The 60,948-nt window shown below is 37.5% G+C and overlaps 2 protein-coding genes and 1 pseudogene across 3 annotated transcripts; all 3 read right to left on the bottom strand.

The window, feature by feature from the left end:
- Window positions 1-2,574: 2,574 nt before the first annotated feature.
- LOC149043818 (limbic system-associated membrane protein-like) lies at window positions 2,575-11,405 on the bottom strand. Its single transcript, XM_089210791.1, has 5 exons — window positions 11,298-11,405; window positions 8,118-8,465; window positions 5,013-5,338; window positions 3,214-3,468; window positions 2,575-2,745 (listed from the first exon to the last, which is right to left on the bottom strand). The coding sequence occupies exons 1-5, from the start codon at window positions 11,362-11,364 to the stop codon at window positions 2,575-2,577; spliced, it is 1,167 nt and encodes a 388-aa protein (XP_089066917.1). The 5' UTR covers window positions 11,365-11,405.
- Window positions 11,406-15,086: 3,681 nt separating this feature from the next.
- Window positions 15,087-29,289, bottom strand: LOC149043817 (uncharacterized). Its single transcript, XM_089210680.1, has 6 exons — window positions 29,206-29,289; window positions 22,563-22,623; window positions 20,850-21,503; window positions 20,349-20,459; window positions 19,184-19,306; window positions 15,087-17,644 (listed from the first exon to the last, which is right to left on the bottom strand). The coding sequence occupies exons 3-6, from the start codon at window positions 21,484-21,486 to the stop codon at window positions 15,177-15,179; spliced, it is 3,339 nt and encodes a 1,112-aa protein (XP_089066806.1). The 5' UTR covers window positions 21,487-21,503; window positions 22,563-22,623; window positions 29,206-29,289; the 3' UTR covers window positions 15,087-15,176.
- A 930-nt stretch (window positions 29,290-30,219) lies between these two features.
- On the bottom strand, window positions 30,220-35,900 carry LOC113669877 (uncharacterized; annotated as a pseudogene). Its single transcript, XR_016187950.1, has 6 exons — window positions 35,450-35,900; window positions 34,262-34,351; window positions 34,007-34,107; window positions 32,270-32,422; window positions 31,456-31,596; window positions 30,220-30,770 (listed from the first exon to the last, which is right to left on the bottom strand). The product of XR_016187950.1 is annotated as an uncharacterized LOC113669877 (transcript).
- Window positions 35,901-60,948: the final 25,048 nt, after the last annotated feature.

Raw genomic sequence — 60,948 nt, 5'->3', positions numbered from 1 at the left:
TTGGCCACCGTAAAGGGTAAAAAAGCTGACGTTTCGAGCGTTAGCTCTTCGTCAGAGCGATTGGTCCTTTGCACCATTTTGCTTTTGGCATATCAAAGAGTTACTGAGTATTCTTCAAAGAGCTGCCAGTCTCTTGAAGATCAAGTGCTTTTGTCTCAAACTGTTCAGGACATATTCTTGGCCTAGATGACTAACAGACTCATGAACATCCATAATGAGCAGCTTGGTAACCTGGTGCTTTGAAGGTAACAGCAATTGATGTTTCGATTGGTAATCCGATGAAGAATTTTGAAGCCGACCACCAACTGCAATATTCCCGCTCCATCCAGAAACGGTCTCAATCTGCACACTGAACCAAATAGGCTGATAATCTTCAATTTACCCTTCTCTGATTCTCCTAGGCTCAAGTTTGGGAGGGCTTGCACGTATGTGACGATTTGAGCCTCTGCATGTTGTTATTCGTCTATCGACAGCCTACCACAAGGAATTCGACCAACAGGGTCCTCTTGTAAGCACCTCTTGCTCTCATGGAATTGTTAAATCTGAGACGCGAAGCAACTCCCTTCTTAAACTTGAACCATAACGAATATTGCAGAACCATTAGGTCTAGTGGTCGTTTATCTTCCATGAGATTAACATGGTTTGTTCGAGCTTGGCATCTGACCGCTGGGTTTTACTCAGAAATGCTGAATGAAGAGACTGGTTGGGTGGGCTACGATGTCTCACTTTCCCAAAAAAAACTTAGGGCCTCTGAACCACACTTCTCTCTTTAACGACACCTTTACTCTCAGTCCTCGGCTGGCATCGTCAGCTGGGTTCATGCTTGTTGACACAAATTTCTACTGGGAAGGGAGCCATCAATTCAGGGTTCTCAGTTGAACCCGTAACCCGTAACACCTGTCACGGGTGTCACAGGTAAGTGTTACGGCTGTCAAAGTGCTTCAACCAGTAGATCAATTCGTCTATCAAATGCAAATAAAAGAACGACTTTTTGAGTAAATTGCTGGGTAAACTATTGACTGTTAGTTGCTTTCGCAATGTACCTTTCTTCGGTTTTAGTTGTCAAGGTGAATAGCCTTTTTGCAGACCATAGAATAACCGAACAATCGCTTCACGTCTCCGCAACGTTGAATATGGCCGCCATATTGAATTTGTAAATTTGAACCCAGGCCTCTCGCAGATGTCGTCTTTCCACGTGCAAAAACATGGCCGATTCATTCATTAACAAATATTTGCGCTATCTTATACTCTTTCTCATTTAGATATATAGCAGTTACTGGGTCAGTGTGGCCTTGAGAATTAGTTTTTGTAAGTGGGTGCCCCCATTTGGAGAGGACTGGTTACCTAATAATTATTTTTGTATAAAATGAATGCCATTAACTCAGAAAGCAAAGCATTGTTATTGCAGGTTAATATTTCATTGAATATTGCAGTGTAGTTTTCAGTTTGATAAGAGATAATTTCAACTTTCCGTAGTTCAAAGCCACTGAACAGATTACAAAATGTACTTAAACTTGTTTGGAGAAAGTGAGAAAATATGCCCCCAAAATGAAGGAAAAAGCATTTCTGAGCATCTTAAATAAAAAATTTCCTGGGGGAGCATGCCCCCGGACCCCCCTAGCAGCTTGGGCCCTATGGGCCCAAGTTACACGCCCAAAGGGCGTGTATATTAGGGTTACGCCTGTAACTACCAAAGCAACGGCTGTACAAAATTCTACTGAGAACCCTGCATCATGTATCACTACCAGGCAAATAGCCACAAACATGTTGAATCGTTTGTCTCTTTGCTCTTGATATATTGGAGGACAGCCATGGAGTTTGACCAAAACACTGTCTTGTCAAATTTTAACTGAAATTCTTCTTGTAACGTCTGATTCATTCTGACAGATAAAACAGCAGTGACAATTCTAATCTGTGTATAGTCATCTGTTTAACGTGAGCTAAGCGAGATTTCCCAGCAAGGAAACTGCAGAGGGTAAAGCCATTTTCATTGACGAGTCTTGCATATGAAACAGTCCCATAAGCAATCTGAGAGGCATCTGCAAAGTGGTGAAGCTCTGCATTTTGTATCCAGCCAAAGTTGGTTCCTTTCAAACATATTGGTAAGGCAACACTTAAAAGTATCGGTACATCACATAGCCATCGTACACTGAACACCAAGGGTTATTTCAATATGAGGTACACCGGAATGTAAATCCAAATCCAAAATTGATGAAGCTTTGTCTGAGGTTGAAATGGTTTTGAGGACTTCCCTCCTTTTACACAGCCACTTAGTCAATCGAAATCCACCTCTTGGCAATAGAACACATTAATCTTCTCTCAATTTACTGGCGAATTCATTTAATTGCACTGATTTCAAACAGTCATCCACATAAAAGTTCTTCAATACTGTGTTCATCACTTTATTGTCAAAGTATCCTGCATTGTCTTGAGCCGTCCTCCTTTTGGACCGAAATTGTCCTAACTTGGTGAAGACGTGCTACCAAAAGGTGTGCTCAACAGGCTCCTTAGATAAATCATCATCAGGCCACCAAAGGAACCTTAAGGTATCAACATCGTTTGAATCAGCCATTACTAGATGGAAATTGCTTCAATGTCTGAGGAGAGAGATACTGGTTCCTGACGAAATCTTAAGAGGACACCAAGCAGGCTGTTAGTCAAGTCTGGACCGCTTAGTGGTTGGTCATTCAGCGATGTCTCTTTGTATCGGGCTGTGCAGTCAAACACCACTTGCAGTTTCCCTGGCTTATTAGGATTAAAGGCAGCATATAATTGACTGGTGATATCTTAACTGGAGGTTGTTCATTGTGGTTTTTAAGTGTGACTCATTTTCGCAAACCAATATTTTAATTCATTTCGATAGCATATCAGTTCAACTGATACTGACATCATACACTACATATGAAGAAAACACTCCCTATCCTCGAAAATCTGTTGAAAACATCAGGAACATCAACAAAAGTCTTCATCGGCTTGAGAATACTGCTAACTAGCACATGTGTCGTTCGCCAGGCACAAAAGGTCAACCTCATCACCAGGGTCTCTATTTCTCTCTATTTCTCCTTGTTCGGGATTGTAATGATTCACTGTGTGGGAAGTTTTATTGACGCAATGTAAACTGGTATAAAACATTTTTCCTGTTTTGGATTATAATTCCAAAGTACTTAAAAATGCTCAAAGATGTTTCTACCCACCCTTTATGTTAAGTCTCACAGTGGCTTTTTCTCCATCTCCTACGTCATTATATGGGATACATACGTACTCGCCATAGTGCTGAGATCGATTGACGTTATTGAGAGTATACTCACTGTTGCTGTTCTCGCTTAGGAGGCTGCCATTGAAATAGAACTTGTAAAATAATACTTGTGGCACAGCAGCCATAACTATGCACTTGAATGTAACAGCGTCTCCTTCAGTGACGGTATTTTGTGCAGCATTGGTTGTGAGCCTCAACACCTTCAGGTTTGTCTAAAAATTTAAATCAAATCAAAATCTCAATTTCAGTTTCAATTTCAATTTCATCTCAATTTCATCAATTTCATCTCAATTTCATCGCTTATACATTTCGCCTGGTTATAAATCATAACCTCTTTTAAAAGTCTAGATGGTTCATGATAAGGCAACAAGGGTTTGTCTTGTATCAGTCCATGGAGTGCTTTGGGCAGAAAATATAACGCTTTTGTGATGGAAAATTGTAGCAACTCATCTACCCATGGTTAGAATGCTGACTATAAGCAAAATACTTTAACTTACACATTGCAAACTGAAAAACAACGGCATTACTGCAGCAAGAAAAATAACATCAACTATTTTGTTATCAGGATAACTATTTAAAACCTTTGTTACTAAAAATGAGCAATTTGTGAAGCCCAGCTTTTTGTCTTAACGGACATAAAACGTTGTCGCTCTTGAAAAATTTTTGATGAAAATCCTTCATTTTGAGTCAAAAGGCGAATGCAACAGTGCCCTAGAAGCTGCACGTGAGAGGATCTCATCTCGCAAAAAAGCGGAAACCCAGTTTGAAACAGTTTGAAGACATTCCTTATTTTCCTCGCGGAAACCCAGTTTGAATCAGTTTGAAGACATTCCTTATTTTCCTCAATTGGTACCAGGATGATATATTTATCTAAGAGGTTCCTGAGGAACAGAGCCTCAATTTTAGAGAGACCTTAAGTCGAGGGCCTCATAGGCTAGATGCTTCATTAGGGATTTTTGGCTCGACGCCACTACCAAATATGCAAAAAAACAATTCAATTTTCATTAACAATCCAAGCTTCCTCAGGTTTGCTCTTGCAAAGAGCTTAAGCAGCAGCAGAGCGAAAAAGCTAAAGCGAAAAACCAGGAAGATTTGGTCAGGTTGTGTTCACACTATCGTGGTTCTTTATACTTCCTGGGAGTCTGAAACAGGCTAAATAAAATTCCCATTGTGATGATAAGTATTTTAAATTTGCACGGACAATAGTATGTAAACTGCTTGTTTCAACGAAAAACCTGGGGGAAACTAGACGAAGGTAGGAAATACATATCTTTCATAGGGGGCGGCATAATGCTTGCAGGTTACACAACCTCCAAAACCGGGAAAGTCATAGAAATCAATTACCCAAGTGCAGGATTTGTCATTCCTTCCCTGTCTTTAAATGAGAAAAAAAGTGAGGCTTGTAATCACTCCATGGTACAGTCTGTCACTTTTGTGTCATTTGACAGTCGAGTATTTAGTATAAGGTGGCAAAGCCTTGTGCGCTAGTCAAACGAAGTGAATTTTGGATTATCACAATGGTTCGGAGATAGTTTTAAGCCTATTTGGGAATTAAACACAGTCCAACTGAAGCAATGAAATAGCAAAAAAAATGTCGCATCCTTCTAAGTAACATACCATGAGCAATGATTCCACGTAAATTCAATTGTCCCAACCGATAATTGGGACCAATGCATGCAAAGCCAAAAATGATTTGATGTGGAATTCTGTTTCCTTTCATTTTTGAACAGATTTATAAGTTCTAGGTAACTGTCACCCCAATAACATAAATCGCACTGTAAATAAAGTAAATCCAGAAATAGAAAATTAAGGTTAAAATATACTTACACTGAACTACAATTGATGTATCAATAGAAGTGACTTCCACTGAGTTATTGGCTTGACATGTATATTTTCCTGCATCTGTTCTGTTTATATTTTCGAGCTTTAAAAACGTAACTTTCTTCCCTGAACTTTCCAGTACTCCATTTCTAATCCATGCTACATCCGGCAGTGGTTTCCCAGAAGCTTCACAGGCCATGGTGACAAGGGATCCTTCAATGTAATATTTTCCTCTTAAAGAGATGTTTATAAGTAGTGCCTCTGAAAGGTAAAAGAGATTATGTCATTCCTCACATAGCGTAACAAATCCTACTTGGACCTAATCTCAAAATTTACCTAACTTCGATAAAATAGACAAAAACATCAAGCAATTGGTCCCCAACAGCCAACTAGTAGAAGGAGGCTCAAACCTCATTCAGTACAAGTTAACCTGTGGGCTCTAACTACTGGATAACTTACTCGCTAGCTAAATTATAAAGCAGAGCCCCAGCCTAGAAAATTAAGGGCTGATTCAGGAATTTACTCTTTGGGCTAAGGACCCTGGCTTCTAAGCTACTTCCATTCAAGTGAAAAAAATTTATGCTGCTGCACAAACAAATAGGAACAGAGCCAACCAAGCCACACCCCACTCAGAACTTGGTCTGACAAAGGATCAACAGGAGACATCCTAAACCCAGAGAACTGAAATTTTGATGAAAGAGAAACTATTGATTCTTCCCAATAAAAAGAACACACCAGTGGCGTGCTGAATGCTGCTTTCCTATAACTTAAAGTTAAAAGAAGGTCCACTCTTAGTAAAAGAAAACAAGATGTTTGGCCCTCAATTATTTCTACAAGTCAAACCTTCAAAGAATTGTAACCTTACAGAAACGTGCGTTAAGAATAGTAAGCAATTCTACATACATTGCCCATACTGGCCCTATTTTTAAGGAACTTAAACTCTTAAAAATTTCATGATATCCATTCGTTTCAATTAGGTACTTTTATGTTTTCATTCGTGAACTCTACACTCCCTTCCAAATTCAATAACTTTTTTTTACTGAATAGTCAAATCCACAATTATAATACAAGGAATGCTCAGTCCTTCCGCTTGCCACCGTGCAGAACGAACACCAGGAAGTTTTCAATTTACTTTCAAGGTCCAAACTTTTATAATTCGCTAAATTCTGACATAACTAGTTCTCCCTCTTCCGCTTCTTTTAAAAGAAAGCTTAAGGAATTTCTTCTCTCTAGGTATTAACTTCTGTAAGGCAGTAATTCTTAACTAACTTACTTAATATGTGTGTGCGTGTGTGTGTGTGTACGTGTGCGCGGTCAAAGTTAATTACCATAAGTCCATATTGTAATTCTAATATAAGATTAGTTATTTTAAGTGAGAAAGCCTGACTTGTTATAAGCCTCGTGGTTTCTTTCAGGTTTTCTCGCCATTTATTCTCTGTCATCAATTTTCTTCATTTCTTTTTCCATCTGTAAATGTCGTATATGGCAAAATAAATATTGTATATTGTATTGTATTGTACAAGTGAAATATGAGACATAATTGGCTTTAGGCTACAAAAACCAAATGCAAATGATGATTCGTTTGCCCTTTTAAGCCATAATAACCTGGTATCTTTCTATTGTAATACAATTCGAAAAGGTAAGCTGTGTGATAGGTATTGTATTACAGTTAAAATAAGCCAACAGAACTTAATTAGCAAATGTACCATTAAAATAAAGAAAAGAAAGAAGGTGTTGTAATGGCTGGTGAGCTCAAAAAAGTTTTAGTCATGAGTAATAAAGGATCAAAAACAAGCAAGTGAACAAAGTAAACAGTGAGTTTGGATTCTTCACAACAAGTGAATAAAATCGTTCAAGCAAACAACGAGGTAAATTGTACATGAGTATTGAGATGTCACAAACGTTTTCAACTTTGAATCACAGTCAAATGACAAAGAAGTTATATATTCAATATCACACTCGTTTAAATGTACTAAATGTACTCTTAGATACTGTATTCCAAAATGACAGGTAAAACACTCAGAGAGAAGATTATAAAGTCTGTGCAAAGAACATTAGGCTTCTGTTTGATACATGAAAATTTTCTGAAAAGTTTAGGTTACATAAGCTCACGAAACGTTTCATACTGTAAATTGAAATTGAATAATTTTAGTCTCATGTTGCTTTTTGTGGAATTCAGCCAGTTTCTCAGTGAGGCAACCAAAGTCAGCAATAAAATCAAAGCTGTTGAACTGACCTCCATGAAAACATCATCTACTCAGGACAACATTCTTACCTGGCCACATTGGTCATCATTGAATTATTTTCTGTTTGCACGTTCAGTGTCTTTCAAAGAGCATAAAGAGCTTAGATTAGAGACTTTGTTGGTTTATTGTTTTGATAACTTTTAAATTTTTTTTGTCTTGACTTGCTCCTAAGTGTCAGAGATTACTTGAAGAAGTCACCAATCTGTTAATGAAATTTACATCTGCAAACCTTGATGATCATCATATTAATCCCCAGAAAGCAGCAAATGATGCAATGCTGACTTTCATCCCCTTTGGCAAGTCTCTTTAAAAGGCTTGAAAAGCAATATGGTTTTTTTCACACCAAATTAATTTCACATGCTGCTTGTGATTGGTCATGCAATATTTTCCTTCTGTCACTGATTTAGCAAAATCATACAACCAGTTGTATTGTTTCTAGTTTTGACTGATCATTTTTAATTGACAGCTTTGCTAAGAGAAAATATCAGTACTTATATTAATATTACAGTTATCTACACATAACAGAGTAACCCAGTAGTTGTTGCCAGAAGAATAAAGCAATAACTCTTTGATAACTCTTTGATTTCTTACTCCTGAGAAACAGCAAAGCAAAAAGGGTAGAATTTCTTTTCTCCTTTTAGGGGTGCAGTATCTCATGCCAAGTAAAAGTGGCACTGTCTACTGTTCCCAAATTTATGCTATTGTTTACTTTCTCCAGATCAAAGAAATATGAAAGACATGAGTTGAATTCATTTGAGTTATGTTTGATTGATAACTATTTCTGTAATACTTACCTGCCACAATAAGCTGAACTGTACTTTTAACTGTTTTGAGAAAGCTTCCAATGAGCTCACAGTTAAATTTGGCATTGTCTCTAGGGTTGATGTTCTTGATAACCAAGGTAGCTCTTCCTTCAATGTTAACTCTTCCTTTGTAAGATGGAGGAATACTAGGATGTTCTTGGACACCAAGACTGTTCTTAACCATCATTTTGACAAATGCACCATTTACCTGAACTTCATAGAGAATGTCCTGAATGTCATTATGTGGATCAGTGTAGTCCCACACTAGCTTGGCATCACTACCATTGTTAAAGTAGCTTGGACTAGAAGGTTCCTGGGTGAAACGCACATCCACACCCCCTAAAATTGACAACCATAAACATAATATTTTCAGCCCTTTAGTTACATGTGTAAAGATAATATTTAGGAAGAAGGGCTTAAATAGAGTCCACCACAGAGGCACTTTTAGTGTAAGCAGTAACAACAATAAGTATAAATATGCACTACATTGGTATTCACTGATTGTATCAATCAGCCCAAAGTATACTTTCATTTGCTAAGAAATAAGGTTCAATAACAGTAATAATTTATGTAACTCTTTGCGCCTTTTGAAAATCATTTTTGACAAGTTCCACTTTCCGAAATTAATGTATAGGGGTGAATTTCCAAAATTAAGAAACAGTACACTTGAAGAAATTAGTTGAAGAAAAACTTGTGGAGGTGGAAAAGGGAAAGTGGAAATGTCCTCACATATTACAGTATATGTTAAACTATCGATTGAGGGATTTATTATTCCCCCATTTTCTAGTCTTCTGGCTTTGAGTGTTTGAAAATTTGTTTGGTCTTATCTGAGCATCCTCAACCCATCACATAAGATATGTATGAAAGAAGAAAAAAACAGAAAAGAAACCATTCAAGTGTTCTTGATGACCAGAACAAAATTCTTGTGGGCTTTAAAGTTTAGTGCTGAAAAAATTGTGCCTAAAAATTGGAAAAGAAATAAAAGATCAAACACATCACTTCTTTCCCTAATCTTGCCCTGTTCTGTAGTGAATAACCAAGGTAAAAAGACACAGTAATGAATAAAAATTAACAAATATTTGTGGAAGATGAAGTGAAGTGAATATTATTCAATGATCTCCCCTTTGCCTTCAGCAAAAAATTGTTTTAATACAATCCCCCAGGTGCTTTCAAATTCTGTTATAAATTCTGTAAATAAAGAAAACATTGCACACATTTTGTTACAATTATGTTGATTACCTGTATCAAGATGAGCAGGCAGTTTTAAGAGGTTTAAATTTTTTAATATCAAAAACTTTATCCCTTTGTTTTGAAAAGTGTTCTGCTAATCTTTTAGCATCTTTTGTGCTCTTTGCAATTTAGTTTTCTCCCACTGAATTCAACACTCCCTTGCAACACTTGACAGAATGCATGCAAAGCAGCCATTTTGAAATTTAGCACTCTTGTTATAATCACCCTGTACACTGTGATTATAACAAGATATGATGCAATACCTGACCAATCAGAGCATGGGCATCTCTATAATAACCTGAGTGAGAAATTATACTAATAGTATAGTTATCATTGAAGCCATCACATAACACAGGGAAAAAAAAACAATGACAGCACAAACAAAAATGCAATGATCAATCATTTCATGTGCATAATTTCTGAAAACTTTGGCATATTAAGCTGGCATAAAAATTCCAATGTTATAGAAATAGAAATAAGAAATAAGACATCAAGCACAATTTTCTATCATCTATAGCCTTGGTCATAGAAAGGATGTCAACAATGGTCAAAACTTGTACTGCACCTCCTTTAGCTTTGAATATCTTTGACCTCATTTCTACCATCAATAAGGTATTGTATAACAAGCTGAATTATACTTGCAGGACAGGAGTAAATTAGTTGACTGAAAAGTGTGTCAATACCATGGAAATAATAGTACCAGTTTGAAACAAATTTTTGCTCATTCACACAAGCACAAATCAAATCAAAAAGGTGGATTGTAATGCTTTCTTATCTGAGTCAGAATCTATAAAATTTAAGTCTTTTGTACCCTTTGGGAAGAGATTCCTCTTTAGTTCCCCAGATTGCAAATGTTAGCAATTGATCAAAGCATAGATTTAGACAAAGATTGTGATCAGTTTGCATGAGGCAAAATCAGAATGATTTTCACCAATTTTCGTGAAGCCCAGCTGACTTCTTGTTTTCAACCTTGAAGTCACGATTTTACAGTTGTCAGCAACCAGCAAACCTTGCTGACATTCAATTTCATTCCCTTTAGCAAGCCCCCACAACACAAAGGCTAAAAAACCCAAATGATTGTTTTCACTGGTCTACCTCTAATTGGTCGGATGCTCATTTCTCAATTGTGAGAAAAACCATCCTACCTATCAGAATTTTTGCAGTTTATTACAAATAACTTTTTGTTTTGTTAATTTAGCTTGGAGTAAATCTCAGTATGTATATGATAAGCCAACATATCTACACACACGTGGTCATTTCAAAAAGTTTGGCCCTTCTTAAAACATTAACTGTTTTTAAATACACAACAAAAATAAGTCTTCCACAACGACCGGTGTGGGATACCACAATCATATGTGCATAAAGCTAAAAAAAATTGGTCAAGTAGACAAATCATACATGTACATGTCCTTGTTGATGTCATTATTTGCACCAACAATGCGAGCAAAAATTGGTAACAGCTCTTCCCAATAATGGTGATGGATGGCAAGGAAGAGAGTTTAAGTACAGATGGCAACTCTTTTCTGACCATCATGCTTGTAATGGAAAGCCACCTGACAAAGTAGTAACTTGACTTTTCTCGTGGCTAAGAAGAGGGCTCATACTAATCATGAAAATAGTGCAGTTCTCAGTTTCAGTGTTGATGTTAAATTCTGAACGTATGGTATTGTTACACTTGAAGCATAAAATCATTTGCTTGTGATTTCTATCGCATCATAGTTACTCAGACTTCATCTATCACGTGATTGAAATTCCAAATCATATCTTAATTTTGAAATACAAAAGATTGTTGAAAACCATCTTGGAGTTCTGAAATCATTTTGACGAAAATAACGTTCAGAAAGAAAGGGTTGGCGTTTTCGATGTCTAGGCTTAAAATGGCACCCGGTAAAAGAAGACACCGTAAAATCCTTTGTGCGGGAGAATAAATTTCACACTTACCTGACCCGTGAAACTTTACCAGCAGAAGAAAGAGTAAGTAAATTTCATAATCACGGAAAGACACCATCCTATCAGACCTTTGCTGATGCTTCAATGAGGAAGGTTGTGCCAAAATCCTACGGAAGTCACTTGAAGAAATAAACGACTAAGCCTTTCTTCGTTTTGAGACTGGGACCGAGTGTCACGATCATCTTCGTGAAATTGACGAACTTAGTCGGCAAAATTGTCTAAACAGCGTGGCGGATGGTGCGATTTATGGAAGAAAACTCGACTTATGCTAAACACCAAGGAAATTTCTATGAATTGTAAAAAATTTTCTTCCGGAGAAACGTTCCATTCAGATTGAACTATGCGTGAAACTTGCGAATGTGACGAATGAGAACATTGGCATCGATATCGATCACGCGAACGTATCACGCTAAATGAAAGTCACGCAAATATAAAATAACATGTAACAGACAGTTTTCATCTCCTCTTTCTTGTTTATTAACCGTGGATTCTTTTTTCAGGGCTACTAAATATAATCAAGGTCGGGTAGCGCTGATCTATTCCCTGTGGGGATGCACGGGTGTACCCATATTCCTGGGGCCGGAAACGAAAGTCAAGCGGATTACAAGTGAAATAACGCAATCCAGACGCTCAAACTTAGTCAGTACATACCAAGAAGTGCCGGAAAGTCGATTTGAATACATTTTTTAGAGAGTAATTTTCCTCAATCTTGATATCAGCTTCTTCGTATATCTTCGAACCATGTCATCTAAAAACATCTCTAAGGCTTTGAGTTTTCTGCCGGATGTAAAATCAGCCGAGAAGCAACTGCACGAACACGAAGTGGAAACAACAACTAGCTCTGTTATGTATTACTGCTACGGTGTTGGCAAAAGTAAATCTAAGGTCAGAGGGACGCCTCAGATGAACTCTGGTTACGAGATGTTAAGTGGAGGGATGCAGGGGTGTGCGGGTTATGGGAAGACCAAGGTGGGAGGGGGGGATGCAAAAACTTTCTACTGTATAATTCCATAAAAATTGCAAATTAAATCTACTCTTTATTTAGATTTTGAGAGACAAGTGTGTAGTTCACTTTCCAAAAATTGGAGAAAATGGAATAGAATAAAAAAATAAAAGGGCTACAGAACTTCAATAGCTTAAATGTGGTGGTTATCCTGAAAAAAGGGGCGGGGTTATATGTGGTTTTTTAAGAAAAACCCTGAATGTTTCTTGGGTCCTATTTTTACCACTGCTTAAGCAGTGTTCATTACTGCGAAGATCACTCATATTTCATCATCATTATTATTATCATTGTTATTATTATTACTATTATTGTAGAAGTCTCTAGGAGAAAATAAGGAAAAACGTTGTACTTACATTTCACTGAAATCTCGACCTCGTCTTTAACGGGAGTTAATTTCACGTCGTCGAGACACACTCAATTCATACGTTCTGCTGTCTGATCTTTGCGAGCGAAGGATTGGCATTGTTAATTGACTGTCTGTTAAAAATCACAACGAATCCATCTTGAAAGTCATCAGCCACTTGAGTTGTGCCTCTACTCCTTTACCTCGTAACTCTTTGTGCAGAAAACGAGGGGGAATCAGGAGTGAAATTACTTCTACTTCATCCAGAGGAGTACCATCAAGAGTGTATGTCCGCTAAAGGGTGATGTTGTCATTTTCCACTAGATACAACGATTTGAAGGAGTCGACACGACGGATGGTGTTTGCTCTTTGGAAAGAAATAAAACATCGTTTGTAAGTAAGGAAGATCGATTACTAAGTGGTGCAACCTCTAAATTCTTTTAGAAACGAATGATACTTTACCCATAAACAGTAAACTGATCAGAATAGCACGAGATTCTAAGAATACTTTGCTTACTCATTTCCTCGACATAGATACCCACTTCGGACGGAGGAAAAATTAAGATAAACCTGAGAGGCGCCATATTTTGTAACTGACAGTAACATCAAGTTGAAGTCTAACGCTGGAAGCAAAATGCTTTCAGCAATCTCCCACACAAGCGCTTTTGGTCGATTTTCAAATGGCGGCTTCTTGAGCTTACACATAATGCTTGGTGACAGAATATTGGTCGGAAATTGAAAAGAAAAAACTAATTAAACAAATCAATGGAAAAGGGAACTCTTCTGCTCCAGAAAGCACATTTGATCTCACTCTTTTTCTAATTTTCTTTAGAACATTTACCTTTGACATAAATCCGGCGTGCAAACTTTGCTTCAAAGAGATGAAAAGACTTTGGAAAACTTGCGAAAAAATGTATACCATCGTTAATTTGCTCATTGTAACTAATACAGTGCCAGCTGTGTTAAAGAAGATTTAAAGTATTTTATTGTGATAAGGAACTACTATGTTTCTCCCAGTACTATTTCACGGTGTAAACTGTATCTCAAAAAAGTTGTCATGAACTGCAGAAAATATCCGAAACGGCTTCATGGAATTTAAAGGTATTCATTCTATCATCATTGAAGCGTAAAATAAAAATGAACCCAAGCTTTTTTTTCAAATATTCTTCTTGTTAACTCATAACAAAAATTTAACGCTCATTTTAACATCTCCGTAACTCCTGTTCGTTGCGCGGCGATTGACTCAGTCGCATGTGCACAAACGACAACATCTTCTGCGTTTAATTTCTCATAAAGGGAAGCCAAGAGTTATTATAAAGTCAGATTTGACGTTTAATGCGGTTCTAAAACAGGAAAAATTCCCCTTTAGATGTCAAAGTTGCAGCTGGACAGGGAAGAGAAGGTAATTCAAACAAAATACAGCTTCCGGGCTTCTATGTCGAGATATTGAGGCAAAACTCGCTTGCCAACTCATGCGATAAATGATGGTAGTTTGACCGAGTAAAATCCAATTCGGTCTGTATTCATACGAGTGATTAACAAAATTGGACGACCACCAAGCGGGAGTCTAATTTGTCAATCACGAGTATGATTACAGACAGAATTGGACGACAGGAAGTCCTGTTGCCAATTAATCCTAACCGTTACAATTTCCGAAAACAACAAATACATTTGGGCCAAATATCATCGGTAGAGACAATTTCTAAAATTTAAAAAATTCTCCATTTTTAAATTTCTCATATTTTCTTAGGATAAGTGGTTGTTGCTATGGTTATTGTGATGATTCTGTGATTGGTGGATTTGGCTGAGAGGATTAAGTATGATTGGCTGCTTCAACTGTCCGACTAATGTTGTCTGATAACAGATGTACAGATTGATTGGTGAAAAATAAAGCAGCTAATGCACCAATCAAATTTGAAGAATGGTAATGATTATGATTTATGGGTTATTACCTAACTCTACAATTAGAGTACAAATAACGCGTGAATAGGGTACAAATATCTTGCAAAATTGTGCAGTTGGTTATTTTGTACAATAAAAAGACTTTAACCTTTAGCGTGCTCTGCGCTTCTTCATCCGCTTTGCTTTTCCCGCCTTATGGGAAATGAGCAGAAACACTTGTCAAAAAACAAAACGGCACAATTCGTAAATATTTTCAGCGATACTACACACCAAAAAAAATTTTCCCAAACTGAAATTATAAGTCACGCCTAATAAAATATAATTTCAACTGATGCTGACATCATACACTTCATCTGAAGAAGGAAACATTCCCTATCTTCGAAAATTTGCTTAAAACATCAGGAACAACGACGAAGGTCCTAAGCTTTTTGAAGATACCGCTGACTAGCATGCGTGTTGATCGCTTTGGAGTTGTGAGGTTCCAGACCTCGTCTGGTCGCTTATCCCCTTGAAGAAACACTTCTACAGCCAGTGCTAAAGAATTTTATTACAGTTTTTATTCAGTATAATGAAGGGCTGGAAATTAAACTAACAAGAACTCCGCTTTTAGTTTTGGCTAAACTTATGTATTATAATTGAGAGACAAATTCAAATTGGTTAGCGTCTTGTTGACTTTGATTGCTTCAGCAATAGATGTAGCACCGGCATCACTAATAGCATTGCGAGACAAATTCAAATTGGTTAGTGTCTTGTTAACTTTGATTGCTTCAGCAATAGATGTAGCACCGGCAACACGAATACCGTTCCCAGACAAATCCAAATTGGTTAGCGTCTTGTTAACTTTGATTGCCCCGGCAATAAACGAAGCACCTGTATCACTGATACCATTGCGAGACAAATTCAAATTGGCAAGAGTCTTGTTGACTTTGATTGCCTCAGCAATAAATGTAGCACCGGCATCACTAATAACATTGCGAAACAAATTCAAATTGGTTAGTGTCTTGTTAACTTTGATTGCTTCAGCAATAGATGTAGCACCGGCAACACGAATACCATTCCCAGACAAATCCAAATTGGTTAGCGTCTTGTTGACTTTGATTGCCTCAGCGATAGATGTAGCACCAGCAACACAAATACCATTCTCAGACAAATCCAAATTCGTTAGCGTCTTGTTGACTTTAATTGCCTCATCAATAGATGTAGCACCGGCTTCACTAATACCATATAGAGACAAATCCAAATTTGTTTGCGTCTTGTTGACTTTGATTCCCTCAGCAATAGATGTAGTAACGGCTTCACTGATACAATTGCGAGACAAATTCAAATTGGTTAGCGTCTTGTTGACTTTAATTGCCTCAGCAATAGATGTAGCACCAGTATTACAAATACCATTGCGAGATAAATTCAAATTGGTAAGAGTCTTGTTGGCTTTGATTGCCTCAGCAATAGATGTAGCACCAGTATTACTAATACCATTGTAAGACAAATCCAAATTGGTTAGAGTCTCGCTGACTTTGAGTGCATCAGCAATAGATGTAGCACCAGCAACACAAATAGCATTCCCACACAAATCCAAATTGGTTAGCGTCTTGTTGACTTTGATTGCCTCAGCAAGACATGTAGCACCAGTATCATCAATACTATGGTAAGCCAAGTACAAAAAGGTGAGATTCAAACCAGTTCCAAAATACTTTGCTAAATGTGAGTGAAAATCGCTTTTTTCTCTTTTACATTCGTTTATGGCCTCCAATACAACTTTTGTACCACGGACTTTAATTTCGTTGACTTCATTTGTTAAACTCTGTACAAGTGCCACAGCTTGTTCATCGCATTTCATGCCTAAAATTCCGCATGAAAACAAAAGTACTTTTTTAAGGTCAAAGAAATACCTTGGATCGGAGACTAGTTCTTCAGGTATAATTTCCCTGCTTTGAATCTGAGAACAAATGAAGAATGCTGCAAAGCATTCTTGAAAACTTTTATGTAAGAAAGCATAATGCAGTTTTTGTCTCAATTTGCTGCCACCAGGCTGCACTGACAGAAATCCAAGCTCAGTCAAGTCTTTTGCATGCTTTCCCAATTCAGTTTCATCAAAATCCAACTTGCCGTTAATTAAACCATTCAACGCTACCCACCCAAGGTGATTCAGTAGCGGTTTGTAAAGGTTTGTCAGGTCTACTCCCGTTTCTAATATTCCTTTCTTTTTCCTATATCTTCTCAAGACACATTCAACCATATCCAAGTACAGCTGAGCTCTGTTTTCGGGGAGTGTGCCCTCAAACTCTTCGCATAAAAGACAAAGAAGTGCTGTGTTTAGAGGATTGGCTGCCATTTCTCTCAGGTTTTTATCTCGCAATATCCGTTCCGAGAGCTTGGTGGCTAAATCCGGCCTTTCTTTAAAGTACTTGGTGACAAACTCTTTCACATGGTTTTCAGTATATCCTTCGATCTGAAGTAGCGTGTCACAGCACTTTCTCACCTCCTTTCCAGCTTCGTGTCTTGCTGTTGCAACTATGTGGCATCTGGGGAGTACTCTTCCTTCAATTAATTCGGAAAACATCGGCAATTTGCCGGAAGGTAACTCATCCAATCCATCCAATATCAATAAAATACTGGACTGATTTTCACGAATAAACTGAAATAATTGATCTTTAACTTCTTCATCGATGTCTCGAGGCAGAAGCTGATCATCAATGGCTTCCCAAATATCAGAATGAATGTCTCGACATTTCAGCAACAATACCGCTTTGAATACTGTTGAGCCGCTACCCTGAAGTTCTTGCTTTTTGGTGGCCCAGTCGTAGGCGTACTTTTTACAGTAGGTGGTTTTTCCCATACCAGGTTCTCCTTCAATCAACACTGTTCTCGGCGCTGAGCACTCTTCATACGGATCGAGTATTGACGACATGTCAACAAATACGTCAGTGATTTCTCCTCTCGTTTTCTTTCTTCTGGCCACTTTGAGCCTTGTAAAAATATTGCCAAGAAAAAACTGAAACTCTTCACACCATGGAAATGGTGAGAGCCATCCCTCACGAGTCTTGTACAACTGGCGAATTTCATTTATAAGCTCACTTGGATCAAAAATACCTAATGATAGAAAAATGATTCAGAAATCATATGAATGCGTTGGTGAAAATTGCCTCTGGCATTCAGCACTGAATTTAAGTAGGTGAATGATTACGACACCATTGCCAAAGAAATTTCTTGGACGATGCAAAATGTTTCAGTGTATGATTCATGTTTGCTGATCAAAAGCCATTTAGATTATGAATTTAGTCGAACCTACTCTGTAGTTTCTAACATCGAGCTGAAGTTAAGTGCCGCTCTCGTTAAGAGCGGTTCTTTCGACTTCCCGTCGGAAAAACATTTTTCTTTCATTTTTCGCCCATGAAAAGGGTTTAGGACACATGTTTCAAAAATAGTCTAGTTGTTCTTCAAATCTCTTTTTTTGCGTCGCCACAAGCCAGAAATAATTTTTGTCCAGACCATCCCTGTGGACAACGATCGAAAATGTAAATTTCACAGATTTTGTCCAGCGGGCAGCGACTGCGATAATATAGCTCACAGAATTCTATCTCGCTACAAGTTACAAGATGTATTCAGTTAGTTCACAGACTAAATATGGAAACTTCAGTTTAAATACTTTTCATACCAGCGTAATCAGAGGAGACCCTTCTCTTCGACCTTAATTTGCATATAAAAAAATTTACTAATTTGTACGAAAGAATTCTCAAAATGCAGGCGTTAATCGGCCTGAGAAAGCATATCAGTGCATAGTTTAGACACAAATTAGGTCATGGATTGCCTTAAACCCGCAGGTATATCCCTGGCTTCCATCAACCAACATCTTAAAAACAACGCAAATCCATGTGCTTGCTCAATTGCGCTAGTGTCAAAGATCATTTGTATAATTCTGAAAATTGACTTAGATCTCCTTTCCACCTTTCAAACTTCGTTCGTTTATCTTCCACGTCGAAGATTTTAGGTTTTCATAGCAACTGAATGGAGAATAGATTCCGAGTTGTCCTAAAACGTTGCTTAAACGTAATCGGTCATGATGCTTGCGCGACTTACAAAGTAAAAAAAGCTGATCGAAAGGCACCTTCTCGATGATTTACGTTGAAATATCAGATTATGAACTATGCACAGTGTGGAGAGGATGCAAATTAAAGAATAAAATTTGGCACTCTAGTCATAACAGACATATCGCGTTGCTTAAAAGGACACCCAGACAAGTTAAAATACGTCACAGTATTCATTTTAACGAAACAACACGCATACACTCTGAAAGAATTATTGCAGTTCCTCCGAGATTTAGCACACGGAACCCAATAAACTAGCCTTCCTTTCTGCAAATTTGGTTCCATCATTAATGATGTCACACTGTCATGGACCCACGGTTTTGAGCGACAAACTCGACATTTTCCTAGTTGTGACCCACGCTCCACACTTGAAGCATTGAAGGCAATAAAAGGAGATTGTAGAGATTATTCCAGAAACTGTTTAAATTGAAAAACTGAATCTCTTAAGATACGATGACCTCTCTCTCTCTCACATACAAGACATGTTGACTACGGCTAAATATCCGGTTAAGCAGGATAACTTTTATCTTAAAGTTCAAATAACCTTCATTCCTGCTTTCTCTCACAGGGGCTGTCGAAGTACACATCTTTTTCTTCACTTCTTTAAGTTCACTGTCCATCTTTGCCATTTCGCCTATTATTTTCTCGAGAGACTCTTTCGTAGTATCTGACGATGGAATAATATTAGAACTTTTAGTCAGAGTGAGACAAAAAGTCACTTTACTAAATGAAAGAAAAGTTAACTTAATAGATCCTTTCCCTTGCCTCTATTGTTTGTTGTAAGCCTAATTTCTCCTAACAATGTCACCCCTGAATCACACATTAAGGTTATGAGAATCAAGGAAGTGATCACCAACAAAAAACTCTCGATTCTTCTTGTCAGCATCATAGGAAATGTAAAGAGGACAGTATAGAGATAATGCATATTAATGTTAGGGTGTTAGGGGTTAAAATTATTCAACATTCTAAAGAAGATATGGCTCGGCTTCAGTTGTGTCTGTTGAAACTCTGTCGTAAAGTTTATTACGCGAAAGATAAATATTGATATCATTGGAGCCGATAGTCTGATTAAGAGATTTGTCGGTAAAAAGCGACATTGCAAGAACTAATTAACGAATGCCAAAGAACGCTTTTCCGTCCTCTTTTTCACGTATTTAATTATGAGAAAAAGAAAAACGCTAGAGAAAACCGGAGGTCCGCCTCCGTTGAGGTGTGAGGTTTCGCCCACAGTCTTTAACTCGGGAAATGTAAAATAACCACATACACCTTATCCTGTCCCTTTTAACTGAGACGACCCTCAATCAGCGATTCTTCCATATGTAGAATGGAATACTTTACAAGAAATTATGAGTAATCGTCTATAGTTTGTTCAACAATATGCAGTTCCTTTATAACGGTCTAGGAAATTAGGTTCATTCTTTCTCGGCCAAATGTGTATGCATGCTGTCAGAAAACTATTCAACCCAAGAGGTAGCCTCAGATTCTGTGTCATCCCATTCATCCTATGGATTACATAGTATCTTCATTTGTAGCCAGAGTAGGTTGGTAGCAATGGAGGACTCTTACAATAATACATTACCACAAAAATGCTAATTCGGCCAACATTGAGGGAATAAAGTGTTCATGCTTAGATGTGTTATGTACTCAAGTTAACGGAATCACTGTTGTTAGTTCAGTTTATCGGTGAGTAGCTCTTTTTGGCAACCAACCTTCATCTGTGCTTTTTTCCATTGTAAGCGTCAGGCTACTAATCGTCTCTTTAACTTCCTTCATTTCAATTTCTATCTTCTCAGTTTTGTTTCCGAGGTCACCTAGCAAATCTGGAAATGTAAGAAAGATAAGTGCAATCTCATAAGCACATTTACATCACAGATTCACGTTTTGGTGCCGATAAAAAATGATACGTATATCAAAATCTAGTCGACTCCGAATAGATCAAACTTAATAAGACGCTAACAAATCACAAAAATGCACTCCAGCAGTAGTACCCACGAACAGACAAAAGTACTGCAAATGAAAACACAGTGTCAACATTTGGGTTAATTCTTCATTTTTCACTTATAACACTAGAAAAAATTTTCCAAATATGTGACTAGCTCCGTCCAAAATGAAAAAGTCATGAGCTAACCTTCACTGCCGTGTTTACTGAAAATATACACTTTTCTAGCCTTCTGATTCATCCGTATTGGCAGTGGACAATGTTTTCTAACCTTCAATTTCTTCCAACTTGTCTTTGATGCTGTCGTCGTCTTTCTTCCATTGTTTCATCAGTTCACGATAATGCTCTTCGATATCTGGATCCATGCAATCGTGCTCAAGATTGTCGATTTCAGCTCTTAAATGAGATCCTCCCAGTCTCACCAAAGCTTCTCGTATTTCCTGCCAGTAAACGCTGAAAATACTTTCATCCACAGAGGCTTGAGAAGCATGGCCGTATACAGTGTTCCTGTAATACTTCACTCTGGCTATGTCATCTGTGATGCTTATGTTTGCAGCTGGGGGAAGACGATCCCAACCAGTGGCAGGAGGGCTCAAACCACATATATTTCTAAGAAGCACTGTTAGCAGCGTTATGTCGAAGGCTGCAGAAGCCACGGGTGAATGAGCAGGATACAACTTCCCCCATTGCGTGGGATTCAGCACCTTCTTCTTCCCTTTGTACAGTGATTGCAATGTGGCGAAATGCACTGAGGTACTTCCCAAAACTGTATGTAGAGTCGCTGGTGGATGTATTTTGTCAAAAGTGGACTGAAGCACCTGAGATCCAACATCTACCAAGAGGCGGCATAGCCTTGCATAGTTGGTAGTTTCTTTCGTAGACGCGAATGGCGACAAAGCTGCAGCCATGATGCCTAAGGAACAGCCTATCAAGCAAATCATTCGTGTCACCATTTTTACCACTGAGTCGAGAGCACATCAAATCTATGATTACCAGCACTACCAAAACCACATCGCCAGTATCACCTACCGAACATCACAGTCACCTGCTTTGATAATTTGGGAATCATTACGAGGTCAATCAGACACATCAGGTTCCTGACACGATCCAACATCCCGACACAGTCAGTTAGAATACATCACCACACTTCGCCACACGCACAACTATTTCTCCAATAGCAGCCTTATTGGAACTTCAAAAGATTTAGTAGAGGTGAGTTGACCCACCCTCCTTTAAGAAATTATGCTCATCTCAATTCCTAGCGGATAATTCAGCCTGGATCATTGCTCCTCTCACCAGTCAGAATACAATCAGAAGTAGTTCATCACAGGTTCCTCATAAACATTTAATATCGTTTCCATGAATGATCATGAGATGGCAGCGAGGTACTGCGTGGGGGAAAAGTTTTTTTTTAAAATTAATTCACCAATCAAACGTTTACCTCTCTGTGCCGTATCTCTGTTTAGTGACTCATTGCTCGAGGCATTAAAACCTATTACATAGCTTATCAGGAACTTTTACCATCTACTACCTCCACCTTCAAGCCACACGTATCTTGGCACCAGAAGTGCAACCACTGCTAATTAACCCTTTACACCCTAATATCAGTATTCATATTCTCCATACTGTTCATCACACATTTCATAGCGCGCTGACAAGGAGAATTTGTCTAACAGTCAAGAGCTTCTTGAGTTAGTGATCATTTCTTTTATTCTCATGACCTCCATGTGTGATTTAAGGGAGATATTGAAAGGGTTAAGTAATTACCAACAGCAGTTATACCTGGCTTTTAGGCAAAGCAGCAATACCATCACTGTTCAGCCAACACCACGAACAATTAGAAAATAGTTTTCCTTTGTAAACAATTTCAAGTCCGCATACAGAGTAGAACTTTGATTACATGGAAATGGAACTATGAATCCAATTATACAGATTGAACAAAGGAACGTAATAGGTCACGCGTGCAAAGTGGATGTCTACATACCTTTAGTTGAATTTTCTTCCTTAAAGATGTGGCATGTGGGAGAGGGATGATGTCATAATTTCTGAAGAAGAGTAACGGCACAATCAATATAAACCGGTGCGAGTGTTTCACTATAAGGAATCTGTATATTCTAACTTTCCTTAATCTTAAAAATGGATTATTAAGATTGATTGCCTGACTGATAAGTTACGTGTGCAGCAGAGGTGCACGTGGTTAAAATATACAACATTAATCAAGATCTATAGTTATTGTTTCCCTGTGAGTCACAATTTTCAACAACAAAGTTAAAAGTAAACATCACGGTTTTTGCATGTTGAGAAGCTTCAAGATTAATCCATCAAGCATTTCATGTTCAACCCACGTCAATACTTTAGTTGACTATTTTCTCTCTTGTATTTTACCAGCTTTCTGATCAGATATTTTGTGAGTCCTTCTTGTTTTTAAAACTTTGCTATGCTCCTTCTTGAAATATGATTCGGCTGATTGCCGACAAAAAGCGTTATTTGTTGAGTATTCAAAAGCATCAGAGTGAAGGTAAATACAAATCTTACAATAAACCAGGATTAAGAAAAAACTTGCCCTTGAAAAGCAAGTCTTCGTTGCGATATGTAGAGATTGTATCAAGATTTGGAAATAGAAAATCCTACTTTCAGTTTCTTTTCGTCGCATGTTTCAAATGAACGAGTTCTCTTGCTGGAGACAAAGTAAAACGTTTACTGAACTAATCCTCTCAAAACGAACGACTCAGCAGGAAATTTGAATACGGAAGCTTAAAGCCAGTTGTATTCATGTTCAAAGCTCGAATTCCCTACAAATTATTTGTTTTAAATGAACGCCGGGCTTCGAAAGTTCTTTATGAACTACTCAGTGAATAAGAGTGATATCAAAAATAGAGCGACCCTTTATCCAGTTTGCTCATCAGTCGAAAACAGATCGTTAGTCACAAGGAAATTTCTTCAGTATATTTTTGCACATTTTCAAAACAAGCATAAGTTCATCCGTTCGGCCTTAAATGAGAGGAAGAAACAGAAAAAGTGCTCTATAGTGTTCGTATGAAGCTAATTCAGTATCAAAATATCACTGGTTGCAAGTGATAATCACATTATAAAAAAGTTTTGAATGCGCAGTATGGTCATAAGCGTATAAAACTCCAGCTTTAGTTGATGCATGCAATCATAAGTAATTTTCATAATAACAGACTCACAACATCTCGAAAAAAATTTTCGAGAAATCTCGTGGCTGGTGTTTTTCCGCCAATTTGTCCAAGGTATAATATCTCTTGCAAATCTTCGCAAGAGGGAAAGGTACCTTGGACGAGGAGTGAAAAAAGCAACACAGACAACAGTAATGATATCTAATGATGAAAACACCCGAGTCAGATCCCCAAGCCTCCTTTATAATTCTTCCTTTCCTCTTTCTTTTTGGGTCTTGATATTGGCAGGCAAGTCAAGAATTTAAACAAAGCGACAAAATTTTTGAGTCTGTAAAACATGTTTCGACAAAAACTTCTGTCATCTTCAGTTAATTACTGTACAAAGCGTACTATATATAGTAGGTAGAACAATGCTAATTATGATAAATAGTGACAACAAGAAAGGAGGTAAAGCAGGAAAATGTGAGAATTAAAAGGATAGTTACACCAAGTGATTCTTGCACTTTCATGCTTTACCTCTTTTCTTGTTGTCACTATTTACTACAATTAACATTGTTATATCATTCAACTTCCAACGCTTTGTACAGTAATTAACTGAAGATGACAGAAGTTGCTGTCGAAACATGTTTTACAGACTCAAAAGTTTTGTCGCTTTCTTTAAATTCTTTCTTTTTGTTTGGGTTCTTCCTAAAAGCTTTTTTTGACTCTTCGATGTAACTGTATTTAAAATAGTTGTATTAGGAGTTCGAGATTGCTATCGCATGATGGCTGAACGGTCGGTGCATAGCAGCGAGAATAAATAAAACAATAATTTGCATCTAACCGAGTTAACTCTGCGGTATGAACAATTAAAGTCCTATTGCCAAACGCATGACTCAAACCAGAAATTGATTTCACAGGGAAAGTAGCTGTTTCTCACGAAAGGATCCTTGTTTTAAACCAGATATTTGTGGGCAGAACCACAACAAAATAGCTTAACAGGAGTTTGCATATTATAAACTTAAAAAGATGAATCCTTGACGTAGTTCATCTGCAATCCATGTCTATATTTTAGTGGTGTTTTTTTTCCCTCTTACATTTTTCTATCTTTCTGATAATATATTTTGTTCTATCCTTCACTTTTAGGATGAGTTGGCGTGACAAAACTATGTGACAATTCTTATAAAATATAATTCGACTGATTGCCGACAAAATGCATTGTTTGTTATGTTCCCAACAGCAAAACACTTCAAATAACCGACGAAGATTACGAAGTCTATTGATAAATCAAGACTTAGAGAAGAAAACTTTTTCTTGAAAAGAAACTCTCTTTTACAATATAAAAAGATTGAGAAATGTAAACTTCCTGCATTAGCATGGTGCTGTCGCTAATGTAGATGACAGGTCAGCCGTTAAGAAAATTTCCTCGCCAATGTCAGAGCAAAACAGAGCCTTTTCGAAGCATAGTATCAGAATATAAGTAAAAGATTCCTGATTTTATGAAATAGAGAAAGTCAGCTAAATAACCGCAAAGCCATTCATGGCTGACGGACTTAAGATTTTTCAAAACCTTTCTTGCTGCGAGATGATTCAAAGACATCCAATAAACATCAAAATGATTCAACTGATAGGAGCCTTTATAAGAAAATAATTGTTTTTCACTGTACATGTTTCGAATAATCGAGTTCCCTTGCTGGAGCCAAGGTTAAACGTTTACAATACAATAAATTCAAAACAATCAACTTCGCGGTAAGTTGGATGCGAAACTTTTTAATCTAGTTGTCTCGAAGATCAAAACTTGAATGCCTCTAAACTGCCTTGTCCACATTTTTCCTGAATGAACTTTGAAAGTTCTTCATGAACAAATCAATGAATTTGAAAGTGGTGACAAACTGAGAGCCAACCCGTTTCCTGTTTGCTTTTCTGTCGACAACAAATCGAGATAGGTACGGCCGAAGTCAGCACTATCCGCAAGGATATTTTTTTCTGCATATGTACGCATTTTCAAAGCAAGCATCTGTTATTCGTCCGCACGAATTGAGGACACCAAATGTTACTTTTTCCATATCTAAACGCTCTATAATGGTCGCACAAGGCTGTTTCAATCTTAGATTATCACTGGTTGATGATGACATAATAAATAAGTTTTAAATGTACACTATAATCATAAGTGTATTAAAATCCACCTTAAGTTTAACAATGACAGAACCGAGTAAAATAGCGATGAAATGTTTCATTTAAGGCTCGAATATTTAAGAAAGTTTCCTCACCTTTTATCTACCAGAGCCACTGTGTACCAAAGTAGGATTGCAACATGGAAATGCTTTCAGACAACAACATACCGTGAATCAGCACCCAAGAGTCATGCATGCATGCCATCATAAGGAATTTCCATGATAAAAGATTTAATAATTTTTGGGAACGGTAATATCAAAAAGTGACCGCGTACGAAAACGCCAACTCTCTTTACTACCTTCTACATTATGGAAATTATCTCATTTGATGAGATTGTTTGATGAAATTTTTTAGATGGAATCATTTTATGAAATCTGATTTGGTAGCAAGGTGCTCCTATACTATAGGAGACTAGCGATATGATCTCACATCATCTTTCCATTGCGTGACATTCTCAGAAAACAAGGAAATCAATGATGTAATAAGTCAGGGACTTTTCCGAGGAAATGAGTCAGCATTGCTATTCTTTTTTAATATAAAAAAATATCACATGATGTTATTGATACTAGAATGTAAGAAATTAATTCATGAAGAATTCAAAATACTTGATGATGTTGATTGTTTAATATGTTATGAACAACTTCAAGAACGACAATAAAAAACACAGAATGTTGAGAAAATATTGAAATTGAAAACAATTATGGAGAAAATGTGTGTATTAATTGCGGTCAGGTTGATAGATATGAAATAGTAAACGAGTTTATAGATTTTCATGAGAATCGACATAAGATATTCCGAAAATCAGTTTACCATCGAAAGTATCACATTTGTAATACAATTAGCAGTACCTGCAGTAAGGATAACATACAGATAACGACGATTGATAAAAATATGATATTAGAGATTTTTGTTAAAACGAATATTCAAGTTGATAAGATTACAATACAAAAATATACCAACATCAAAATAAAAAACAACAGTAGTATTTTATGAGCAATATTGTAGTGGAATTAAAAAACTAATTAGTAATGATATTGAAACAATTATTTGGAGATGATTTTTGCGAATATTGTCTATTGTCTAAAAATTCAGGCCTGTATGGGATTTGAACCCATGACCTCTGCGATACCGGTGCAGCGCTCTACCAATTGAGCTAACAAGCCAACTGGGAGCTGGTCATGATTGTTAGCTCAGTTGGTAGAGCGCTGCATCGGTATCGCAGAGGTCATGGGTTCAAATCCCATAAAGACCTGAATTTTTTTCAGGCGTTATTTCCACTACTGCCTAAGTAGTGCACATTACTGCGAGGATCATTTTCATTCACGTCTTTATCCGCAGTTCAAATATATGACTTTCATATATTCTTCACCGTTTACTTTTCATCACTTCACGGGTTTATTTAGAACCAACATCATGACCAGCTCCCAGTTGGCTTGTTAGCTCAGTTGGTAGAGCGCTGCACCGGTATCTATAATAAAAGATTATCAATATCTCGAAAAACATTTCAAGAACACTCACGGCTGGTGTTTTCCCGCTAATTTGTTCAAGGTATAATGTCTCAGAGACGAGAAACAACAAAGACAACAATAATGCTATATAGTGATGAAAATACCCGAGTTAGATCTCCATGCCTCCTTTCTTTCTTTCTTTCTTATTATTTGTTGAGGTTCTTCCCAAAAAGCCTTTTTTGACGCTTATATGAAACTATGATTTAGTTAGATTAGGAGCTCAAGATTTCTATCGTGTGATAGTTGAACGGTCGGTGCATAAAAATGAGAATAAATAAAACAATAACAATTTGCATCTTACCCGAGCTGACTCTGCTGTATGAACAATTTAAGTCCTGCTAACAAACGCATGACTTAAAGCAGAGACTGATTTCACAGGGAAAGTAGCCGTTTCTCACGAGAGGATTCTCTTTTTCAAACCACATGTCTTATCCGCAAATTTTTTTTGGTACTCTAAAAGATTAATATCTGCGGAAAGTCACTTTAGATGATCATCTGGGTAGAACCACAGCGAAATAACTTCACTTCTTCATGAAGTACTTCATCTGCAATTCATGTCTCTAGTTTAGTTGGTTATTTTCTCTGTTAAATTTTTCATCTTTCTGATAATTGACTTTATTGTATTCTTCACGTTCAAGATCAGATAGAGCGGCATTATTTTACAACTATGTGACGATGCTTTTTAAATATAATTCGGCTGATTGCCCACAAAATGTGTCATTTGTTATGTACCCAAAAGCAAAACATTTAAGGTAGCGGACGAAGACTACGAAGTCTAACGAGAAATCAACAGTTAGAGAAGAAAACCTCTTCTTGAAAAGCAACTCTCTTTTGCAATATACAAAGATTGCGCTGGAGATTGAGAAATACAATGTTTTACTTTCAGTTTCGTTTGTATAGTCTTCCCAAAACTAATTACGGTTTCCTGCATATGCATGGAGCTGTCGTTAATCTAGATCATAGGAGAGCCGTTAAGAAAATTTGGTCGCCACTGTCAGAGTAACAAAGCTATTTCGAAGCATACCATTTGCACGTAGGCAAAACCTTCCTGATTTTATCAAGGATTAGTAGAGAAAGTCAGCTAAATAACAACAACGCCATTCACGGCTGACTGACTTAAAAAGTTTTCAAAACTTTTCTTGTTGCAAAATGATTCAAAGACATCCCATTAACATCAAAATGATTCAACTGATAGGACTCCTTTTGAAGAAAGTAATAGTGTTTTCACTGTACATGTTTCAAACAATCGAGTTCTTTGCTGGAGCCAAGGTTAAACGTCTACTGATGCAATATCAAAACACTTTGCGGAGGGTTGAATAAGAAAACTTTCAATCTAGTTTTGTCGAAGATCAAAACTTGCACGTCTCTCAAATTCCTTGTCCACCTTTTTCGTGAACGAACTTCGAAAAGTATTTCCGAACCAATCAGTAAATTTGAAAGTGGTGACAAAGTGAGAGCAAACCCTTTTCCTGTTCGCTCATCAGTCGACAAAAGATCGAGAAACGAACGGCCGAATTTAACCTTAGCTACGAGTATATTTTTCTGCATATGCCTGTACATATTTTCAAAGGAAGCATCTGCTATTTGTCCGGTCAAATCAGAGATCAAATGTTACTTTTTCTCCTTCTAAGTGCCCTACAATGGTCGTACAAAGCTGTTTCGATTTCATATTATCACTGGTTGATGATTGCATAATAAATAAGCTTTAAATGTACATTATGATCATAGGTGTATTTAACTCCACCTCAAGTTTAACAACGACAGAACCAAGTAAAATAGCGATAAAATGTTTCATTTAGGGCTTGAATAGTAGAATATATTTTCTCACCTTTCATCTACCAGAGCCACTGTGTACCAAAGTATAGCCGCAACGTGGAAATACCTTTAGACGACAACGCACCTTGAACAGTTCATGTCGCACTCACAAGTCATGCATGCATGCCAATATAAGTAATTTCCATAAAAATATTCACAGCAATTTGAAAGAATTTTCGGGAACAGTCACGGCTGATGTTTTTCCGCGAACTTGAACAAGCTACTATTTGTTTTGCAAATCTTTGGAAGGGAAAAACTACCGTGAATGCTGAAAGAAGACACCACAGACAATAATGATGATATCATGATCATGATGAAATAGTTGAATCAAATCTGTACACCTACCGATCCATTTTCTTCCTTTCTTCCTTTCTTTTATTTCTTTTTTTTATTATTCTATGGGTTCTTCTAGAAAAGCCCCTTTTTGACACTGAGATTTAATTCACAAGTCTAAAAAGGTTAGATGAGCTCGAGATTTGTATCATTTCATAATTGATAACATGGATGAGCGAAAAATCGAGGGCGAATGATCTAATTGTTTCAGTCCAAATGTATTAGTCCTTCAACAAGACAGACCCGTGTTTTTTTTGTTTTTTAATTTACAACGGCAAACCGTTAGAGTATTCTCTTTACTCACCATCTATCACAGAATAGTCGGCGAATAGCGAAAGCAATCAGATTGCAGTATTCGTAATAGAAGGCGAGTAGCTTTAAACTAAAACCAGTTAGTATATACCATATAGGTAAATGGCGCTTTTTTTTCGCGCACAGAGCCACGGAACTGTAAAAGAGGTATTTGGTGATATGGATCCAATCGACGGAAAACTTTGCCGCTGCCCAGCTGCTGGGATTTACAGATGGAAACGAAAAAAACCATATCACTTGGTGCCAAGGGAAGGAGTAGATTTACTGAAGAAGGTAGTGCTTTTGATTTTAAAATCACTGCGGTTGGTGACAGACTATTAGTCGCTGATTTCAGTGCAGACATATTTATGGTACTTGGGATAACGAGACAGTCAAATCATTTCAACGTTACATACAACGTTACCTTTTGTTTTATTAAAATAATGAATGAAATCTTAATGCTTTTACACGAACACATTTTCAAAGGCTTTAACTTTTTTTTTCGGTCCAATAATTTACTGTGTTCGTCTTCGATATGAAAACTCACTCCCTCTGATGGTTTGGGAAGTCCGTGCAATGTTGTTATCTCCTCTTTCGTGGCCAGTTTTACTGTCTGACACAAAAGGAGAACGTAGGCATGTCTTGACTGACCTTTGTTGCTTGCCACCCACAATTTTACTAGTTCCCAGCCTTTTTATGCGCGACCGAGGGTTTCGCAAGAGTCTAGCACTACCATAACAAAGGAAACGATGGGAAACGAACGAAAATCTTTTTACACGCGTACCTCTCGCGCAATACCTAAATATCTAAAATAAGACAAACAACTGAGAACGAGTCAGCCTCAGAATGGCATGGGATCATTCGCACTTTCCCAGCAGACAACATTATTTACACCCAGTACAGGAAGAGTTACTAACGGGTCCATTCTTCCATCATACAAACCGAACACACCTCCTGTTGGAAAATAAGACACACCCTATCAGACCTGTCCGAAACTCGCATAACACTGTTACAGATCAGGTCTCGCCACTTTAAAAGGATTGATAACACCATCCTCTAATCAAACATATGAAAGTTAATCACCTGTGGGGATGTTATCGTATTCAGTTTTCCAGCAAAAGATATATCTTATTAGAAGTTTTGGCGTGTAGTATCGGCAACTATTTTACGACTTGTTACATATTTTGACGATCCCGAAAGGCGAGTCAGAATACAAACTATGAGTAAAAAAAACCCAACGATACCACACACCAAAACGTCTAATAAGTTGTTTATTGCCCAACTGCTTTATTTTATGGGCATTTTTCAAAAAGTGGGAAAAGCGACGCAGATAGAGAAGTAAAGCACGCGCAACCAACCGACTAAGGACAAAATAACCAAATGCACAATTATCACAGGAAGTTTCGTTTTCCACATCATTTCCCAAAATCACTCGTTGACAACTTAAGGTGATGCACCTTTTTCCTTCAAGCTGACAAGCGCACAACCACGCATGAGCAGAATATCATTTGCAGGGAAAAACGCAGTTCTAAGGGATTATCTTTGAGAAACCATTATTTTCAAGGTGTGTACGTTATTTCTTACCCAAAGGGAAGGAAGGAGGTATTTATCAAATGATGATGTTGAAAATTATACTCACCAGTATGAATATAAAGTATTCTGTGACCCTTAAATCGCCCTGGGTTGGTGTTCATCTCGTGTAGCATTCTTCTAATGGATTTGACGTTGTACACGGGGTCCACCATAATACCAGTTGTTCTGGATATCTCCACAATGTCCTCTTCATTATCTGATACAAAGATTTCAGGGTCCGTAAGGAGCGAATTCAAGTGTAAATGGTTAAGAAAAATCTAGATCATGTTTTTATTTGGAAGCAATTTCGAATGCATTCTGGAATAAATAAGCGATAAATTATAAAAGTTATTGCTATAATTATCCATTATTATTGCCCTGCACAAACGTAGTAAAGGGGGAGGGGAGGTTGGGGCGGGTAAAGTTTGTAGTCTGAAACATCATTGAGTGATCATTTCTTTTAAACAAATACACTGATCGCTTGTTAACAGAGTAAATGTCATTTTAACTTTCAGCAATAAAATTTCAGCTTTTAATTTGCACTGAAATAAACAAAACTTTTGTCAGCCAAAGAGCATTCAGAAAACAAATGTCAAAGTATGCATGTCATTCCTGTACCAAAATAAGCAGGTTATTATTTAATATATTACATGGAAGACAACAAGAAATCCATCCTTTTAGGCAAAGTCTATAAAAATTGTGTGACTCAAAAAGGAAAAAAACTGAGTGAAGAAAAGTTAGTGTACTGCTGGGAGCTTACGTCAATTTTTTAAATGTTTTTTTTTTAATTTGCCTGACAGACTTCTCAAAAAAGGAGGGACTGCTCATAGTCTAACAAAGAAGAAACCAAAATCTGCAAAATTATTTGAGTCAACACCAACCTAACTCCTCTTCAGTGGATTTGCCATAGCCCTGTCCCTTGTATCCATCAATAATGTCAATTATTTCTCCTGCTTGAACATCTAGTCCACCTATTTGAAGGTCTTTTCTGGTAAAAATATGCTGCATCATCCCACACATTCACTGCATGAAACCTATGAATAAATGACAATGATATTACTGATAAAGATCTCAGTTAGTCTCCAGTGTTCAAAGAAAATAAGGAAAAACTTTTAGAAAGATAGAAAGGCCTGTGAGAAATTCTCAAGAAACACAATACCTTTGGCTTAAGTCTTAGGCATGTATAGCTTAAGTGGTTGCAGAAATTTTTTTATCAGCCTATAGGTTGAAAATAAGGCTTTTTCATAATGTTCCCCAGCATGAAATAGTTTTTCAGGGGTTCCTGAACTAACAAAATACTCCTATGTGATTAGTTATCACCAGCCCAATTTAAGCACCAATAGGACAGTGTATGTGTCATGCCTTTGACTCAACAGTGTAATAGGACAGTGTATGTGTCATGCCTTTGACTCAACAGTGTAATAGGACAGTGTATGTGTCATGCCTTTGACTCAACAGTGTAATAGAACAGTGTATGTGTCATGCCTTTGACTCAACAGTGTAATAGGACAGTTGATGTGTCATGCCTTTGACTCAACAGTGTAATAGAACAGTGTATGTGTCATGCCTTTGACTCAACAGTGTAATAGGACAGTTGATGTCTCATGCCTTTGACTCAACAGTGTAATAGGACAGTGTATATGTCATGCCTTTGACTCAACAGTGTAATAGGACAGTTGATGTGTCATGCCTTTGACTCAACAGTGTAATAGGACAGTTGATGTGTCATGCCTTTGACTCAACAGTGTAATAGAACAGTGTATGTGTCATGCCTTTGACTCAACAGTGTAATAGGACAGTTGATGTGTCATGCCTTTGACTCAACAGTGTAATAGGACAGTGTATATGTCATGCCTTTGACTCAACAGTGTAATAGAACAGTGTATGTGTCATGCCTTTGACTCAACAGTGTAATAGAACAGTGTATGTGTCATGCCTTTGACTCAACAGTGTAATAGGACAGTGTATGTGTCATGCCTTTGACTCAACAGTGTAATAGGGCAGTTGATGTGTCATGCCTGTATGAGTGGAAAGCATGTGTCATGTACACACCCTGTAATGAAAATGCATAACCAATCCATCTAGCTTCTTTCTCAAATTTTGTCATAGTTTTGATTAATTGGTAACAGGACTTTGTGTTAACATTAACACATTGGACTCCCACTTTGCAATCATCTGATTGTATTAATCACTCAGAAGAATACAGACTGAATTGAATTCCACTCAGTCCTATTATTATTATTATTATTATTATTTATCCTATGACCAGTAAATCCCTGGATGTAAAACATTGAAAAACATTGTAAAAAATCAAACACTTTAGATGGAAAAAAAACAATGGTGGCTGTGACGCTGTAAATTACTGCAGAGCTCTACATGTAGCCGCCTGAGATGCAAACAGCAAGAAGAAGGAAGACAAAGAGTGCTTGTCAAATGATAAAATTCTTAATGACTAAGTGGGGACAGGTTAGATTGGAAAATATTTGGCTCCTGGGCATAATGAACAGATTGGTCAGAGAAAGGTCTATATGCCATGACCTTGCGCCAAATTTATTCTTCTCCAGCCCTCCCACAGTCAGTCAAGAGAGAAAATATCGATATTTTTATTTAGAGCTTACTTGAATTTTGATCCTGTTAAATAGTTACCAATGGCTATTCCTGATGCACTTCCACCAGTGCCAACTGTATCAACAATGTCATCAAAATTCTACAGCACATTCTGAAACAAACAAAAGCAACATTTGGACAGATATCCAGAATAAAGTATTTTAACAAACAGGCTTCTGTGTGACCAGTGTTTAACTGCATTCATGACCTCTTGACCAGAAATGCATGAAATGAGCACACAATACAGAAAAAGCCTGTAATTTTACCTGATCTATCATTTCTTGAAATGCAGTTAAGTAACCATGTAAGAGGAGTCTCCAACTTCAATCAGATAAGCTGATGAGCCCTGTTCTTTCCTAAAAAAAAGCAAACAAAGTCAGCAGGATGGAACTTTAACAAACATCCACAAACATGCCTCAGTATACATGCTGGGTTTTCATGGAGAAACACAGAAGCAGGTCAGGCAGGTAAGTAAGCAGGTAGTTTAAGGAGAAAATTCTCTACATCTGAATCGAATGACTGAGTCCATCAAATTTAGTTCAAGAATTCTCCAATATCTGCTGCCTTCTTTACTCACTGTATAATAATTATAATAACAGCTCTCTTGAGTTTTCCTAGCATTTCCCCAGAGTCATACAACAGAACAGAATCTATTGGTCTCCTGTGTGGTTTTTATAACCTCCTGCTCAGCAAAAAATTTGGAATCACTTTAAAATTGGGAACCCCCCAAAAAATTTACCTCCATTACTAATGAATTAGACGTTTTATTCCCTAAAAGTGATTAGTATCTAATTTCTCCCAACAATATCATCCCCAATTTACACATTAAAGTCACACAAATGAAGGAAATAATCATCAACTACAGAAGCTCTTGATTGTTTATCAAATTCTCCTTCTCAGAACCTTATGATATGTATAGAGAACAGCATAGAGAACATGTATACTGATGTTAGGGTGTAAAGGGTTCACATTTGGACATGTGTCTGATCTGCTAACCCTTTCACTCCCAGGATCTCATTAGTAATTCTCCTTACTGTGTACCACACAATTCTTATAAATTTAGTTTGAAGAATTTGGTATTTTTCAAACTAATAATTCCTTAATTGATACTTTTTTTTCATTTTCATTGCTTGTCTGGCACTAAAGGAAATTCCTGAAAATCTGTCATGCAAGTTCTGCCCATGAGATCTATATCCCTGCACCTAAACCTCTTACCAGTAAATTAATATGCAGTCAATTCCACTCAAAACTGTGAAATGGCTGCAATGCAAATTTCTTCAAAAAGTTTCAATATTTTCGTATGGAGGCAATTATAATAAAATGAGCTGGCTTGCTACCACCACTTAGTGACAGCTCTATCCAAAATAAGCCTTAACAGTCAGTTTGAGATGGAAAATTTTTTTATAATTGCAATCCTAGTGGTGCCAACTTTCTAGTAAATACAGTCCTCTGACCTTTAAAATTTTTCAGACGTTTTCTCCATCATTTGCTTAAGGCCAGATTTGTATTGAAGCTGAGGAACAACAATACTTTGACTTCCAACCAGTTTGTCTAAAAACAGGTTTCCTTCACAACCAGTATCTGTGGTCTGCATGAAGAAAAAAGATCAAATAAAAGTTTCAATAAGTTTGCTAAGTTTTTCAGAATTTGCCATCTAGGTGAAGCAAATTGGTGTCCATTTTCTGTAAAGTGAGCAACATTAGAGAAAAGACTGAACTTCTGTTAGCAGCTTACTATGCAGTTTTTTTCTGTCTGCCTCAAATCTCATAGAAATCTTCGCTCAACTATTATATGTGACTGTGCAGTTGTGAATCTTGTCATCTCATCTTCACCACAATCATCATTACATTTTCACCACCATTACTGTCCAATCCTTTGGACATTATGATGGTGATGAGTCCACTGTTTAATAACACATAAGGAAATTTTAATTAACAAACAGGTTCGACATATTGTAAAAAGAATAAGAAAGATCGTAGTACATGTTGAGCTTTGTAAAGAAATTGAGAAAGATGTTTTTTTGTCTTGTCGAGCGTGGGAGTCCCCATGAGGAATCAAACCTCAGACCTTTGGATTCTGTGCTCTGACGCTCTACCACTGAACCACAGAGACTTTATGGTGAGCAAGGCACATTTCGAAGTCCAAATATGACATGCGTCCTGCATAATGCTAGGATCGGCAATGTTGTTAAAGTGTTATGTTTTGTAAATAGAATAAGATGGTACGTGTTGAGCTTGGTAAAGAAAAAGAGAAAGAAGCTGTTTTGTCTTGTTGCAAGCATGGGACAAAGAAAAAATTATAAGACTCCATGTTACTGTGTCTCCATTACTGTTTGTAATGGATCACATGGGTGCCACTCTTTGTCTGATTGTAAGCCTTGGCTAATCAAAATCTACCTAAATTCTTTTGTTAGTAATCATTACTTGTTCTTAGGGGTGACAGATCTTTGATCATGACTCAAGATGCTTAAAATCTTCTGCATCAATTCTTGTTTGAAGTTAATTTTAAGTAAATCAAACACGTGCCTGTTCAGGACTTCTTAAGAACAGGTAACAATCCAAACCAAGTTGTCTTGCAGCAACTGCAGTGCTTTTGCAATGATTGGACTGGATTCCACCACATGTGAAGATTGTATCACACTTCTTATCCAGGGCATCAGCCAACAAAAACTCAAGCTTATGAACCTAAAACAATATTGGCATAGCCAAATGAGACAAGCACAATTAAAGGTTACTCAGCAGTTGAGGATGTGCTTAACCTTTTACATATTAACTCAGTCTGCGTATTCTCCATACTGTTCTCTATACATTTTCTAAAGTGCTAACAAAGAGAAATTGTCTAACAATCAATAGCTTACATGAATGTAAAGATATGAAAATCATATATGTAAACTGCAGTTGAAGACATGAATATAGAAGCAATCCTTGCTGTTATAAACACTACTTAAGTACAATAAAAATAAGGCCTGAAAAAAATTCAGGCCCATACAGGATTTGAACCCATGACCTCAGCCATACTGGTGCAGCACTCCACCAATTGAGCTAACAATTAAGCCGACTGGGAACTGGTCATCATGTTGTTTCCCAATAAACTCTCGAAGTGGTGAATAAATGACTGTAAATATACATGAAAATCATATAGTTGGTAGAGTGCCGTACAGGTATCACTGAGGTCATGGGTTTAAATTGCATACAGGCCTGAACTTTATTCAGGCGTTATTTTCACTACTACTTAAGTAGTGTTCACAGCAAGACTTCACAATTTAAGTGACATATTTCCATATAATTATGGTCACTTTACTCAGATTATTGCAAGGTACTATAATTATTATAATATTACTCTCATTTACATCAGAACAGCTATACTCTCTCTTACATTTGTTTTAGCATAACATCAGCCTCCACACTGCAATAATTTCACACAATAGTGCTCATGCTAATGCAAATTTTAATTGCTCTAAGTTGAACCATCCTCAGCTATCTCTTGATTAAGACCTTCAGCTATACAAAAATATCCTAAGCTGTAATGACTTTGAGAGAATGAAAAAATTGAAAACCAAAATAGCAGTTACGGTAAAAAAAATATCTGTACTTTGAACAAAGGCTGGCAAAATGTAACCACTGCGATCTTCCTCTCACTTTGGTGAGTGCAGTTTAATTAGTACATACCATATTTATTTGAATAAACACTGCTGTCAATTAATACTGAATTTTAGAGCAGAAATATAAATAACTGCTGCCCTTGAATAAATGCCACATCATGATGCAATCAATGCTTTGATTGAAGTTGGAAAATTTTGAGAGAACCAGACACAAATCCTTTGGAATGTACTAGTTCTGATATTGAGAAAGCATATTCAACATTAGATCTTTATTCACTTTACATATTGCAGTAGTATTAACATGAAAATTGGGAAATTTAGAAGGATATATAAAAAATTACCTTTTAGACAAGCACTTAAACATATTTCTGTTTTTTAAAATTATAAACATCAAAGAAATACCGCACTTGCATAACAAAAAATTTAATGAAAACTGTGGTGTTTAATTGAATAAATATAGTATGTGTCATCTTCCACTGACTAGCACAGTCATGGTAGAGGATGGATACCTCACAAACTGCTGTCTTGTTTACCTACTAAACTTAAAATAAATTTCTTCTTTACACCACAGGCATTTCAAGCAAATTGTGTGACTGCTTGCCTGGGTCTCCTGTGGCTGCACCAACCTCTCAAGTACATCTTACTAAGCTCACTTCTTGTTTATAAAGTTGATGTAACATCTTAATATATACTTAATATATACATATGTGTACCTTATTTCCAGACAGAGTGCTTCCTGTCATGTCATCCCTTTTAATAAATTACGAAAACTCTTTTGGGAGACTGGGAAGATTTCATTGATGTATTGGAGTATCACACTGAGTAAGCTACAAAACAAAAATACACAAAGTTTGATCAAAACCACTTGAAAGAGTTCGATTAAAATTGTATATGGTCTGATCTACAATAGACCTTTCCTTGTTAACCCTTTAATTCCAAGATCTCATTACTAATTCTCTTTACTGTCTGATATACAATTCTCATGATGTTAGTCCTGAGAATTTGCTACTGGATCAAAAGTTTAATCTTTAAGAAGAAGTTCTGTCTTGGTCGCTAATGGGAGCTTAAGGGTTACGATGAATTCTTCCATGGCCTACAAAAATGTTTAATATCCAAGCAACAGAGGTTTTCAATAATAAAGTTAATATTACTTCCCTCTTGTTCTATTAGTGAGAAGTTCGTCAGTCACACGCTGACCGCAGACCGGTACAGTGGATAATCTGTCCACAAATGCTCAGAATAAGGATAAAACGATGTATGACTAGGCTACTTCATTTTTCGCATTTTTCCGGGGAAGAATGCCTCCTTACATACCCAACCCACCCCAATCCCAGAAAGGTGATGGCCGAGCGCGGTATCACACGCGACGGATATGTGGTCGAACACTTTACCCTTTACCAGAAGTCAAACTTGAGAGCTCTGAATAAAGCCTTTTTTTATATTACCTTACTTTAACGTAGTATCGTGGAATATTTTTCAGCTTGGAGGCCCATTTTGGGGGCTCGTAGTGGTGAAGTTGAGTTAGTTTGTTTATGCCATGATGAAGATTCCTACTCATTTCCGAATAACGTTGACACTACCAGCGGAAGTTCAATAACCAAAATCATGCCATATATTGAAAAATTCGGTTACAAATTTATATGATTCTGCAACATTTTGTCGATTCTTGTGATCGACTTCGATTGATATCAGCGGACTTTGAGAGACGAAATATCGGTCATGTAAGAGAGCCTCAAATTTCTATTACCCTCTTATTGAGCTTGATATACTTGTTATCATTTTCAGGTCAAAATATGGCTTAGTTCACTAAGGGAAGAGGGGAAGGTGCCTTTGACCCTCCTTCACTCCCCCTCTCTTTTCTGAGATAATTCCTATTTAAATGTATCACATAAAAATCTTATAATTCAGATTTTCGAAAACGCGCGATTATGAAGAATCTTTACATGCACGGTGTAAATATTTTCCGGTGCCAGATAACCCCTTCTAAAGGCCGTTCCTTTTCACCCGAGCCTGCTATACGCGAAAAAAAGAGCAACGGTTTAAGCTAATTCACATAAGGTGCACAGAAATGTGTACCAGCCCTATACGTACTTCCTTATAAACACTTACAACGCCCCTGTGTCTTGATCTTTTAAATTTGCTAAAAACAAAGTGAATGGTTTCTGATCTCAGTAATTCTCAGCTCCTTTAAACCAGTCGCCCAATTATCTTAGCCGCAAGATCAAGCGATCTGACGTTATCTTACACAGCATGTCAAACAATGAAATTCATCGTACCCATTTTCTGTGTACTAAACCCTTTAACTCCTATGAGTGACCAAGACAGAACTTCTCCTGACAATATCAATACAATATCAATACAATATCAATACAATATCAATACAATATCAATACAATATCAATACAATATCAATACAATATCAATACAATATCAATACAATATCAATACAATATCAATACAATATCAATACAATATCAATACAATATCAATACAATATCAATACAATATCAATACAATATCAATACAATATCAATACAATATCAATACAACATCAAACAGACAAGCGATGAGAATAAAGAAAAGTATCAATTAAGGAATTATTAGTTGAAACAATACCCAATTCTCCTTACTAACTTCATAAGAATTTTGTGGCTCACAGTAAGGAGAATTAATAATGAGATCTTGTGAGTAAAAGGGTTAGCGGATGAGACACATCTTCAAATGTTAACCCTTTACAACCTAACATCAATATGTATATTCTCCATACTGTTAGCTAAACATTTCCTAAGGTTCTGAAAAGGAGAATTTGTTTAACAATCAAGAGTTTCTGAAATTGGTGATCACTTGCCTAATTCTCATGACTTTTGACTTTGATTTAGTTGTGACACTGTAAGGAGAAATTATGCACCAGTCCCTCTTAGCTTGAATCCTACGCATCGCAGTGCGTTCACCAGACTTCGTGAAGCATATCAGACAAGACTTAGGTTTTCTAAAGTGTTTTTGTTCTTTGTTGAACTGCTCGTGGTCTCCACCCCACCAGCTATCTTTGCGTAATAGATCACAAGCTTTCTTACGTTTCAAACATTTACGGGAAAAAAAGAAAATCTGTTTTCTACTTTGAAGTCAATTAGTCGGTTTGAGCAATCAGCTGCGCTTCAGGAGTACAAAAGCTTTTAAATAGTAAGCTGTTTGTTACCGTAAATTTTGCATAGCTAAAAGCCCCCGGGGTAGAATATATTGTGTTGTGCCTGTAGACAATGGTTGACTGTTCAAAACAACTTTTATTTGACGGAAACTGTTAATTGCAACTCTATTGTGTGGTCTTCTTTGTTTTTATTCTTCCAGCTTGGTCCTGACGCAATTATATTTCTCTTTTATGTTTCTTCAATTGCGGGTAAACTAATTTTTTTGAAATTATAACCTCGAGGCTATTTCACAGGCGACCGTGAAATAATTTCTTTAGGAGCAGACGTCTGTTTTTAGTTCGGCAGAATTTTTTTCTTGTTTATCGGGAAATGAATATGCATGTTAGATGTTAAAGTGTTTATGAAAACAGAAAACTATTCACAGTCTTTGCAAGGAAATCTTGGACCCGCAGATCCAACTGCAAGAAATAATAGGATTTGATCTAGTCTCTGTAATATTGTGGAAAATCGTACTTCAGCTCTTACGAGAAAAAAGCTTTTACAAGCCGAGATTAAGACAAGGTTTTGTCAGGTAATTACAAAAAATGAAAAAGTTTTCTGTCGCAAACGTTCCGCCTCGCTTTGATTTGAGTCAGTTACCAAACGCTGGAGAGGAGGGTGATTCTCATGTGTTTTGCCGCGGAAAAACAGCAAAACTATACTCGAGAATAGTAGGTTTTCAAGACGAAAAACAGGTCAGTACATCACGGAAAAGAAAAATAGAAACAAAAAAAAACAAATCCTTCCTGAATAAAACCCAAAAGCTTGTATTTATTTGAAGTAATGATCGACTTTGCAATTTCTAACTCTGTTGTCTACCAGCACTACTCATAATAATTTGCTTGACTGAACATGGCTTCACAGTCGAAAATTAAGGTTATTCTCTGCAAAGACATAAAAAAACCCACAAAACGCTTTGAAGACACTATGTAGATTTGACAACTCTTTTTGGATCAACTGTCATTATAGAGATACAGTATTTTTGGTAAAAGCAACATACCGCACTTTCTATTGGTTTACCGGAATGATAACCCACTTGGGAAGTTGAGAGAACACTCGAAATTAATGACACAGGATGCGGCAGTCGAGCGAGTAGGAACGAGGAGGATACAAGGATTTCCAAAGCAATTTACTGTAAATGCGAACCAACAGCAATACAGCAGGGAAACTACATCAGACAGAAAACCAAAATAGAGTAAACGGAAGTAAAATAAAATGGTATAAAACAAACGGGAACAACTAACAGATGTTACCAAGAAAAATGATACAAAATAAACTAACGTTTTACATGCAATAAAGGAATATAAACTAGAAAAATTACAGTATAAGCTGCAGAACCGATTTAACACTCAATTCAGCAGAACCAAGGAAGTATGTTAACAACAAATCAATAGCTAAAAGAAAGGAAAGGAAAAGTTAGAAAAGAAAAGGCTCTTGAAAATACAAGAACGTAATAGACTATAACCTGTTTAATATGAAAAAACAAAACACAAATTGTGCAGAAAACATGAACAGAAAAGGGGCGTTTTGAACATAACAATAGATCGGATGTGGTGCATGGTCACACAACTGAAATTTCAGAACCAATGGCAAAATTACTCGACGCGTGTTGGACAAGCGATTCGTGTGAACGATAAAGTGTACGGCTGAAAACGATTTTTCCACGGGCATTCACTAAAGTCTAAACCAACTTTTTAAGACTTTTAGGCTTTTTTTTGGCTTTTCCTTTTTCTCCTGTTCTTGTCTTTTTGTTGCAGTTGCTACTTTCTACTGGGCTTGCTTTCAGTTCAAGAATTTTCGAGAAAGCATTGTCCTAACGGGAAATTCTCCTCTGAGTTTTCACTCTAGTTTCTAAGTGTTTCTGTATATAATTCAAACTCAAGCAGGGACGGCAAGGGTGATCCTTCTTCCTGTATTATATACACAGGCCCTCAATTAACCTAATTGCCCTTCATAGAAGTTGATAAAAAAATGTTTGTTATTGTATTTAGTATTTAAATTAAGCTTATGATATGATTGTTTGAAATTGAAATTAACATCGCATATTATTTATTGGGAATACAGTATAATTATTTTTCAGAACATTCTAAAAGGGTTTAAAGCGAAGCGAGGCATAGTATTGTATAAGTCACCATGTAAGTAACGTATACTAACCAATTGTTAAGTTCGTATTAACTTTTAACGTCTTTGAACTGGTTACTCATTATGGTGGCACTACAAGAAACACTAGCAAACCGTTTTTCAGCTTGAAAAAAAATTGTGTAGATATTTGGTGGATTCAGGACGGAGTGGAACATTACAAATCAAGGCAGAAAACACATCAGCCCAAGGCTAAGCTATCCAAAAAGTAATCCTAAGAGCAGACTGGAACATAGCTTGGATATACTTGAGTATTTTTAACCATCCAAAGAGTAAACTGTAATGCCTAAATACTTAAAAACATTCGAGAGAACTTTCGTGTACTAAAATTGTTTAAATCGCTTACCACTCGCCTCCCTTTATTCTTGTGGTCCCCCCCAAGCATCTGATATATATCTATTATCAAAGACTGTACAATTGTTATCTCATGTCACACTGTTAGTTTGGCAATCATAGGTGACGTCTAAACCCAACTGATAACATTCGCGATTAAAGAACGTGAGCTAAAACAAGAAACTACAGAAACGCCCGGAACACAAAAAGCTGGCGCCTTACCACATTTTCCCTCAGATGAAAATTGAATTGCTAACTACAGAACACGTGATATTAGGGTAAAAGAATCCGACGTCATTTCTTCGTTAATTTTAATCTCAGCGCGTTGGTCCCCCTATGAATTAGAGCCAATCAAAAGCGCGCCTTCAGTAAATAAACTACTCGCGAATCTTACACCCAATACATATAAATTTCTACTCGAACTTACTTTTGGTTGTGAAAGCCTTCCTTCGGATAAAAGAGAAGGAGCTTCTTTTCTTCTTTTAATCTATTTGACTGAACTCTGTATTCGTTTAGAACCGCCCTACGGCGCAACTCAGTAGAGTTAACGGAGACCTTTCCCAATCTTTGCCGTTCTGCCTCGACCACTCTTTTGTATCTCTTGCTATCTATTACGCGTAATTCGCAAATGCCAATATAATCCCTTAAAGTGTTGCGAGGGATGCCAAATCGCACCATGGCTTGTGTTTCTTGACCATAATACCCAGAACTGCCTGATATCTCTGATGGATCCCTTGCAAATTGGATCCCGTAATTGATACTGAAATAGAACGACAGAAATTCAATATCAGTATAAACAGATATTTGTCATTTAAAAAAGCGCAATTATTTTGTGAGGTCTATCATCTTATAAGCAAGAAATAAATAGGTGTGATGATGATTTTCTTTAATCAGTAAAAAAGAAGTTGAACTTTTGAAATACTAATAACGTAAATGCGTAGACGGTGTCGTGAGCATTATCCCGTCCTTCGTTTCACTGCTGCAATAAACAAAAAGTTTTCACCCATTTTGAAAATTGTTGCTAAAATAGATGATACAGTCCCTTCAAGTCCCCACGGCCACTTTAATCGATCAAAATGGGAAGGCAATAGATAATGTCAAATTGATCATGGTGTGTGTGGTGTTGTGTGGGGGGGGGGGGGGGAAGAGGGTAGTTTCGTGACTTCATGATTGGCCATTTTCGTGGTGTTGAATTGTGCTTAAGGGGCAGGAAGCAAGTCGGGATGTGCCCAGATACCCTGACGAAATGCTGCCAATCGGACCTGTTGCAAAAAAGGACGTATATCGTTTTGTAATTTTGCGCGCTAACACTGAAACCTAGTACAACCTTTAAAACATGATTGTTTCATTTAGCTGAATATCAAAGTCAAGTGTTCAGTAAATAACCTTCATAATAAACTATGAGGTGATAGGAGAGTGTTACCTACCGCAGCTTTGATATACTTGGCTTTCAAAGTTCAAATTTTCAGTTAGTCTGAACATAATTGATTGGTTACAAAGGCCGGCAAACATCAAAGGAGCAAACAAAGATTTCAAGATTTATGAAGGAAAGTCCATGACCGTGCACAATCTTTTGTTTTTCGCTCATACACTATGCATAAATTACGTAACCGAAACGTTTCTATGGGTTAGTTCCTCAGTAAGTAGTAAACAACAATTATGTATTGTGCACGGTCAAGACCGAAAATCGAACAAAAAATACAGCAAAGAACTTTCTCGGGTTTCATAACCATTCCCCTATTAACTATGGTCTGAAGTGTCAGCGGTCTTCTGGTTTGTAACCTTCAGGAGGGCCTCAATGGGGTTAACCGTTAGCTGTAAAACTGGCCAAAAATTTAGCCGCTAGCGACAAAAATTGGAAAATTTTAACCGTTAGGCGTAAAAAATGTTAACCGTAAAAAGATTTAGCCACAAAAGAGAAAGTCTTAAGATCTCTTGTCAAGACTTATTTGTGTCTTGTCTTGTGGCTTGGTAGTACAGGAAGAGCCGGGAGATTTAAGCAGTAAGCTTTGTTAGTCTTCAATTGTTATAATACCTTTTTCCATCCTGAAATGGTCCTAAGACCTTAAATATGTGTAACAGAAACGAAAGTATAAAATTTTAAGTTTTCAAGCGTCTTTGTGCCGTTGCGTATGCTCTGTATCCAGTTGCTGCTTCGTAGTTCGCCCCAGGCCCCCAAAAGGTTAATCGTGATTTAATGAAAAATGTTTCGTGAATCGTGATCGAATTATGTTCCGTGAAATGTGTGGTATGTGTGCACACGGGGCTGGGGAAGTCCATCTGAAAGTGACGGGGTGATCGTCGTACTTTAGGGGTTATAGTTGGTGATTTGGTGATGAAACGACCACCGTTAGAATTATCCTGGGACAGATGTGAACAGAAAAAACATTACGGCTTTAGCTTTAAAAATTGGTACCTCTTACTAGTGTCTGTTAGGGCCTGGTTTTCTTCTAAAATTTCGGTCGACTACCCCCGCACTCCCCTAACTTTTATGTGGGAATATTCCACACCTCCATTCCCGGGCGTAAGAATTACCCACAATGCTTTGCCTGTCCATGGAGTTTACCGCACGAGTTATTGCTCAATTTTTTAGCGCTATGCTGCAGTATTTCCTTCGTATAAAAAGTAATGCTAGAAAACTTCTTGAGACATCGGCATAAAAAAATAAACTTGTACATTCCGTTGCTGGGAAAATAGCCGGGATCAGCGGAGTTGTATACCCCTATTCAACCCTCGTTCACGACTCAAGTCTAATTCAACTCTTTATTTACGGGCAACGTTTAAGCAAAAAATTGCGTTCAATCTGCGTGTGAAAAAATCTTAAAATTGGGAATGCAAAAAAATAAGAACTTTAATCACGTTTCGCAGAAATATTAACAGCCTCAATTACACTAATTACGATTCACGTGGAAAGAGTAAATGAAACTCAATTCTGTCATACTAAATAACATCTTAGCGCTAGCGTTTGAAATGTTCAAAGTTCTCAGATATTTCGCTTTCCCTGTATCACTTGATCACGAGTGTCAAAATATTACTGAAATAGCAGTATCTAACCTGTTGTCAGTGTTCGCCTTTGGTTTCGAAACCTTGCACTCCTTCTCGGGAGTCTCAGAAGCCAAAACTACGTCATCGAGGCTAGAGTTGATACAGTTTCAAACATTAACCGACTCTCCACAAAAATTGCATCGAAATGGGCAATCTATTAAAATACCAGTGACACGTATTTTTTTTTGCATAAATATTTAGCTTATCATATGATCAAACAAATTCCGATGGAAGAAAAATTTCAAAAACTTAAAACTCAGTCTTTTCGGGCCCTAAAGTGCTATTATGTTGTCTTAAAAGTGTCATGTGGACTAGTAACGAATCGGCAGGTGATGACATACAACACTGAAAACTTTCAGTTCACCCACAAATCTCTCAAATCTCTTGTAATCTTTGTATCAGTCAGCTTTGAAATACTCTTGAAATTATGTCCGATAGCGATGAATACCTACCTTCAGCAAACTCTATGGAGAGTTGTGATACATCGCACTCAAGTAGTAGAGGAGAAATGGAAGTTCCGAGTACGGTTCAGCCTTACGAAGGATATCCGCGTGCATCAAACGAAGATTTCGACGAAGACTTTCAAAGACGATCTCTCGCCCGCGGTGTTTAGGTCAAGATTAGGACAAAAAAGTTCCCGTTACTGAATGTTTAGTTTGCTGCGTTTGCGTTTTGGTTTATAAGGCGAAATCTATGTTAAGAATGGGTAGCTGTTTTCGTTTCTGTTGCCATAACATTTTATTCCTCCGCACTATTTGCGGCGAAGGTTCCCCAGTGATCTAGAGTTTTGTTGCTGTAGAGAGATTCCCTTAGCAAACCAAAAGCCAACTTTTGACGAAAGAATCAGCTGTATCAAGAGCCACGATGATTTTCACGGAGAAGTCAGCGGGCAGTTTCACTCTCAGTTACTCCTTTCCTCAGAGATTGGAAAGGCAGATCTGAGACTATCGTCGCGATCGTCGAGCCAGTCAAATCGAACGGAAAACGAATAAGTTTATGGTCATCCGATCCACGTTAATCTCAACTAGGGATTTTAACAGAGAAAGACTTCTTTAGTTTAAAGACAGCATTGCCGTATGACCCATTCCGCTCAAACAAAATAACTGACATCAGTATTATAAATGAATGTTTCGTACGCATAGACTTTCAAACAGCACTTGGATTCATTGCTACTGTTGCTACTCTTAGTTTCTTGAGGCCAGGGGGGCACTGATGGCTCGTGGTATGGATTTTTGGAAACCCAGGTTAGGAGAATACGTACACACGGCCCCTTGGAGCTTGTGTTCATACCAGTATCCGCCAGAGGTTTCGCACTGTTCACGCAACAGGATATCGGTCAGCTCAGGAAAGGGCTTGGAGTTTATTACAAATGATGTATTTCTGTTATTAAAATATGATGGAAACTGCAATTGGTGGGATTTTCATACGATAAAAAAAGTGCAAATGTAGTCATGTGGAAAGATAAGGAGTATGAGTACCTCTCAAGCGCTTGAAATAAAAACAATAAGCTTGTGACACTCGCTTCCGAAATGTCAGCCGAAAAGAATGTTGAGAAATCGTGTACGGTGCAGGAACAGGCGCCTTAATCAACATTATTTTTAGCTGAATTCATTGGTTATCTTCCCCTAATTTGAGTAGTGATATGTGTTCGTAACAGGCGTCTTCGAAGCCGGTATGAAGCACAAGGCCGACGACATTAAAGAGTGAAATCTCCTCGATATCGACAGTCGAAACGCGTACATTTTGGCCATACAGCTACATCCTTTGCAATGTAGTGTATAGAAATATCCGGTGTATGTGTATTATTCATGTAAATAACTATATTTGGCGCTCCAGCCACGAAATAAGTTCGTTCTCTCTTCTAGATTTCTCCCTTCTCCACCATAGTTGAAATTTTCTATGTCATATCTATGTAACATAATCATTTTTGTCGCGCGCTTAACGCGCGACACTTTTTGGCCGCCAAATCGTACTTTCAATGCGCAAAAAAACGGTCAAGAAGAACTTGTTAGACGCTAAGGTCGATTATTTCTTATTTTAAATAAACTATTAACCACAAAATGCAAAAAACAATATCGTGTCATAGGCACTTTAAGGGGTGCCCATCAGACAAACGTCCAAAATCATGCACTTCTCAGTCATCTAGCCAAGTTCGAATTCCGTACCAAAAGCTAACTCCCACTAACATTAAAAGCAACCCGTAGCTTTCAGAGTCTTATACATTATGTCCTCTTCTCTCCACCCTTGAGGGCGACGTCATTGAGATTGGGAAAACTAATAATTTCCAGAGAACTTAGCGAGAATTCACACTTTCAGTGCCGATTATAGGTCGTGTTTTTTTCACTCTCTTGCCTCCCGGTCATAGATCACAGAAGTAGCACAAGGAGCGTTCGCGCAGGAGGTTACTCATTTCAAAACATATGACAATTTTCACCGTCCATGAGCACCAGGACTCGCTTTGAAAAAGAGGCCAAAGGTAATTCGGAAATGGGCTATTAGCGCCTACAGCACATATTATCTAAAATCCGATGATGAGCTAGATTCGGAATACATAAAAAAGACGTTATCGCGAAAATCATGATCATATAAGCCTCATACTGAGTTAACATGGGCCAATTTCTTTTGTTCTTTTCGCTCGCGTCTAATTTGTTTCTGTTTATATACAGGTGCAATCGATCCGCAGTTCCATATGAAGAAGCCTTGAAGGGAAGTTACTAAGAAACATTTACTGCCTAATCAATTGCGGGAAATTTACAAACCAAGATGTCGTTGAGATTTGTCAGAGCGGCGCATATCAAGATAATCACTTTAAAACTCATACGGTGCTAATAGCCAGATACTTTGGCTGGGGGAAAGGCAGCCTGGCGAAAAACCGCGATGCACCCATAGCATGGCGTGATGTTTTGTTGACAGATTTTGTTCTCAAGTGCGATTGTGCCTTTTTCCTACAAACCTTTCGTCACTGGCCAATTTCATTCGATTTAATTAGATTACCCTTTAGTGCAACACCTGTAGCGCTATTGGTCATTTTCTTCTATCGTGTCCCCCTAAGAAGCATATTGTTATGATCCGAACGCCCGACATTAGCCAACCTCGTTCTTAAGGTCTCTCTCTCACTGCCTCCAAGAGACCCTGAGAACGAGGTTGGACAGTAGAAAGGCTTCTGTTCACAGCAATCAAACGCACTGCGCGTGCGCAGTTCCCACCAAACTGTAGTTAATAAACTTGGAATTCTTCGCTTTCAAGCCAAGAGTTAGGACAGTCACTGAAAAGTTAAGCTTTTGTACATCACACATGACTAGAGAATGTACTAATTGATATCCTCCTAGTTTACCCGCTTGTAATTATGTTTGCCAGTACTATGTTTTCGGAACTGGTGTTGAATTGTTGGCGTTTGACCACTGTAAGGGCTCTTAACTGTTTTAACATTAGCTATCGATATTACGCTCGTAATTATGTAGACTAGTAATTATGCCCCCAAAAAATAAATTACTGCCTTAAACCATTTTCCCCCTCGGAAACAAAGCTTCCATACCGCACTTCGAAGTAAAACAAAAGATATCATGTAGCAGAAGCTGGCCATAAGCATTTAATACTAACAATAGAGGGGATGGGGTGAATGTACACAGGCTATACTTCACTACTTTTTAACCTTTTTTCACACAAAATGACAGTCGCAAAAAATTATGTCTTCTGCACCAAACCGTCAGTTTTGACTTATTGTTCATTTCTATTTGTTATCCTTTATCATTTTTCCTTTTTTATCACCAAATTTTATTTTGCCGCAAAATTGGATCAGTTATATTCCGGCTGCGTTAACCCCTTTTACGTCCTCGGTCGACAATAACTATTTTAGCCTACTCAACAGGAAATGTTTCCGTTGTAGACGTGTCTCGTCAGTGAGAGTAAACTCATATTTAGCTGGAAGTAGAACTTCTTTAAGAAGACAACTGCACTTTCTTTGGAAATGGGCGCAAAGTGTGTCCATCAAAGTAATGAGGATTGAAGGGACGGCTTCACGAAAAGTCTTAGACAAGTCTGCACGAAAGGGCCTGGAGATTGCGTGGGATGCATTGCTGCACAACCCGATCCCACAGTTAGGCGGCCCAGGTGTTATTATACAAGTTGATTAATCAAAGTTTAATCACAAGTCCAAGGTATGTATAAAGAAAGAACGCAGACCTATAGGACGGACCATTAGAAAAGTGTACTGCCCACAGATTTTAGAGCGAAAGAGGGACTGTACGTGGTCTAGCGATGTTAATGTTCCTTATTGTAGTCCAAAGCGGTCAGTACAATAATGGAGAACAAAACGCCAAAAGATAAGCTTCGATGTCTCGTATGAGTTTGTTTTAAATTGTTTTAGGTATTTTTTTTCTAAGCCAGGTCATTCTTCGGTATCAAACATTCTCACAAAACGTAACATCTGCAATATATTAAGTTTATCTTAGATCATTCTCCGTCTATTTATGGCCTACACCTGCTTAGAAACGGTTTTGCTTAGTTTTCCTCTATTTCACACAGACTATACTTTTAAATGAAAATTGTGTGCACTTCTGTCTCAATAATACCAAAGGGGACGTCGACCTCGAGGAGAGAGACGGATTCTTGGGCTTTTCGATACCCAGTATGAACCCGTTAGACCATATTTACAGCTTGTCAAAAGGCGAAATGCTGCTACGCTATTGCTGATTAGTCAAAGAAACGTGCAACCAGACTCTTTGGTTTATACAGATGAATGGGCGGCTTACAAACAAAACCAAAGGGCTTTGGGTTTCAATCAACAAACGGTGAATCAATCGCTAAACTTCGTAGATTCAGTCACCAGTGTCCATACCCAACACCTAACTTCTTTTAAATCGTGTTTCTCAAACTTCAATGCACTTGGCCAAAATTCCGTAATAACAGCTATTAGTCATTATGTAGCCATTTTTTCTTTTTCGTGTGAACGCGATGCTTGTGCAAAATCAAATCAGCCTTTCTGTAGCCATACCCGCCACCTTTTCGCAGACGTTTCCTTCCCTCCGTTTTTCAGAGGGGGAAGACGGGTCCCGCTACGCTTAGCCGACTAATATCAAATCATAACGGATGGAATAAAGTTTTTAGAGTATTACTATAAATGAAGTAATTTTTCCGTGTGTGGTCTTAAACCATACGTAACAACTTATTGGGGTGTTGTTGTTTATCTATGCACTAAAAAAGAGACTTAAACACGAGAGCTAAAAGAAAACTTTGGGGAGAGGGGTGGTAAGAAACGAGGTCTGAGACCAAACAACGATGCTCTCACGACTTGCAAAGCGATCGATTTCGCGTCTCAGCCAGAGGTTATTCGACTGTTCGATAGTAGGTCAACTTTTCCCGCAAAATTTGACAGCAAACTCTAATAGTGTTTCAAGAACTGAATATTAGGGAGCTTATAAATAAGCAACCACGAAAGCGATGCCGAGGATAAAGTCGATTAAAAACTGATTGATATTCTTCTAAAGAATCTCACTGGCTAAATGGTTTCTGTATTTCTAAAGGGGCCCATCCTTCCGGCTTATAATAATCTATTACCATAAACCATTAATACCGCCTTAAAGAGCTATCCTTCTATGTTACTTCAATTAACAGTTAACTATTTAACTTGAATGTAAAGCTCTTATAGCAGGTTTGACAAGAGAAGTAAAAATATGGGCAACTTATTGGCACGAGAGAAAACAAATCAAACAAGTTGCTTAGGTTTGACCTTTGTACGACTATTAACCGCTTCTAGCACGAACGATAACAAAGGCAAACATTTTAAGTTATCGATAATAATCGTGGAAATGTTATAGCGTGTTTTGCTTCTAAGGAGCCATTTTCTGACTTAACTACTTTAATTGTACTTGCAATATCTTTCGAATGATTTACCGAAGAGGATCTGCTCTCATTAATGTAAATAAACAAACCATCGAAACGAATCTAGTTTTTTTCGTAAAGGGAACCGCGCTCCTTTAAGAATACGTTACGCACAATACGCCTCATTGCTAATACTGGGTCAGAATGAGTCCTGGGATTGGCCGAGCCGGTACAAGGTCGCTCAAAGGGCATGTTGTTTCGCGCGGCCTCCATCTTTATTGTTGTTTTAGGAGATGTAGAGCCAAAAAAACTTCACAAATTCATTTAAATTTGTTCGTTTGAAAACCTTTTTTCTTTCCATGATGGATCGAGGTGATCATTAATATCAGTGTGGGAATGTGAAAATAACCGTAGATATCCCGAAAGGTACAACATTTTCACCAAAACCTTTTATTTCCAATTCGTGGGTTCGTGCAGAAGTCCGTGATAAGTTGTTACACCTTCCGTTCCATTCCGTTTCACGCGGCCTGGAGCCTTTTCGTTGTAGAGTCTCGAAAACCTTAACAAATGTTTCAAAAGGAATGTATTTTTTATACTTTCCCTGTATGATGTTACAATAACCGAAGATATCCTGTAAGTTACGTAAATTGAAGAAAATCTTTTATATACACGTCGCGGTAAAACGTTTTGTTCATGACATCTTCAGCTTCCATGACAATTGAGTTATTCAATCTCGCCTGTTTTCCTCTTCTTTACCCGATTTTCGATGGAAATCAATTTATACCTTTACTCTGATGTTTTTTTCACAAATTACTATTTAAGATGTCAATATGCAGATTTGTCGGGATTATCAGATAATCGCGTTCTACCAAAGCAAGAGAATATAAACTCGTGAGAACACAAACTGTATATATATTCTCTAGACCAAAAGCTATTTATAAAATGCGAGGAAAAATGACTATATTGACTATTAATGGCAAACTATGAAATTAAAATTATGACTAAAGCGAAACAAATGAACGAAACGTGAAAACAAAACTAAGAAAATATAGCACAACAACAAGAGTTGTAAGAGAAACAGAGGTTGTTTTGCAATAAACTGATGGAAATTATTACCAACTGTGCGAATATTGTGCATACAAAAACGAATTAAGGGAGCTCGTTTTGGAACAAACGCGCGTGTCCAATTACGATAACAGCAGATGAAAATAAAATGAGAAATGCCAATAAACAAAAGAGCGAATGTCCCTGATTCCTAATTACGAAAAAGCAAACGCAAAAGCGGGCTAAAAACAAAATACAATGAAATAATTTGAAACAGTAAAATTTAATAATAACTAAGCGAATTTGCGGAGTTTACGCGCTAGACAACAACCTTAGCGACCAAAACCAATTCGATAATTAACAAGGTCAAGCACATGTACTTAATGCAGTAAACAGCGTAAACAACCCTACCTTGTCAGGAGTAAGTTCTCTAGCTCTTTAGCCTTCTCTCAAGAGAACAGTTCAGCACGGCAGCACAAATCCAACTAAACTACAACCGAACAGTGGACATTCGGGGGCTCCGGTTGTCACAGCGGATTTGGACTCCCCTAGTTCAAATCCGCTAAGGGGTATCGACCCCCCTTCGCAGATTTGGACTCCCCTTCCGAACTTTCCTTATTAGCATCGTTTGTATCATATTTGGTTACTTATTCTATCTGAAAGCTCTGTGTCGATGTTCTCTTCAGTCACAACACAACATTCCTCAATAAAGGTAAAGAAAAACAGCCATTTCGTTCCAATTCTGCCGCATTTATTATAGCGAGTCGTACAGTATACGCAAGAACTAAATGCAAATAAACTACTGCATTCGAACTATTGAAATTGTTACAGTAATTCTTTGCTTCTTCTGATGCGAATCAACGTGGATACGAAACGTCATAACAATAATGGAGACTATTGCGTCAAGTCACAAAAATAACTCAGTCTGATTATCTGATTAAATAACATCAAACAGTTTCTGAACAAGAACGAAGTAACTACTCCTACTAGAAGTCGTTCGTAAAGCCTCTGATAAGTAAAAACCTTTCTATTCTGAACTATTGGAACTCTCAGTTTATTTTCAAATGCAAACCAACATTAATATCTAGGTCTTAAAAAAAGTGGAGACTATTACATTGAACTCAATCTCATTTTCTAATTTTAACGATTATTAACTGTTGAGGGATCCGAAATAATAACTTAACAATTACGAAGACGTCTAGAGTCTGGCGGTCTTCAGACAATGCAGAGCCACCCGCCCTCCCGGGCAGTCTTAAATCCCTCGCGGCTCATTTGCAACCATTCTTCGCACAACTCTCACTGTACCATATCGTCCGGGCATGGAACAATAGCAAAATAAATTGATGTTACAATTTTGTCTCTTATTAGAGTGGTCTAGTAAGAGGACGGGAACGTCAGTTGACAATGGCGCGCGCAGCAAAAATACCGCAAAGAAACTGGTCGAGAACGTCGCCCCGTTGTGTCTCAGAAGTGACTTAGCAGTCGTTACAACGAACCGTCAAAGTTATATTTGTTCTTGAATATCCTAACCTCGGCTCTTTCAAGATCAACATCACCTTTGAATTTTCGGTTTCATTGACCACTTGAAGGACAACAAAACTATCCTCTTTGAGAGTTATGCAACAAGTGCAAACAGAGGATAGTTATAGATACTGCAAGTAAGTTGTTAATATGAATCCACATGGGTGATTAAGCTTTGAAATTATTTCATTCCAGTTAATTCTCGAGTCTATTAATTCATCTATCAAATTTTGAAGCCCACTGAATATTTTTTCCATGATTTGTGTCGCTGTCATTTTGTTTCGTGTTATTAGATTTCAGCACTTCTCGTTTTTCTTCATAACTTTGAAAAGTATAATTTGAAATTGAAATTGTCGTCGTTTTTCCCCTTGTTTACTGAATATTCTTCTCCATCATGACAGTACATCTCTTTTGAGCACCACCTTCTTAGAGTTGCGATGCATTTTGAACGGAGCTGTCAGCAGTTAAGGCGAAACCATATAGAAACCAAGCGATCCAACGATGGTTTGTTTACGATGAGTTCCTGTTGAACGATAAGAGAATGAAATGAAGTCAAACTAGTCACCAACGAAACGGTTTGACTTAGGAATAAGACTTTGTTCCTGTTTTTTAATTGTTGCTGTTGTTTAATTTTATTATTATTATTATTATTATTATATATATATATATATATATATATATATATATATATATTTTTAACGAATAAAGTCGTTTAAGACTGAATCAAATTAGTACTGAGATTTAAAAAGCCGTGCCGAAATCAAACTGATTGTCATTTTCTTTTGCAGCGAGAGCATGATTTTCTTATCTCAGTTTTCACCAACGCTGATCAAGAATTTATGACATAAAAAAAGTGCAAACCCAAGCTATTCCCAAATTTTTATCTCAGGATTCAATTCGTCGAACACTATTTCATTACTATAAGGATGAAAGTGACAACAAATAACACCGAATAATACAGAAAGTAAGCTTCGTTATATTTTATTTTGATAAACTTTATCACGAAACAAGTTTATTGATGAATTAATTCACGGTAAAATTAAGAGCATCCCATTCTTAGAGTTTTTATTCAAGAAATGTATCAAAGAAAAGCTTAAAAGTGAACTGAGCCCTGAAATCTTGGATCCGGCGCTTGCTTTCGATTGTGTTTACGCTGGATTTGGGAATCCAGCATAAACACGATCGATTGGGGAGAACGGCAACGCCAACACTGGAAGTCGAAATATAGTCATGTGCAGACTATTCGCGCGCTTTCCCGTTCTGAAATGACGTTCCCGTCCTCTTGCTAAATCAGTGTATTGAATGTAGCGGTTTTCGACTGTCGCGGAAAAGGTTCGAAACGACCTTTCTCCAAACATTAAACTAAATGCTTGCGCATTTCCCTTGGTCAAAAGAAACATCCGACAGGTCGTGTCCAGCAGCCAGTTCGCATGCCTTGACGATACGCAAGTTTTGAATTTAACAACATACTGTAGTACGAACTGGAACGTAAAGTTTTAGCTATTTCTATTAGAACGTTAAGGATGATGTTTTCACTCAGTTTTGTTTGGGGGTCCAAATTCGCGGAGGGGGTCCATATTCGTTAGCGGTTTAGGGCCGGGGAGGCCGTATCCGCTACCGGATCTGGACCGGGGGTCCAAATCTAAGAGGGGGTCCAAATCCCCTAGGACACCGTGAAACCACATTCGAGCTTACACTTGCAGCTGTAAAGGCATTCCTAAGTGATATCATAAGCTTGCTGAATCATATAAAAAAAATTCCTAAGAACAAAATGAAATAATTAAAACTACGCGCCACTATACATGTAGTTACTCGGAGAAATTATATGTCTTCAGACTGTCACACAATCTTAACTAAAGCATTTCCCTGTCCTTTTACGAAGGGACAGGGAAATGTCGACTGCCGAAAGAAACGGTTGGTCTGAATACAGACCCTTGCCAAGGTATGAAATTCAAATAAAGTAACCTTTTAGTGCGCATCAATTCATACTTCATGGATCGACTCACCCTTCACACGATCTTCTCGACAACAGTGCTTCAAACGAAATAATTACGCCCAGGGCACGTAATGAGGCTGAGCAACCGTCCTGAAAAGAGAAAAAGGTAGCTAATGTATCAAATATATGTTCAACAAACGCTTACCTCCAAAGGCTCGTGTTAAAATTTTCATAATTATACACATTTACGCGTGTGAAATACCGTACGTCAACAACCGATTACTGAAGTTTAAGTTAAAGATTGAATAACTTTATTTTTCTGTATGTACCTGCGCTTTCTTCGGGTCAAATCTTCACATGGAGAGTGATGTTAGTTTAAACCAATTCGTTTCCCTGTTTCCTGATCTTCCTACAAGAATGATGCGTTCGTCTTCTTATATTTTCAAAATTTTGAAGGGCCGGAATCCGTCCCTTCCCCCCCCCCACCACCACTCTTAAAAACCCGGCCATGCTCGTAGTTGTGACTTAATCCCAATCAAAACTTCCTTTCTTCTCATAAGTCTTTACGTCTGTTCTTTTGACGTTTCCATCGTTGACCCTGCCAAAGACCGGCTTGGCCAGCAAGATTGACATAGATAGACCTTATCAGAATATTGTATTCAATATTAAGACATAGACAGAGAGTCGGATACTCTTTCGGGGATTAAACAAAGAAACTCTGCGGCCAATTTTAAATTACCGGATGATTGCGTTCAAATAAATTTAGCTGAAGCGACAAAGGAAGAGCATAAAATTTGCCAAATAAATACTTTACAAAGCTCTTCTGAAGAATTATAGACCGCATTTTTATAACTTGCAATTTATCTGTGCAATGTGAACTGTGAGTGGCGGTTTTCCAAAGGTCACTGTTATTTCTGCGTCTTATCTGCGATGCTAAGAGCCGGTGTGGGGTCCTTCTTATATAACTGTCATAAAAGAATAAAAGTTCGTCTGCTGGTAGTCGATTTATTGCAAACACTATAATTTGAACGTTTTAGCGAAAGGAAAATTTAAAAGAATAGATTTTAAGAGCTAATGTCAGCATGTATCAGAGAAACAGCGTTACCCGAGTTGCGTGACCTCATGTAACGAATATACTAGACCTATGGTATTTCTGTCAACATAATACTTTGTTTTATCATCTAAACTTAATCCCCTGTCATTATTGAAGCTGGCAAAGAATTTTTTTTTTGGTGAATATTTTTGTCCGACATACTTTTCCTATGTCGAAAAGTAGCATCAAACAAAGACAGTTTTAACAATGACCGATACGACAGAATCTACTGAGCTTCAAGCTTTTAAAAGACAAAAGGATGGTTATAAAATTACTGTAAAAATTTCCTTGTGTATTTGTGTTGTTCTATCTTGAGACGAACTCAAAGTCCGGCAAAGTTTACTTGATAGCGACTATGAAACATACATGGTGTGCCTTCTTGTCGCCGCCGTTAACTGGCATAAATCATTACAATTTCCAAAAAAATCTAACATAGCACTCTTACCTTGTTTGTTTAGGATTTTATTAGCTGTCTCGATGATCACGTTAATTATGCTCTACCACACTCTAGCCAAATTGGGGTTCCGGTTTATATATCTTCTCTATCTTATTATATCAGTTGCATGACAAGCGTGACACAGAAATTCAAAGATGAATCAACTTCCGAAATATCAAGAGATGGTTTTTTTCCCTCTTTGCATGACATCTAGAAAAACCTTTCAGGAATTACTGCATTCAGAAAACTAAAATGTCCAGATCTATCAATGGTTCCTTTGCCGGCTGAAATCAGAGAATGGTTACAATAGTCAATTTGACAAACTGATCTGTTCATAAGGGTCTCATCTTACATGCTAACATGGAGATTTGCTGTTCAGTTAAATCGTTCGCTGGTGGAACTTTAGTTATCGAGAAGACCGAAGTTGTATATCTCAAGTCGTTCCCTTACGTGGTTGTTAGAAAGACATTTCAATTCACATGCGGAGTTGCAAGTTTTCAGACCCAGAAAATAAAGTTGATCTTATTTTGTCGCGTGCCGACATCTTCGAGACGCCAAAATACGTCGATGATTTTACAGATTGCCGCACTCATAGATCAAATCTCGGTGTTGGGTGGAGTCGTGGTTCCAGTAGCAGATGTAGTGTGCCAAAAGAAGTGTCCGGTCATGGTAAAGGTAGGGTTAAGTCGATTCCAAAAGCCGAGAGTGAAATTGGCAAGCTTGTATCACTAACAGAACTCAAGATGTCTGAAAAATTCGTACAATCTGGTTTCAGTAAGTAGGCTACTTACCACCGTGAGCAACGCGTGACGTCAGACTTAAGTCTCGATTGGGAATTGGTCCATAGGCTACCAAAAATCCAGACAGAGGCGGAGTTTTCTGAACCAATGTCTAAACACTTTGTTGGCTTTCCGCCGTCTGGGGGGACGCCTAATTATGCACACGGTGGTAAAGGGCCCTTCCGCACTAGCTACTAGACACTGATAAAACTTGTTTCTCTTCGCCAAAAATCACACCAAAATTTGTCCTTGCTAGATTTCAAGAGAGCTGCTCGTATCAGCACCCCCTGGGGGACCCCTTTACATAAGAGGGCGGGGGTGCGCGCCCGGAATTTCGAAAACGACTGCTATAAATTATAAAAGGTACTTAAGTCTTATCCGTGTGGGAGTGGCAACAATCGATGTCTACCCCTAAAAAGTGCCAATTCCAAAACAAAAAACCGAAAAATCCCAAAAATATAAACTCCTTTATCGATGTGCTTGAGTCAGATCATTAAAATTGTCCTAGTAATGCTTATTTCAGGTATTTCTATTAAGCGAAAAACACCCTAGAACGTACCAGCTAGGTCTTTGGTGGTCCACTAAAGTTTGAGACATCGTAAAAGGTACCAGGTCGCTGATTTTGACTCCTAAAAGGTACGACACAAGCATCCTCACCCATTTCCGATCACCTTCCCCCCTGGCCACCCCGTCAGCACCTAAAAACGAAAAATGAGATTTGTTCCGTAGTGAAAAAAAAAGTGATTTGCCCCAGTCCCCCCTCTCCTCAAAAATCTAACCATCTGTCCCTGAGGTACTTTTACCTGGAACCCATTACTCCTGCTTTTACATAATTCAAAAGTAAGTTTCGTTCCGAAAAGAAATTAATTTCATATTAATTTAGCCTGTAAAAACAAGTATTTATGTCCTTTTCTGCCTTTTTCTATGCTTTCCTCGCTCCCAAAGTGGGTTCATACCAATATGAGAGTCGTACCGCGTTTACAGGAAACCGGTAGAAAAGGTCGTCCAGAATGAGTGTTTCGTTCTATAATGAAAAACCCAAAAAAACTCACTCAGAAACGATTAGTATCGAATAAATTGTGGTCTGGTATCATGTGGTAACCGATATTAACTCGTTCTTGAACAAAACGTATTCAGATATCATGTAAAAGGCCCCTAAAAGTTTTTATTCCCAGAGCATCACGCTTTGCTAGCCTGTCTGAATACTATAAATTTCAATAGCGTTGAAGAAACAACCCGCTTTTAACTGCTTCGCTGCCGCTGAAACAACGACTAGTGACAAAAAAAGCACATATTCTAATATTTTCAATTCAACATAAACATAAATCTTTATACATGGTAAATTCATTTATGTCGGTATCAATTATTGCATGACTAGCTTATGATATAAATAGGGGAGGGGGAACACACAACGGAAAACCTGGGCTCCTGTGAAAAAATGAATTCCCAGGCGTAATACATTAATCAAAACGGCTAATAAAATCATAAATAAACAAGGTAAGAGTGTTATGTTAGATTTTTTGTACAAATTGTTGTGTTTTATGCCAGTTAACGGTGGCGACAAGTAGGCACACCATGTATGTTTCATAGTCGCTATCAAGTAAATTTTGCTGGAGTTTCGGTTCGTCTCAAGATAGAACAACACAAATACACAAGGAAATTTTTAAAGTAACTTTGTAACCATCCTTTTGTCTTTTGAAAGCTTGAAGCTCAGTAGATTCTGTCGTATCAGTCATTGTTAAAACTGTCTTTGTTTTGATGCTACTTTTCGACATAGGAAAAGTATGTCGGACAAAAATATTCACCAAAAAAAATTTCTTTGCCAGCTTCAATAATGACAGGGGATTAAGTTTAGATGATAAAACAAAGTATTATTTTGACAGAAATACCGTAGGTCTAGTATATTCGTTACCTGAGCTCACACAACTCGGGTAATATTCACGGTGAAAATTTGCATATTTGAGCGGTCGAAAGAAAAAAGTCAGGTCTCGAAAACTGAAACATATTTTCACAAAAAAACT

Source organism: Pocillopora damicornis, chromosome 6 (assembly GCF_964200805.1).
Source record: "Pocillopora damicornis chromosome 6, jaPocDami1.2, whole genome shotgun sequence".
Lineage (NCBI taxonomy): Eukaryota > Metazoa > Cnidaria > Anthozoa > Scleractinia > Pocilloporidae > Pocillopora > Pocillopora damicornis.
Note: the sequence above shows the minus strand (reverse complement) of the source record. Positions and strands in the feature narration are given on the sequence as shown.

Excerpts from the sequence above, each read along its gene's own strand:
- LOC149043818 (XM_089210791.1), bottom strand. The coding sequence starts at position 11,364 with ATGGTGTCTTTCCGTGATTATGAAATTTACTTACTCTTTCTTCTGCTG. Across the intron at positions 8,466-11,297 it reads GGTAAAGTTTCACGGGTCAG|GGGGTGTGGATGTGCGTTTC; the intron begins GTAAGTGTGAAA and ends TGTCAATTTTAG. Across the intron at positions 2,746-3,213 it reads GAGATGGAGAAAAAGCCACT|CCAGGGAAACTGCAAGTGGT; the intron begins GTGAGACTTAAC and ends AATCCTAATAAG.
- LOC149043817 (XM_089210680.1), bottom strand. The coding sequence starts at position 21,486 with ATGGCTGCAGCTTTGTCGCCATTCGCGTCTACGAAAGAAACTACCAAC. Across the intron at positions 19,307-20,348 it reads GGAAAAAAGCACAGATGAAG|ATACTACGAAAGAGTCTCTC; the intron begins GTTGGTTGCCAA and ends TTCCATCGTCAG. Across the intron at positions 17,645-19,183 it reads GAGAGAAAGCAGGAATGAAG|GTATTTTTGATCCAAGTGAG; the intron begins GTTATTTGAACT and ends TTCTATCATTAG.